Here is a 60,948-nt window from a genome sequence, read left to right as displayed (position 1 = left end):
AAGAGTTTTGGCCTCTCACACTTTATCACATAGTCAATACATACTAAGATATTTTTTTACTTTCTTCAGATGGGAGGGTCCGTAGGTGTGATGAAGTCAATGCCCTATTTCTTGAACATGTGCAAGGGAAGGATAGGTTGCAATGGCATGGCACTAGTTTTAGTGGGCTTTTCTATTTGTTGACAAGCTTCACATCGCCACCTAGTGAGGTGTAGGGGGCTAATGCCAACAGAATCTTCTTCTTTTGGCATACCATGGAGGTAATCATTTTGATTAGAAATAAAAAAAGCATTAGAAAGATCTAGATCATCATGCTCCTCTTTGTCACTTTGAGGGATCTGCAATAGATGATCAACTAGTACATGAGAGTTCTTTTCTTTTCCATAATTGGTGTGGCGGTCATTGGGTTTTTTTTTGGGGGGGCGGGGGGAGAAGCCTGTAGAGGGGGATGGGGGCTTAGTGGGGGGTTACATGAGGGGTGTTTGGATACCAGAGTGTGTTGAGAAGACAAGAAGCTTACAAGGGATTTTCCATGGGGAGAGAGGGGGGAGGTTTTAATGTCGATGTGTATTTTGTTGAGGAAAAAGGGAGGCTTAGTAGCCATCATCACTCTTGCTAAAAGGTGGCTAGGGTGTTATAGAGCTTAAATGACATCACTCTGTAGGTATAGGTTCTCCATTCAGTGGTGAAGGTCATCTTAAACTTATCTTCTTCAACAATCTTTGCACCTGATTGTGTCCATTGATTCTATCCAATAGAGAGTACATCTCATATCCTACCATTATGTCCAATAATCGGTCTTTGAAAGGAATAGAGAAATGATCTTTCTTCGTCTTGGAATTCAGCTTTTGGAAGTCTACAATCTTTCCATTCCTCTTAGGTATGACCATGATAGGTAAAACCCATTCACTCTTGGCACCCATTGGATGAATAAACTTAGTTTCTAAAAGCTTCAACAACTTTGTTTTGACCAAGGTAGAATACTTAGGATTCAAACGCCTCTAACATCGTCATACTAGCTTAGCATCAGACTCTAAATCAATGTGGTGCTCATACATAGTGGGCTCAATCCCCTTCAAATCCTTCTAAGGCCAAGCAAACATATCCAAGTTTTCTTTCAATAGGTCAAGGGTTGATAACTCTCATCAAGAAGATGACTACCCACTTTAAGATGATGCTCAGTCCCATTTGCATCAACAAAGAGCAATTGCTTTTCACCTTCCACTTCTCTTATGAATGTGCCTTGAATAGCTTTTGGGTATAGGTCAAACTCCTTCAAGGGAGTTGCCTCTTCTTTAGATGCTCCACTAGAACTAACTTCTTCTTGCTTTGACTATAATTCCTCTAATACTTTTGGATGCTAAAATGGTATAAGGGATGTTTGTTTTAGGGATAATCACTTCTTGACTCAAGGATTCATCTTCTAAGGATACATCCAAGAATGTCACAAAATAAGGATCATCTAATGTTCTTCGTTTGTAAAGTGCTTGTTGGCATGACACGTCATCATCTTTCTTGAGAAAGATAGATCAAGGCTACAAGAACCATTGGTGAAGGAAACCTTTATTTTCTTGATCCATTGTTTATACTTCTTTTGTATATAATGGAATTCATTAATCAACCCGTAAGGTACTACCACCATTCCATCCAAAAGCATGCAAAACTAGTTTTTCTAGTTGGCTTGGAAATGGGTGACACCCATTTTCATTTCCCTTCTTACTTCCAAAATGGATTGCATTATTGGTTCATCCAAAACTGAAGGCATCTTGACCTCTTTTGTCTCTTGGACTTCTTCGTCTACTTTTTGCACTATTCTAGGGTCCTCTATTGAACTAGAGTGTTGTGTATGATAGTGCTCTACATTGTATTGTTATGTACCTTACATCATAAGCGTTTTATCAAGAGATAATATTTCACTATGTATCCCTATTTTTCTTTAATATTTTTTTACTCACAAGAACAAAGAGGAAGTGATGAATCAATTCTTAAATGGATATGAATGCTTCAAAAGCCATCAAGGACTTAAATTTGGCTATGTTTCCTAGAATGGAAGTACTCAATAAGCATAATCAATGATGTACTTTTTAAAACTAGTTGTGAAGGGTTCACCTAAACATAACTTTACATCCATGCATAAGAAAAGGTTCATTTAGATATTAATTCTTCCAAATTTTTTGATATATTATTAGAGATTAATGCTAGATTTGAATTATGGGTGACACATGCTAAATATGAATGGTAGATTATAATCTATGGGTGGCAACATTATTTTGGGGTTTCCAAACCAAAAAAAAAAAAAAAAACTTTTTAGATTTTTCTTTTGTGATAAATTTTGTTATGTTTTATTTAATATGGTTCAAAGTTTATTCTAGAATATATGGACTCTTAATTTACAAGAAATGACTATATTTGAGAGAGACTAATGCGGGCAAAAGGCTAACATGGCCTATGAGACAGAGGCTCATGTCTAAAGACCTGAGAGAGAGAGAGAGAGAGAGAGAGAGAGAGAGAGAGAGAGAGAGAGAGAGAGAGAGAGAGAGAGAGAGAGAGAGAGAGAGAGAGAGAGAGAGAGAGAGAGACAATCCCTATTGATGTCATAACACTCTTTTCCACCCTGATAGAGATGGACTGGAGTGAGAATGGATAATCTTGCTTTGAAAAAATAAGCATTATGTGGACCTCCCTTGTGTATTTGAGGTGGTTGCATGGTCTATCTTGTTTCAACACTACTAGGTGCTCCCTGCCAAGATTCTCATAGCACTTGACATTGGTGTTCTCCTAGGGTTTGGAAGCATATTTCATGTGGTAAGAGGGTTCCAAAGAGCTTGATATAAGAAACATAATTTGAACTTCAAAAGTTTTGGTATGGGGATGTGGCACTCACTAATGTATATGGAGTGAAAGACCAATATTAATGGGATCAAGCCTAAACTATCTCTAACAAAACCTTATGTGACCATTTCTCAAAGTTTCTCAAGACAGACACATTTAATGGTGCCTTCTATTCACATTGAGCCTATCATGGCATGCATAGTATCCTCACACACTGAGCCAATAATATCATATAAATTTGACAATCCATAAACTATATTGAGAATCACTCCTCTCTCTCTCTCTCTCTCTCTCTCTCTCTCTCTCTCTCTCTCTCTCTCTCTCTCTCTCTCTCTCTCTCTCTCTCTCTCTCTCTCTCTCACATAATTAATAACTAATAACATATGTGCATGATTATATATGTATAATATGTTAATTAAAATAGAAGTATATTTTACTACAATTATTAATATCCAATCAATTATATGAAAGTACTAGTAATTATAGTACATATGTTACAATTATTATAAGTATAAATAATATATGTATATATATAGATTATTACTCAAAATAATAATATATTAATTAATATTATATATTATAATTATATATTAATGTATATACATAATACATATATACATTAACTTATTTATTAATTATTAATTATTAATTATTATATATTATATATCTTTTATTAATAATTATAATAAATATATAATTTATTAAATTACTATATAATTATATCATATATATCATTATTTTTATTTATCATTATATATATTAAATATAATAATATATATAATTACAAGCATATATATTGTAATTTAATTAATATAAATAATAATTAAATATTAATTATTCATAATAATTAAATGTTGATATATAATATAAATATTAACTATACTTATTCACTTTGATTGTATGTAAATATAATTTACAAAATAACAATTAATAGTCAGTAATTATTACGTAATCAATGTGTGTGTGTGTGTGTGTGTGTGCACATAGGTGTGTATGTGTATGAATGATATACATGCATAAACATACACATTTTCCTCTTTTTTCTGTTCTTTTTTTTCTATCCTTTATATGTGTATGTGCACACACATACACACACACATGTACATGAGAGAGAGAGAGAGAGAGAGAGAGAGAGAGAGAGAGAGAGAGAGAGAGAGAGAGAGAGAGAGAGAGAGAGAGAGAGAGAGAGAGAGAGAGAGAGAGAGAGAGAGAGAGAGAGAGAGAGAGAGAGAGAGAGAGTGTGTGTGTGTGTGTGTGTGTGTGATATATATATATATGTGTACCTATTTGTGTGGTGTCGTAAATATGTATCCTCTCTCTCCCTCTCATCATTTTTATTTTCTCTCCTTTCTTTTTCTTCCTGTTGTATCTTATCTTTCTTCATCTCATATGTGTGTATGTGTATACATGTGCATGCACATATTTGTATACATTACATGTGTGTGTGTGTGTGTGTGTGCATATTTTTAAGTGTGTATCCATTCTCTCCCCTCTTCTCTCTCTGTCCATTTTTTCTTTCACTTACATATATGTATGTGTATATGAGCATGTTTGCATATATGAATATATGTGTGTGTATATTCATATATATGTGTACACATGTATATGTCTATGTGTGCATATATTGCTTATAACTTTTTAGACTATGTACACATTGCACGAGCATATTCAATCATCAAAATTATTATTCTATCCCATAATGTTTAATTAAAAAATAAATTCAATTCTTTTTTAATAGTGTGTATGTATTTATGGATGTTTTTAGAGTATATACTCATTGTATACACATGTTCAATCATTAAGATATTGTATCATTTCATATGTCTAATTAAAAAAGAAATTAATCTCTCTCTCATACAATTTTTCAAAGACTCACCTTTTCCCTTTCCATGATCATATCCTATTTACTCTATACATTATTGAGAGCTTTGCCTTGGGGATCCCAAGCCAATCAAAAGGCTCCCAATACTATGTGGCACAAGGAGGAGGAGTTTAGTATTTAAGAAATAAAGATATCTCTTTCTTGAAAGGTGAGTAAGGGTTATATTTATTTTCTATCATTTTTCCTATCTAATAGAACACACACACACACACACACACACACACACACACACACACGTGCGCGCGCGCATGCACGTGTACATATACACAAATATGAGGTAAAGTAAGATGAGATACAATAGGGAGAAAAAGAAATGAGAGAAAATAAAAATGATGAGAGTATATGTTTAATTATATTTTAATTAAATGTATTATATATGTATAATCATGAACATATATTATTAGTTATTGATTATGAGAGTGAGAGAGAGAGAGAGAGTATGCGTATGTACGTGTCTTCAATTGGGTAGGGGGGATGATAGAAAATAAATATAACCTTCACTCACCCTTCAAGAACCATTTGATTGATTGATTGATTGATTGATTGAGAGAGAGAGAGAGAGAGAGAGAGAGAGAGAGAGAGAGAGAGAGAGAGAGAGAGAGAGTGTGTGTGTGTGTGTGTGTGTGTCTTCAATTGGGTAGGGGGGATGATAGAAAATAAATGTAACCTTCACTCACCCTTCAAGAACCATATTTATTTCTTGAATACCAAACTCCTTGTTGTGCCACATAGGCTTGGGAACCTTTTAGTTGGTTCAGAACCTCAAGCAAAGCTCTCAATAATTTATAAAATAGATTTTATGGAAACAATATCCCATCACACACTTCATTTTTAAGGAAATTCTATTTCGTATTTGATTGGCTAACATTTAGTTTGAATGTATTTCAATCATAAATATGAGGTGACATGTTTTCCAATCATTCTCCTCTCCCTCATAAAATACAAACAAAGGAATTTGTATTGATGTATTAAACATATGTTTAAAAGTGTTTGAGCTGGAGGTGCCTTCAATTCCAAGTCTCTATCATTGTTATACCAAACATATGTTTAAAAGTGTTTGAGCCATTTGGAGGTGCCATCCAAGTCAAATTCTTCAATTCCAAGTCTCTATCGTTTGTTTACCAACCAATGGCATCTAGAACATTCCAAGATAGCGGGGAACACTTGAAATCTAAATGGCATACAAGTGGAGAGGCCCCAGATAGGAGGAAAATATAACACCGAATATGCCTTGTATTTAAGCTTAGTCTTTTTTCATATTCGTTGCTTCCTTTGTGACCCCTATTTTTATCAATTGTTAGTTTCTTTTATATTTGTCACATTTTAAACACTTAAAAGGAAATGGAGTCCATAATTGCATTCTCCCGTATTGTTTTTCCGTGCATTTTAAAACCTCAAGTTTCCTTTGATAGACCTCCCATGAACTAAAAGTCATATAGGGGTTCCAACTAGAGTAAACAATAGTCTTAAAATAAAAAAGTTCCTTTAAGGCCTCTTGTGAACTAAAGTCATACGAGGTTCCAATAAAAACAAATAACACGCTAACTATCAAGTAAATATGAGCTTTTAGCTTATACAAAGAGACTAATTTTCAATTTCTAATTTGCAAAGTTTAATAAAGCAATTTGAAGAAAAGAGAAAAAGAATTATGCCATCTATTTGTATCTAAAGTGTTGATAGATGTAAAGGATTATGCTTAGCCAGGCTCCTTCCTATGAGTGCATCTTGATTTATGAATGCTAAAAGGGAAATTTGTTTATTTTCAAATACATTTTATTATGTATCTACAATTAATGGCATCTCAAGTTCTTATTTTGTGTTTTATTTAGTTTCTTTGATAAAGCCAACATTAGTGTTTAATGTACTTATAGCACACTCAAAAAATATTTGAAAACATCAAATACAGATGTCAGCCATTCAGTCCAGTGAAAACATTTAAACCTTAGGAATGCACAATTGTTTCTTAATGATCAAGTACTTAATGCAATATCAAGTCTTTCTATTGTCGATTATTTTACTGTGACCATTATGTATAGAAGTAAAACATTTATAAGAGACTCTACCTATTCTAGTTGCGTGCATCAAATATTGGCCACAAATATTGACTAAAGCTTAAAGAGTCCCTCCAATTATGAGAGGGGACCGGGGGAGACATTAGTTAAGCAAGCATACTTAACACAGTCCTAGGAGCATAAGCAGGCATGAACATTTTGAATTACTATGAATCAGATCTATGGTCAATGTGTAGAGATTTTGCATAACAAGCCTCCATGATGGTGATCTATATGCACATTATTTGAGCAAGTACTGGTTAGATAACAGGTTGATGTGCAAAAGAGCTCAAACTTTGGAATGTCTTCACCCATAATAAAGAGCACGAGAACCTTCTCAACTATGGATGCAACCATCAATGTTTTCTTTTGGACACAAACTTTCACTTTTTGTCTAAAAATATGGGGCCCAAACAAACCAAGGAAAAAACGGGGTCATGTGTGGACTCCAAAAGACACAATGATGGCTTAACATATGAAAATTTGGCATAAAAGTTGAGATCTTATAGCCTAAAATTGATTTTGTGTAGAGTGAAAGTAAGGGTAACTCAATCGCTAGATCATGATTAAGTTTTCAAGAGAGATGTTTGTGGGAAAAAAAACATTAGTGCCAACCATGTGATAGATGGTTTGAGTCTTTAAGCCTTGTACACAACAACAAGCTCAAGCACAAGTACCCTTCTACACTCAAAGAGAAGAACTTGTATTTGAGTGCAACATTCAAAAAAACAAAGTATTAAGAATTCTCTATCAATAATGGACTTGTCTACTATAGGACAAGATTATGTATCCCGGCAAGCCAAGCACTCAGGCAGAAGATACTTTGGGAAGCCCATGACTCCCCTTTCTCAGGACATCCTGGCTATGCCAAGACCCTTAACGTGGTCAGGAAGAGCTATCATTGGGATAAGCTCAAAGGTGACGTTCTCAAATATGTCACGGAATGTTTGTCTTGTCAATGCATTAAGGCCGAACATGTCAAGATGCCAGGGAAATTATAACCACTTGACATTTCCCAAATGAAATGGAAATTCATTAGTATGGACTTTGTTATTGGCCTGCCCCAAGTTCAAGGAGGATACAACTCCATTATGGTAGTGGTAGATATGCTCACCAAGGTTGCACATCTTATTCCTGTTAAGACAAACTATAAAGCCTTAGACATTGCAAGGTTATTCATCAAGGAAATATTCAAACTACATGGGTTACTTAGAAGAATCATTAGTGATCGTGACTCTCTCTTCACATCACACTTCTGGAGGGCTATCTTCGAGGCCATTGGGACTCAACTCTATTTCAGTACAGCTTACCATCCCCAAACCGATGGTCAAACGTAACGAGTCAACCAAGTCATTGAAGATATGCTTAGGGCACACTGTTGTCACGAACCCAAAAAGTGGATTCAAAATTTACTAGTCGAGTTTGCCTACAATGCTTCTTACCAACAAAGAATTCAGATGATCCCTTTTCAAGCATTGTATGGGCACAATTGTCATAGTCCTTTGAGCTTTTCGGATTCAACCTTGAGGGTTAAAGCTTCAAAGCAGATGCTGGAAGACATGGATGACCAAATCAAATCAATAAGACAGGACATCCAAGCTGCCAAGGACAGACAGAAGGCTTATGCAGACCTGAAATATCAAGACAGATCCTTCGTTGAAGGTGTTATGATCTTCATTCGCGTACATCTAAAGAAGAGTTCCCTATCCTTGGGTGAATGCAAAAAGCTAAGTCCAAGGTACTGTGGGCCCTACAATATTCGCAAGTGCCTAGGGACTAATGCTTACAGATTGCCACTCCCTGAAAACCTAAAAGTTCATAATGTATTCCATATCAGTCTATTGAAAAAGTATGTGCTTAACCCTAGTCACGTGCTTGATGATCAACAAGTTGTAATGCCGAGCCAAGGAGTCCTTGAGCTACGGCCTGACAGGATCTTAGATGTTAGGGAGAGGCATTTGAGATCCAAAACCTTGAGAGAATACCTCATCCAATGGAAAGATTACCCTGAAGAGGATGCCACTTGGATGGATGAAAGTACTCTCAACCAACAATACCCCCAGATCTTCTCGAGATGAGGACATCTCGATTCCTCTAAGGACTTGCAGCCCGCCACTTGTGTGGCTACCCCCCCTTCAAACTATATGAACCCCCCTCCCAAGCTTGAGGGGAGAGGAGGAAGAAAAAAAGGGTGTTGCTGCCCGTCGTGCCGTCATCGCCTCTGCCCCCATCATTATCATCACCACCATCATCATCATCATCGTCATCATCCTCGCCATTATCCTCTCCATCATCATCTCCACCCAATCATCTCCCCATCCATGTCATCTGCCTGAGTACAGAAGCTTGGAAGCTTCTATTGAAGCTTCCCTAGACCTTGTTCACCCCGTGTCTCTGGTTTTTCTTAAAACCGTGTCTTGCAAGGCTGTGTCCTACGCGGAAGAGGAGATCTCGGACAGAGTGACTTTGAAACGCGTAAGTGGACCAAGGGAGAGTTGCTGAGGCAAAATGTACTGCATCAATGGCTCCTAAATAAAAGGCGAGAGGAGCATACGTGGGAGCTTCCACCCAAAGTACGAGAGTGGACAACGCCCCGATAAAGAATGACCAGGTTCCGAATATTATTCCCGCATGGAAAGGATGCATAATGCAAGTTTTAATATACGAAAACTTCAATGCATCGTAAAATTTATGTAATCGTTCAATTTACAAAGTTTAGTCGCATCATGAGTACTTGTATTTGCTTACATCTTCATGGTCAAGGATAGTCGCATAAGTTGAAACATGGATTTGTGCAAAGGCATCCTTGTTGCATCGCACAAAGGACATGGCATATAACACATAATGCACTTATGTATTAATTTCCTAGTTGTGATTCGTGTATAAGATAATCGTAGACGCCCATTAAATGATGTCCAAATAGTCGCAATGCATGGAAAGGAATTATGAACTTTGCAAATTGCATGCGAAGATAGCTACATTTTAGGTCGGGTTAAGTGATAAAGGAAGGATTAAATTAATGATGGACTCATGGTATTCGCTTGTGCATGAAGTTCTTTATCAAAGTTTGAATACATCTTCATTAAAAATATTAAAGCTTTGATTTCGTTGCATTAAACTTAGGGTTTATAAGAATAGTTCTGAATGTAAATCAACATCACATAAGGCAAGGAAAAGAAAAGATAACTATGGATCCTATAGTTGCAAAGAGGTCTATGGTCTTGAATTTTCATATTCGCATGGAATGATGCATCTCACCTATCTTGTAGTTACTTACATCTTTTAGGGGAAAGTACTTGTAAACTTAGAAGAAAGTATTTGCATCTTTAAAAGGAAAGATCATCTTAAATTATGGGTTGGTTAGATCAACTAAGGAATTTGCGTATAATTGAGTAACTTACATGAGAATCATAAGGGTATGATTAGTTAGCATATGACGATCACCTCAATGTGCTAGGTAGGGTTAAGCTATGATAAAATTATGCCTAGTATCGGACTTGGGATGCCAACTTAATACTTCCAATCTTAAGGGTTCTACCCATATCCACGAAATGTTAGGATTATCTAATCGCCGTGCAAGAATGATCTAGGATTCCTACCCTCAGGATTAGTTGACCAAATACTAGACCTCCGCAAGGAATTTAGGAACCATAGGGCCAAAATGACTATCAACCTCGTAGGGTCAAGGTTTTGGATTGGGTCAATAAAACTACCAAGCCCTTATCTTGATCAAAGGTATTCGTGACCAAGGAAATGTTAGGATTATCTAATCGCCGTGCAAGAATGATCTAGGATTCCTACCCTCAGGATTAGTTGACCAAATACTAGACCTCCGTAAGGAATTTAGAAACCCTAGGGTCAAAATGACTATCAACCTCGTAGGGTCAAGGTTTTGGATTGGGTCAATAAGACTCCCAAGCCCTTATCTTGATCAAAGGTATTCGTGACCAAGGAATACCGTGTGGATGAGAAAATAATCCCACAAGTTAGGTGTTGATACCTATCTCATGCAACAAGCTGCAACGTCGTATGGTCTTGTGTCCAAATCACAAAATAGTATTGCCACTCCTTAGACCAAGTTTGGCGAGTTCTAAGTACAAGTCTAATTTTCTAGAGGGTGAGTGGTCATCCTACTACATCACCCTTCCTTGGGACTGATTTGCCAAGCTAGAAGAGTTACGAATTGCCAAGAAAGCAGTTGAACAACCAAATTAGGTGGACAAGGTTGCCCAGGAATTATTGACCTTAATATAAGGAAACCTAAGGTATTGACAAGTTGGGTCAACAGGGTATAAACCCTAACCCAAGGAAATGGGGTAAGCAAGCAACTCAGCTTACGAAACCCTTGGGATCTTACGAAGTCGTGATTGATCCAGGATCGAATGTTGGAAGCATTCGGGGAGAAGGAATCACACCTTGGCAGTTGGCCGTACAAATGACCACTGGAATGCTCTTAATTTTACACTTAGGTGTACTATTTGTACTTATTTGCTCAAAGAACTAATTCAGGGAAAGCAACTAAAGTTTAATGCTTCAAGTTAAAATCCTGGAGGGAGAGTCAGTACCAGTTACCTCCGAATGTTTGCCTGACCCTATCCAAGGAGGTTGTTAGCCGTGACGAGTACGTGGACCGAACCCACCGCGAGAGGTCTCTCTGTGGGTGCTACTTGGAGCAGGAGGACGCTTGGGTGCCAGGGGAGGCTCTGGCCATAAATCTCTTACCTTCGGATCCTGCACAAGAGGCCGACGTGACTTGAGATGGGATCTCGAGGCCTGCATACTAGTCAACGGGCAGAACTTGGAATAGCGATCCCTGAGGATTGCTGGAATAGCCTTCGGGCTGGATATTTGATGTATTACAAAGACTGATAAATAAAGATCAAATGTTGAAAAGGAATTTGCTTGACATTGTTTTTCTGTGTCAGTGCTTAAGTTATGTGAAGGAACCAGTGATTAATTGGCTAATTAAGGAAGCTGTTTTTGCTTGTCAAACTAAATGTGGTAGGTAATTAGATAACTAAAGCAACCCGAGGAAAGTGTGGTGGATGTGACCCTGGGTCCGTCCTACGGAAGGGTAGTCCCGATTGGCTGGGAACTTTTCTCAAAGAATTTGACAGCGAGGTAACAATGATCTAGAATCTATAGAGCTAAAGTCACGATTTGTGTTGTTTTAGGGGAACGGAATGGGACTATGCCTTACGGGCAAAGAGGTCGAGCTTCGCGTCCCTCTCGTTTCCCATTCTCCTTGAACCAAGTGCAGTATAAATCCCCTTCGACCCTGATGTTTCCACGCAAAGTGGTTCGTTTGGGGCTCGACGCTAGCTACCTTCTAGGAACTTGACCATTAGGGAAACCCTAATTTAGGTCGGTTCTAAGTGGGAACGGTCGGAATGCTTCCCTTCATGGCAGACTCGGGAATTCCTAGATCGCAAACCCCGTGTCATTCCTTGGGAGTGCCGGGTGGCGTTTTCTAGACTCTCTTCCCGATGGGCTGTTAAGACGTGTCCTACAAGTGGATAGGGGGACACGTTACACTCTTTCTCCCTCTTCTTTTCGCATTTCCTCCCTCCTCTCCCTCTCCCTCTCTTTCTCTCTCTCTCTCTCCCTCTCCCTCTCCCTCTCCCCCTCTCCCTCTCTCATTTCCTCTCCCTCCCTCTTCCTTTCCCATATCTTCCCTCTCGCTCTCCCTCTCCCTCTCTTTCTCTCTCCTTCCCTCCCTCTCACTCTCTCATTTCCTCCCCCTCCCCCTCCCTCTCCCATTTCCTCTCCCTCTCTCAATATACATAAATTATACAAAAAACAAGTAAAAGAGAGAGAGAATGCACTCTCCCTCCCTCCCTCTCTCTCTCATTTCCTCCCCCTCCCTCTCCCTCTCTTTCTCTCTCTCTCTCTCTCTCTCTCTCCCTCCCTCTCCCTCCCTCATTTCCTCTCCCTTCCTCTCCCTCTCCCTACCTCTCTCTCTCTCTCTCTCTCTCTCTCTCAATATACACAAATTATACAAAAAACAAGTAAAAGAGAGAGAGAATGCACTCACCGTAAAGACTTGAAGAAGGGTTTGGCGGCTTTTCTTTGTGACGGCGGCTCCTCTTCGCCCTCCGTACACCTCCTCCTCTTCTTTGTGAACGACGGCGGCAATGAGAAGCCTTCTTTCTCTCTTTCTCTCCCTCTCAGTAAAACGGTCTCTCTCTCTCTCTCTCTCTCTCTCTCTCTCTAAAAATCTTTCGTGAATGCGCGAAATGAAACGCGTTCGGGTTTTGGCTCTCGTTTTTTTTTCTCTGGGTCGCTATTTGTGTTGCAAATAACGATACCGCTATTTGTCGTCGCTAATCGACGTCGCTATGGCTTGATATCCTTGTAGTGAATGTGACTTCTTAAAAGGGAAAAGCTTGATTTAGCATAATCTTACTACTATATTATTTTGGTTGTAGGTTTGGAAAGGCTTGAACTTTTAGAGGGCTTCTAAAACCTATAACCTTTTCCAAACCTCCCTTTTTAATTAAAACCCCTTCCCCTTCCTTTCTCTCTTAAGTAATCTCTCATTTTCTCATGCCCCTTCACTTTTTAATTAAAAGGTCTCCCCCCCCTCTCTCTCTCTCTCTCTTTCCTTCCTATTTTTTCTCTCTCATTGTAGGGTCCACACACACACACACACACACACACACACACACACTCTCTCTCTCTCTCTCTCTCTCTCTCTCTCTCTCTCTCTCTCTCTCTCTCTCTCTCTCTCTCTAATTAAAACCCCCTCCCCTCTCTTAGTTATAATCTCTCTCTTTCTTTTTCCCTTCCCCTTTTTAATTAAATTCATCCCCCCTTCTCCCCTCTCTTCCCCCCATTCTCCCCTCTTTTTCACGTGTAGGACCTAGGTTCTTTCTCTGTCTGTCTCTCTCTATTAGGTTGAACTTTTTAAATTAATTTTTTCTTTTAATTAGATATTTTAAAATTTTTTAAATTTAAGAGAGAGAGAGAGAGAGAAGATGATGATGATGAAAAATGATAAAAAATAAGAAGAAAGAGAAAAAGATAAAAATGGGGGAAAGATGAAATAAAATATTATTTTTAAATTAAATATTTTTCTTTCTCTTCCCTCTCTCTCACGTATAATCTCTCTTTCTTTTCTCACTCTCCTTTCCAATTAAATTCCTCCTCCCCCCTCTCTCCCTCCTCCTCTCTCTCTTTCTCTCTCTCTCTTATAGTTAGGTTAAATTTTTCAATTAAAAAAATTTTAAATTAAATTTTTAAAATATTTTTTTTTAAATTAAGGGAGAGAGAGAAAAAGAAGAAAGAGAAGATGAAAAAAGAGGAAAGAGAATAGTCTTTTTAAAATTAAACATTTTTCTTCCCTCCCTCTGTCTCATATGTTAAGCCTAGGTTCTCTCTTAGTTAAACTAAACTTTTTAATTTAAACCTTTTTAAATTAAATATTTTTTTGCACATAGTTTTTCATACACTTGAGAGGGAGATAGAAGAATAAGAAGAATGATAAAAAAAAGAAAAAGAAGAAAAGAGAAACAGATGGAGAGAGAGGGAGAAAGAGAAAAATATTTTTTTAAATTAAACATTTTTTGATATAATTTTTGACTTAGAGAGGAAATATATAATTTGAATGAGAGAGAAAATAGGATGAGAGAAAAGGAAAGAGGAAAGCGAAAAACACTACAAGATATAGACCTTATAGCGACGTTTAAAGCGACGAAAATACAAACAACAAAATTTGCCCCCGTCGTCGCAAAAAGCGTCGTTATTGACGACGCCATAGAATCATCGCTATATGCGTCGCTATATAGCGACGGTTACAGAGAATTTGCGACGCTGATAGCGACGACAATAGCGATGTGTGCAGTAAATTTGCGACGCAAATAGCGACGGTAATAGAGAAAAAAAAATTTGTAGCAGGACAGCAAGCTGCCCTGCCACATATAGCACTGTGTGCTGTATGAGAGCCATACAAAATAGTTGCTGCACTGCTGCATACAAAGCGTTTGCAAACAAAAAGAATGTATACTGAAATCATAAAACTGATAGATAAAATAAATATATGATATCGCATAAAATGCGATTGGTACAATCATAAAACAATATCACTAATACATAGAAAATGTCTACATAGATCGGACGACTAAAAACTAAAGGTATGTGAGCTCTAAGGATCCAAGGGCGAGCTACAAATCGTCGTCCCCCGAAAGCTCTTCCCGCTGCAAAGGAGCATCAAACGGATTCTGCAGAAAAAGAAACAACATATCAATCCACCATACAATAATGCATTCAAATATCTCATGGTAACTACTGACAAGAAAGATGAGTGACTTACTGGGCCGCCGCGTCTATACAATCGGTCGATCAATGATCTGAGACCGTGCCTCTCTGCATATCGAGTCTCAAGGCCCTGCGGATCGCGATTTGTAATGGAGTGCTGTAAAGAAAACAAAATGCTAACTGTTAGAAATATGATTGTCAGTACAAAGAATATCTCAAAAAAACAAATAAGCAAAACAAAAGAGAAACTTACAAAGTCCTCCAAATATGTCCTGTGGCCGCCACTCCTAAGATGATGTACCGATCCGGCCTCGATTCGTGCCCTCGCCGCCTCCCGTTGCTGACTCCAACGTCTTGGCGAATTTGTAGCCTCCTCCCTCAGTCAGCACCAGTCATCTGCATCTAACCACTGGGGCTTTGGAGCCCCACTCTTGATTGCCTTGCGTGCGTCGGATCGTCTATGTGACATGTATGCACGCATGCAATCCATCATCCAGTCCGTAGAGAATCCATCCACTGCGGCTGGCACCGGGAACTCCTCGTGCAAGGATGCTACTATGTACTCCTTGCTCCCCTCCGGTATGTTCCTCCAATGATCCAGGACGTTGTGCCGAAAAACTTGTTGGCACAACTCCCTCATGCGAGCCATCACCCTCCTCCCCTCATCATTCATGATGATGGCTCCTGACCTGCCATCCACTAGGTATCCATAATCTCTAGGAGTGTGCCTTGTATGGGCCCTCTCCCATCTCCTTCCACGCTCGTGGGCATATCCAGGAGACCCCTGTACATCCGGTGTACCGACGAGGGTACCCTCTCCCGGAGTGCCACTCAAAGGGGTGCCACCAAAAGGAGTGCCACCAAAAGGCGTGACATCTGCCGACGGCTACGCAAAAGCCGAAGTAACTGGAGTGGACGTCCCCACAGGTGTGACAAATCCTGGAGGTGACCGAGCTCCAGCTGAACGACGAGACGGAGACACTGCGTCCGTGTCTCCACAGCAGCATCCCCCTGATCCTCCTGCAGTCGCAATCCCTCCCTCTGGCCCAAGTCGCGAGCGTCGAGATCATCTGCTCGAAGTTGAAGCATCTGATCGCGCTGAAGCTGATCTAGCAGAGCGCCCTAACGAAGAACGAGACAGCTCCTGATCTGCTATCTCTCTGAATCTCACAGCTGATCTGGAGACATACGTGCCATCATCTCCTGAAACTCCTCATCGCTCATCCCTCGACTCATCCTGAAAATGTCGATACCTGCACAGATAAAAAATAATGTTAGAATAATCAATTTAAACTATACAAAGCACATTAATATAAATCATTTTTGAAAAATCCCTCTTAAAATGCATATCTTATCTACCTTTATGGAAGATCTAAACAACGAATTGAGTAATACAATTCTCCAAGAATGAAGTACTCTATGGTCCCATGTTAATCTCCTGACACAACTCTGCATACACTGGAAGGTTGATAGACATGTCACCACAAAAGAATGAGTCTGCCTCGTTCTCAAAAAATTCTACGACTTCTGTATTTCCATCATTGTTAGCCGATGCGGGCTCCAAGCTTGCGGTGGCCTCCACCCCTTGTAATTTTGATCCCTCTATTTGCATATTTTCTTCATCTTACCTACCTCATCGCTTTGATCGTATACTCTCGCACCTCGAGGAGTTGAAGGTATAATATACCACCATTGAGGTTGTCGGGGATTTGGATAGAAGATTACATGTTCACAAACACTTACAAAGCGGCTTCATTGCACCAAAGTCGACAGCTTGTAAATGGCCCCGCGAATTTCTAGAGTTAGGCATCCCGCGATCGCGATCGGTAGGACAAACTGCCACAAATGAGAAAGCATTAAGAATAATGGTCACTTTTCAAATTTCAAAATGTCCACGCTAATTAAAATCCATTCTGTTCACAAACCTGACATATCTTATGCCAATCATGGGATTTTAGCCCAGACATTTGGTCATCTTTAGAAAATGCGGACCTGAGAGAACGCATCATACCCGTCGGAGTGCGGATAGACTTGATTACTTGCTTCACAATGCGCTCTTCTTTGGTAGACAAAACCCAGGGAGCGCGAGGAAGCTACACTCCCCCTTTAGCACTCGACTGCGGCCAAAGCGTCTCCATCTTACCTACCTCCTTTAAATCCATTCGTGACCCTATAGTGTCTCTCTTTCCTGTGATGTGGTCCCATAGCAAGCTGCCCACATTTTTGAAAATATGCATGGGATCCAACAAGTGGTTGACCTGTAAGTGTGTCCAATATGGCAACTTGTAGAAAACTGAGAACCGTCGCATTCCATTTGGATGTGATTCCGGGTTTACCATTTTCAGCTCGTACCAGCTTGCAGCGTTCATACGTGCTGGAGATCGTCCAAGAAAACCTTCTCTGAGTTCATGATTCTCCGGCAAGAAAGCGGCGTGTCCTTGATATACCATCTTCTTCATGGCTTGTGACCTTCGGGAGTCTAACTGTGGCCCACACAATGGACATGCATGATAACCTGAGGTAACGAGACCTGCAAGGCGATCCACGACCTAGTGAATACTTGATTGAATGAAATAAAATATAGATATTACCGGCGAGAACAAAGGTCTACTCACCTGAGCACTCTCCCAATCCCGGAAAGTCATGCATCGTCCACATGAGAATGGCTCGAATGTTGGCTGACCGCCGACCATCGCGTCTGCTCATATCTTGCACCGTGACCCCCTCCTCCCACAAAATCTTAAGCTCATCGACTAATGGACGAAGATACACTTCCATATTTTTTACTTTGTAGCGGCTTGGGATGAGCAAGCTAAGGATGAGATGTCCTTTCTTCGTAGAAAGCCATGGAGGAATGTTGTAGTTGACAAACACTATAGGCCACACACTGTAAGAAGTCGAGCGCAGACCAAATGGGTTCACACCATCCATGGCGAGACCGAGCCGAAGATTCCTTGGCTCTCGCGCAAAGCTTGGGAAGGTAGAGTCAATGTGGCTCCATGTGCGCGAATCTGCTGATATTCGTTGCACTCCATCCGTGGACCTATTCTGCACATGCCACGTTGTCAAGCTTGCCATGGCAGACGTGCGAAACATGTGGTTTATGCGGGGGATGAGCGAAAAGTGTCTGAGGACTTTTTGAGGGATGGTCTGCCCTTGCAAGTCCTGTCGATACTTGTGAGCACCACACCTTGGACATGTCTCCATAGTCTCGTATTCATCTCGAAACAATATGCAGTCGTTGATACATGCATGGATGTTATTGTAGTCCATGTCAAGCTTCCGTAAAACATGTCGTGCATCATCACGAGGCTCAGGCATGGTGTTTGCAGGTGGCAATATATGATATTTCAATAACTTGAAAAAATCATAAAATACCTTAAAAAATCCATCCATGTTTGCAATAATACTGTTTTAAAAAAAACAATGAAGTCTGTATGCAAGGTACTTGAATAACTCAGTCACACTCGTATCGCTCCAACCGTATTTTGCTTGCACACTTAAGAGTGCAAGCAATGTCTTCAACCGAGATACTCGGCACCCATCATATAATGGTATGGATGCTTCCTCTCTAAGCGGGTCAGATGTCTCAACATCCATGGGAATCAATGCATCAATCATTGCCTCCATCTCAGGCTCCAAGATTGTAGGCAGGTCGGGAAGGTTGTCTGTCTCCTCTGGCATTGATGGTATAGATGGGCTTTGCGAGTGGTCGATTGGCTCCTGCAATCCATCCATCGCACGTCCACGAACTCTTCTAATTGGCCGCAAAGGGTGCACTCCCCCTTGGGTCGAGACATCACCCCCCTGGATACAAAATTTGCCAACATGACCCAATCTTATTGTGTATGGTTTTCAATTAGCTTGAGAGTACAATGCATGAAAAATGCTAACTTCAAATTACCATTTGCTGAAAATCTGCAATCGCCTGATCAATGATCTCAGATTGAAACTTACCAAATCGTCGTACGTGTTCTATAGACAATCGGCGTTTTCGTCTAATTGCCAACTTGCATTGAGAGCAAGGATATGGGACACGCTGATTAAGATACAACTCGCGGTCTTGAACAATAGGACCTTCTTCGTTTGCCATCTTATCTACATTATAGCAAACGAGGCTTAAATGGATAGCTTTATGGAGATGTACGTCAAGTTGCAAGTTGACCATAAACCTTGCATTGTATATAGTAGTCGAGAGATTTTCCGATGTTATATCTCGGCCTTGTATCATGCTCAACGATTTGTTTGTCCCGGTAGATAATTTTTTGTTATATCTCGGCTTTGAGTATAAGTAATCCATTTTAAAATTAATGCGCGCCATCTATGAAATTTTATAACTATGGTAATAAAATTTATTTCAATCAATTCTACTCATAGTCATAAGACCTGAGAGAAATTATCCTATACTCAATTTAAGGGTTTCTTCTTCTATAACAATAATTTTGGGTTCATTTTGATGAAGTACGTGGCCGTATGCAAAGCACATTGCATACCATTACCAATACGTATATTATCTTAAATTTCCTTCCCCTCCCTCTCCCTCTCTTTCTCTCCCTCTCCCTCTCTTCCTCTCTTTCTCTCACCCTCTCCCTCTCCCTCTCCCTCTCGTTCTCTTTCTCTCCCTCTCTCATTTCCTCCCTCCCCCTCCCCCTCCCTCTCCCTCTCCCTCCCTCTTTCTCCCTCTCCCTCTCCCTCCCTCCCTCCCTCTCCCTCCCCCTCCCTCTTTCTCTCCCTCTCTCATTTCCTTCCCCTCCCTCTCCCTCTCCCTCTCCCTCTCCCTCTCCCTCTCTTTCTCTTTTTCTCCCTCTCCCTCTCTATCTCTCTTTCTCTCTCATTTCCTAAACAAGCAAAAAATAAAGTGATTTAAACATCCTCCAAGCAAAAGGGAGAGGGAGAGATACAATGCACTCTCCCTCTCTTTTTCTTTCTATCCCTCTCTCATTTCCTTCCCCTTCCTCTCCCTCTCACTCTCTTTCTCTCTCATTTCCTCTCCTAAACAAGCAAAAAATAAAGTGATTCAAACATTAAACAAGCAAAAGGGAGAGGGAGGGAGAGAGAGAATGCACTCTCCCTCCTTCTCCCTCTCTTTCTCTTTCTCTCCATCTCCTATTTCCTCCCCCTCCCTCTCCCTCTCCCTCTATTTCTCTTTCTCTTTCTTTCCCTCTCCCTCTCCCTCTCTCTCTCTTACTCTCTCGTTTCCTCTCCTAAACAAGCAAAAAAGAAAGTAATTTAAACATTAAACAAGCAAAAGGGAGAGAGAGAGAGAGAATGCACTCTCCCTCTCTTTCTCTCCCTCTCCTTCTCTTTCATTTTCCTCTCCTAAACAAACAAAAGAGAACGATTTAAACCTTCAACAAGTAAAAGAAAGAGAGAGGGAGACTCACCAATGAGATATGGCGAGTGTGGGCGGCTTCTCTTTGCAACAAGGGCTCCTCTCCTTCGCGAACAACGGCGGCAGCGGCGGCGGCGGCAAGTCTCTTCCTCCTCTTCTCTCACAAAGCCTTGGCTCTCTCCCTCGCTCTCTCCCTCACTCTCGCTCTCAAAAGGCGAAGAAAAGAAAATGAAAACGGCGCTCTGGTTTCGGCCGCGCTTTTTTTCCCTACGGCGTCGCTATTTGCGTCGCAGTCGCAAAATGCGACGCAAATAGCGACGCATATAGCGACGCCGATTATCCGGCGTCACTAATCGGCGTCGCTATTGCCCCATTCCCTTGTAGTGAAATAGAGAGAGAAAATATAAAGAAAAAATAGAGTGAGAAGAAAAAAACTTAAAAGAGAAAGAGAGGGAAAGAAAAATGAGAGAGAGAGAGAGAGAGAGAGAGAGAGAGAGAGAGAGAGAGAGAGAGAGAGAGAATGAGAAACAAAGAGGAAAAAGAGGAGAGAGAAAGATGAAAAATGGATTGTTGAGCGAAGTTGCTTGTTGCTTCGAAGCAACATAATGTTCTGTGTGAAGCGCATGCAAAACATTAGCAATATATTATACACGAATTATGATCTATTCTATGATTCTCAACACTAAATAAATAAATACAAATTACTCTACTTTTTATATGATCCATATGTTTCAGAGTGTTTATTTTCAAATACATTCAAAGCTCCTCTTACTCTTCAATCACATATTCAACAACCTTCAATAGAATAGCTAGTTTTTCAAGATCTATGAATAAAAATGCTAACATCTGGTGTTTTCTGCAGGTCCTTGTCTTCAAGTATCACCCCACTGAACTCACTTGGAAGGAGGTGTTACTGGGGGAGATATATGGTCTCCCTCCCCCAATTTGGAATTGGATCAGAAATTATGACCTGTGGAACATTTGGATAAGCAGGAATAAGAAAATGTTTGAAAATACTGATGTGGATCCTATACATGGCCTTAATTTTGATCTTTTTTTTCAGGTTGAGAAAGACACAGGAACCATTCTCAAGTAGCATGAGGACAATTTGAAGGAGGGGCTGGAGATTTCAGCTTCCACTGTGGACTTGGCAGCCATACTGCTGGATATCAAGAAGAAGGTTGAACAACGACTTAAGTTTATTAGGTTTTACACATCTGATGCTTAAGACCAGCTATGGTCTGTTGGTTTTGTAAAGCTGTCTAGCTGTCCACCTAAGCAATGATAGCTTCCCACTTTTGAAGCAGCACTCCCTTAACCAGCTGTAAACTTTATGTTTTATATTAATACATCTTTAAAGCTTCATGCAAAAAAAAAAAAAAGATCTATGAATAGGAGAGCTTATTTTTAATTTCATGTTATACTTTATAAACGATTCACAAATTAAAAAAACAATTGCTTTATATTCACCTTCGTTTCTTAGAGATAAAAACCTAATCGACACAAACCGTTTCCAATCGACACGTGTTAAACTAGTTATGATATTAAATATGTATATATATGTTGTGTGTACTTTTTACTTGCAAACTCCAAAAAGGCCAAAAGTGTGGCCGTTCGCCTGGTGCGATAAAAGGGATACGGGAGGCCTGACGTGGACGACCAAGCACATGCCACGAAGCGACGGGATCGACTCCAGACTCGGTGTCCACACTTCACACCGCGGGCATTGCCCAACCACTGAACTAGACGTGCGAGCGAGACAGAGAGAGACGTACGTTACACACACATCACAACAAAAAAACGAGAGAGAGACACCCCTCCACGTAATTTGGGCTCTCTCCACGTAATTTCGGTGTTAGGCTGAATCTACGGCACCCTGTCAGCGCAATGATAATAGAAAGGTGGAACGCGTACTCTGTGGTGGGACGTTGCCTTCCTGCGTTGATCTTGCTGTCTCTCTCTCTCCATCTCTCTCACTCACATGAGAAAAGAGGCGCTCGTCTCTTGATATGTACTGTACTAGACACTCCTGTGTAATAGTGGGCTGTGGGAAGCGTCGCACTAGAGGCAGAGGGCGAATGGAAGAAGGGTGGGTTGGTGGGTGCACAGTTATGAATATTGGGCAGATGGGCGCTCAAACACATAGAGGTAAATGAAACAGGCCAGCAATTAAAGGTCGAGAAGGCAGGTGAAGGTCGGTTGGAGGAAATTCAATTGGGGGGGGGGGGGGAGTTGGCCCTCGGAGACTGATTGTGATACGTCCTCACCCACATCCCGACATCACAGACAGGAGCGCAGAGGTGTGAATTTTTCTAAGTCGGGTATTAATAAGGAGCAAGCCTCCTTTTGCATTTGGCCCTGGGGAATCCGCCATCACGAGCGCGATTAACAAGAATAACACCACCTTTTACCCTCTTCTGCTGGAAGTGACACTACCACCTGCTCCGGTGCTGCGAGTCTAGGCTACTTACGGAAGGCTCTTTGCATGCCCCATCGTCTTCCACAGCATTCTTGGCGGATGCAGAAGCATAGCAAGCTGCAGAAGAACCGCAGACCTTGAAGGGCGGGGAGGCGGGGGGAAACAAAACCTTCGTACCTGCAGCAGCAGCAGCAGCTTCTTCTCCTTCTTCTTCTTCTTCTTCTTCTTCTTCTTCTTCTTCTAGTTCTTCTGCTTCTTTCTGCACGACATGACCGCATTTCTGGCGGCTTGGCCATGGGAAAGGCTGGGCATGTTCAAGGTACGCGAATATCCTTCTCCCACAATATTTATCCTGTTGCATGGACTCCACTCTGAGCGATCTCTGTTTCTGTCTCTATCTCATTCTCTGTGTGCGCTCAAATGTCCGGGTTATCAGTACCTGCTGTGCCTTCCTATCCTGGCCGCCGCCTTCCGTGGCCAAGATCTTCATAGCAATTTCTACTACCACATAGCAGTCCTCACCATCGTGCGAGGCTTCATCTGTGCGTCCTTCCAGATTTACTCCCGCATGCTCCCTTTGGTCGCTAACATAAGGATACGCCCCGACGGTCTCAGCTTCGAGCAAGTGGACAGAGAAGAACACTGGTTCGTTCTCCTCTTCCTACACATTACGGCATTTGATGATTGATTGATGACGGGAGAAGCTGAGCATTGAGTTATTCGTAGTGTTGTTAGCCTTCTTGTTCTCACCCTGCTTCTGCCTCGTAGCTCAATCAGTATGAAATGGTAAATTTTGGACAGGGACAACCACCTTCTCCTCCAAGCGCTCATCTTATCTGCGGCCCATAAATGGCTCTCTCTCTTCAACGATCTTCCCTTGTGGAACGGCTGGGGAATGGTGGCCACCATTCTCTTACACGTCGGGCCCGCTGAGTTCTTGTATTACTGGATCCATCGGGCCTTCCATACCAAGTTTTTGTACGATAATTACCATGGGAGGCACCATGAGTCGGTGACTCCAGAGCCTGCAACAGGTGTGTGCAGTTCTTTAAGCGGTAACAGAATGCCCCTTGGTGTGCTGTGAGCAAGACTTCATGGCAGTGCATAATTTGCTTTTGGGAGATCAAACACGTCGGATGATTGATGAACATGATAATTTCTTTTGCAGCCGGATCAAGCACGTTCCTGGAGCAGCTGGTGCTGGTGGTGGTGATGGCGGTGCCTGTGTTAGGAAGCATGTGGTGCGGGGGGGCGTCGCTGGTGTCGTTGTATGCGTATTTGATGGCCATCGACTTCTTAAGGTCATACGGGCACAGCAATGTGGAGATGGTGCCGGAGATCCTGTTTCGCTACTTTCCACCGCTGAGATATCTGATTTACACGCCCTCGTGAGTATAATAGCAATCTGCATTAAGAACCTTTAATATTTTATTGCCTTCCTCCCCATCATTATCATTATCATTATCGATATTATTATTATGTCACCTCAATAATGCAATGAATGAACGATTACTCAACGATAGAATAAATGCTCAATAATTATGACAGTATTGAAACGAACGTTATGTTAGTTATGAAATGAACGCCCTGCCATTCAGCGCTTTAAACTCAAACGATTGATCGCGCAGGTATCACATACTGCATCACGAGAGCCGCGACACCAACTTCTGCCTGTTCATGCCTGTTTATGACCTGCTGGGAGGAACGTTCAATAAGGAGACCGTGCCCTTCCACCGTCTTCTGCGTGAAGGTGTGTGAGAGACTTCGTTCTTAATTTCTTCCTTTTCCTGTGTACACTTGATGTCACGAAGGCTAGTTGCAGGCGAAGCGATCGTCACAAGAATCTAGACGAATTCCCGTTATAGCTCCACGTTCTAAATTACCACAACATCATGAGCTTCTGTTGATAGGTGGATCAGACAGCTTCTGCGAGGGATGATGGATCACTTGCCTAGGTATGTGTGGTTGGGTCCCTTGTCCCCGATTGCACCTAACTAGGTAGGAGCCTCCTGAGCAGAAGCTCATGATGTTAAACAGGAGAAAGAGCCCATTTTCTTAAGCGGGAAAATGAAGGCTAGCGAATGCAACTAAAGATTTGAACGCAATGAAGGCTAGTGACTGCAATGAAAGCTTGTGAACGCAATGAGGGGTAGCCGGAGGAGAAATGTGTCATGCATGCATTTGAATTTTTGAATGCGATCAAGGCTAACTGGAGGAGAAATGATCATGCATTTAACTTCCAACGCTGTGCGGCGCGCGGATGCACAGAAAGAACTAATGATGGTAATGACAGGAATACTAAGGCAAACACATGTATGTTATTGGCAGGTGCCATGAAAGAGCGGGTGCCGGACTTCGTATTCCTGCTGCATGCCGTGGATTTCCAGTCAGCCTTGCATGTGCATTTCTTATTTCGGACGTACGCGTCGCGTGCGTACCGCCCCAGCTTGATTCATCTGGTATGGTGGCCTGTGGTGCCATTCGTGGCGCTTGCCATGTTCATCTGGGGCACGAACTTCAAGGTTTGGAATTACTATCTGCGGGAGCGCTTCCATCAAGTCTGGATCGTTCCGCGTTTCGGCTTTATGGTAAATTAACCCAGAAGCAAGATGTATACATATTAACCCAGATTTACAGTTTCAACTTTCGCGCATCTCTGCTTATAATCAGGCATCTTCTTCTCCGTGCCATTGTGCTGAATCTGATCATATCCTCTTTTGTGCATTTGGGGGCGGCAGTACTTTCTACCCTTTGCGCATAAGAACATTAACAGGCTCATCGAACAAGCTATTCTGGATGCTGATAGGCTCGGCGTTAAAGTGATTAGCTTGGCAGCTCTGAACAAGGTGCGTCGCATTTCGTCTTGTCTGACGCAACAAGTTTTTGAGAAAGTCCCACAAAAACTCCCACATTGTGGATTTTCACACCAACATCATGAGCTTCTGAACCTAGGAAGGTGTGGGAGGTATTGACATACTTACCAGCCCCTGCCCCTGGCCGAACCGAGATAGATATATGGTGCCTGCTGAGTAGACAGCCCGTTCAACATCACGAGCTTCTGTGTGGGACGTATTGCATACCTAGCTAGCTGGGGGAGGTATCGTGTACTTAATTAGGTGCGGCTAGGGGAGGGGGTTCCTGGCCTGCAATGGGGGCCGGCAACCCCTGCTTCTTGCCACACCTAGCTAGGTATGCGGTGCCTCATAAGCAGAGACTTATGATGGTGAACTGCGGTGCCTCCTGGAAGAAGCTCATAGTGTTGAACAGGCTTGCAATACCTTGCCCTGGACCACACCTAGCTAAGTACATGGTGCCACCTGAGCTGAAGCTCATGGTGTGGAAAACCACAGGTTAAAACAAGAGAACAGAGGAGAGAAAAGAGCCCCTTTTCTCACATGGGAAATTGTGAGGAACTTGTGTGGTCACTGATAACCCACCAACTGTTTCACCCACCAACTGTTTCGGTTAAAACTAAAAATAATATGCGAACCGTTTCTCGCCCGTTTTCCACAACACGCAAATGTTTCAGTTGGAACTAATAATATATTTTGTACGGTGTTTGCTATCAGAACGAAGCCCTTAATGGTGGCGGGTCGCTCTTCGTAAGGAAACATCCTAATCTCAGAGTGAGAGTGTGCCATGGCAACACCTTAACGGCGGCAGTCATTCTCAAGCAAATCCCAGAGGACGTTAAAGAAGTGTTCCTGACGGGAGCCACTTCCAAGCTCGGCCGGGCCATTTCTCTATACCTTTGCAAGCGAGGAGTCAGGGTGATGGTATAATACATATCTCTCTATCTCCATATGCTCTTACCTTGTGCCTGCTCTCTGTTTTGACGTCATTTTGTAACTCCACTTTTTGATTTGCTCTGCTGCTGCAGATGTTAACAGCATCAAGGAAACGGTTTGAAGAAGTTGCAGCAGAGGCACCTCCGGAAATGCGAAAGAATTTAGTGCAAGTTACTAAGCATCAGGCTGGGAAGAATTGCCAGGTAAAATTAGAAAAAGCTCTGCTGCTGCTGGCATTTACTTGTTTCAGGTTTTGGTGTTCCTGAATTGGATGGATGGATGGATCGACTAACGCTTGTGGGGATGGTTTAAAAAAAAAAAAAAGACATGGGTGTTGGGAAAGTGGTTGAGCTACTCGGAGCAGAAGTTGGCCCCTGCAGGAACTCACTTCCACCAGTTCGTAGTTCCCCCAGTCATCCCCTTCCGAAGGGACTGCACATACGGCCGGCTCGCTGCGATGCGGTTGCCTCAGGATGCTAGAGGCCTGGTGTCCTGTGAGGTAAAAGAGACCCTAGTGCATGCAGTCATGTTAATATTATTTGGCACTCTGCGTTGTTGGGTCTAGATTGGTCTATTTTTTGGCATTCAGTGTGGTTGGGTGCTGGGATCAGATTGCATTCTGTGTTGTTGAATCTAGACTTCAGATTGATGTGGGATTTTGTATGGTTGGTGTGGATCGATCTATTCCTTTGGCTCTGCGTTGTTGGGTCCAGATTGCTCTCCAAATGAGTTGTCTCTAACACTTGTTTTGTTTGTGGAATTCTACTTTTTGTCAGTATAATCTGGACCGGAATGTTGTGCATGCTTGCCATGCCGGCGGGGTGGTGCATGCATTGGAAGGATGGACTCACCATGAGGTGGGTGCACTGGATGTGGATCGCATTGATCTTGTCTGGGAGGCAGCGCTCAAGCATGGCTTGACGCCTGCATGAGCAGTTGAAACAAGGATTATTATACATTGTCTGAGAGGTGGGATGAAGCAAAAAACTTATACCACTCTATTTAATATCTATGGTTATCATTTGTAAACACTTGCAGAAACAGGGGAAGTCAAACTCCCAGTATTCTTCTGCAAACACAGCTGAGCCCTTGGTTCTCCCTTGTAAAGAGAAAATCTTCAAAAATTGCAGCAAACTGATCTTGTTCTCCATGGACTCTTCAAAAAAGTATCTAAAAGGATGTTAATAAATCTGAGCAAATATTATCCATATCACACTTCTGCAGTATGACAGCAGCTCAAGTTGGTGTCGGTGCGAATGCTTAAGGGATTCTTCGATGAGCCTCTCCTTTGTGTATCACTTGCATTGTTGGATCTTTGGGAATCGGGATCATTGAGCTTTCCTGTTGCAGAATCAGTTCTTGCGTGTGGTTGGTAGTACACCGCCGTGGATGGCAGGGTTAGTCAAGAGGTGGGTTCGATAAGCGAGCGTGTTTTTGCAAAAATAAGGTAGATAACTTGCATGTACTGACATGGGATCATGCTATCAAGCGTTTGGCAAAGGATTTAGCATCGGATTTGGCTTCTCTTGGAACTTGGTCAGGTGATGTTAAAATTTTACAATGAACGGTAGGGTTAGTTAAGAGGAGGTTGAGAAGGTTAGCCTCACACAGTTTGACCTAAGCGAGATAATCATAAGCTCAGTTGTGGTTCTTGTCTTCAAGGGACAAGGAGTTAGTTGAGAACTAAATCCATTGGATCAAGTTGTATGTTTTTGGATGGGCAAAGAAGATTGCCAGTGCAAAATTTCTTCTTGGTAATAAATAATGCACTATGATAGAATGGTCAAGGGAATGTATACATCCCATGTTGCAGTGCAAGGATGAATGGAGACATGTAGGGCAATTTTAGTATGCTTGAAAACAATATAGCACTTCGGCCAATGACTCAATTGCTACTCCCTTTTAGGCATTTCAAGACAACAATGGGATCTTGGACTCACTTCTTAACAATCCTTATGAGAGTGCCAAGGTAGTTCATATGTAGACTACTGCATTTTTTATTTATTTTCCAAATTGACCTTAGGGCAAGAGCTCTTAGCAAAACTCTTATATTTTACCTTTTTCTTCAAGTGGACTTTGCTTGGGACTAACAATAAATGTGAAATGAGCTTTGTAGAGGATTTTTGTTAGACTTGCTTGCACTTCCACCATGCTCTTCTAGAGAAGGTGCATACTATATTTTTCCTTTCTCCTACATGGTATTAAAAAATTAGGGAGGCCCTTTCTCCTACATGGTAGCCTTTGCTTGACCAACAAATTTTTAATCAAAACTCTCCATATGAATAATTAAGCCTAGGAGATGGATGGAGTTGCCTTCCACACTTTCCCAATCCTTATTTTCCATTGTTTCCATGCATCCTTTGAGTCAACAAGGGAAAGAATGTGTCCTCCATCCTCAAGTCTTAACACAGCTCTAATTTGATAGAGTTGAAATCTATCTTTTCTTTGAATTTCACAAGGGGGGTTACCCTTTATGATTAGCTCAATTCTCAGTTTAAACAGGAAAGGCCATGACCAATCCTTCACCTTCACAAAGTCAAAACTATACCCACCTTGTTTCCTTTAGCCATTGCTGAAATTTTTTCCTATAGTAGGAAGTTGAGAGGGGTCCATTGTCTTCATATGGTCTAGGAAAAATATTCAAATACCAACTTTCCAACCTCGATGACAAGAGCATGGAATAACCATCCTTAAATGTTGTTTTAGTCCATGTTGATCAACAATGCTTCTTAATTGTCCACATCCCAAAAGATATCCATTAGCAATCTCAAATTCGCGACATCATTAAATTTTCTTCCATTTATAAATCAATATTACCTCAGTTGAACAACCCTAGGTAGCACATATTTAATAAGAAAAGCCAAAGCTTTAGAGAAGAGCTTGTAGGACAAGTTCAACATGATGATTGGCCTCCAATTGGAGGGTTTAAGCCTCTCTTGGAATATAGGAATTAGTTTGATGAGATCCTTGTTCACAAATTTGTCCACCTTCCTTATCTACCTCACACATTATTGCAAAGACTTGCTAATTAATGGTAAGCATTTGCACTTTCAGAAGATGATATATTAGTTTTGTTGCAAAATAGTGGGATATAATGTTATAAAAAGATATTGTTGCATTACTTCAAAAAAACATATGGTGCATACACTAAACATTGCTCAAGTCTTTGCATATTTCCCACAAAGAGTTATATAAAGCTTGCAAGTGTTAATCCTTGCAACCATTGCTCAAATCTTACATACAACCTAACAAGAGTTTAGGCTCCTCAATGCCTTGCCTTTTGGTTAAATCTCTTAGGCTACTTAGTGCCTTGCCTTTTGATTACATCCTTTAAACCTCGTTAAATGAGCCAGGTATTGAAGCCTTTTGTATACACATTTTTATAGGTTGCTTGCGGTATGTTCATATGGTTAAAGCCTTTGAATCTTAACATCAACTACATGTGCATTTGCACTCCTTTATGTTAAGATGTATCCTAAGGCTCAATGACTAACACTCTCAATCCTTAGAAGAATCGACACTATTCAATCCAAGGCAAGTCTTCTCAGAGAATGGCTTAGTACAATCAAACATGTTGGTTAAGAATGGCATGAAGCATCTTGGCATGACATGCCAGGTAGGAATCTGAAGATTGAAATTCCCCAGTCTAGGATGGCACCTGACTTGGGCTCAATTACGGGACTTTCTCTTGAGAGAAATGAAACTCCTACTTGATCCCCAAACGAGAGAGGATGACTCGATATTGCTCAACATTTGGCTCTCCCACTTTCCCTATGATCCTCCCTTGGCATCCTATCATGAGCATCCAAGACTTGCAAGGAAGATGGCTCTAAAAGGTTTGAAGACATGGGCAGATGCATGGGATGCAGTCTCCAGCTCTTGGAAGGATATGCCCATCATTAGGGACCAATTCACACTCAGCGAGTCGGAACTCCAGTCATTCATGAGACTGATGTAACGCCTCAAACTTGCCTTCTTGCCACCATGCAAGCCATAGCGCACCCATCTCCTTAAATCTATGGTCACTGATGCGAACATGAGAGCCTAGACTGTCAAGAAGCCTAAACAGATCCATGGCTCATTTGCTCAAGTAACCATGCAAACTTGGGCCACTTGGAAGAAGCAGTTTCCTCACTCTCGAATGTGAACCTGGAGGAGACGCCTAAGAAGGACTTGGAAAGCTACCAGATCTAACCACCTAAATATCCTCTTGTGAAGGTTGGTACTTAATAGGTTTTTGTTTGGGCAAGACTCAATAAAGCCCTTAAGCTCCTCCCCATTGCATGTGGTGTAAAAAGGAAGAAGAGACTATCACCCACTGAAACCGGCCTTTCTTTCATGGATAGGTGGTAAATCCCTAATTACAACTTAATTACAGCAACAAACAATAAATGCAAATTTGAACATACAAATTTACTTACTGATCTTGGACAATGCACATCCGATTGGCTTCAAAATATGTGTTCATTTCGGTATTTCTTTAGCTTTATTGAATAAGAAGTTGATTAACAAGGAGATTCTCTCGATCCCCTTCGGAATCCAAACTCCCCTTGCTATCCAAAGTGACCAGCAAGTCTTCAATCTAATTTGCCCCTTGATTCGGGCACTTATAATTGGCCTTCACCCACTTTGTAAACAATGAAAAATTTCTAAATTCAACGGCTGGCTAGTTCTCCACCCGAATTTAGCTAAAATTTACCTTCATCCTTGTTAAATCCAAGTCTTGGAGCTTTCAATTTTTGGCATGCTTCCAGAGGCTGTTTCTGAATCCTAATTTTTGTTGTAAATTGCAATTTGCAATAGAGAAATTTGCAATTTCTTAGCCTCCAAGGGTCCGAATATTGAGATCTTCAGAGCAAGGTCGTGAAATGGTTGGGAGATGAGAGAGAAAGCTATAGAGAGAAAATTCATAGTTTTGTCGCGACGAATGATTGAAAATCAGTCAAATGCAGTTGTTGCCTTGCTACTATAACTTGTAGATGCAAAGAATTGAAGACAATCAATCATTTACTGCTGCTACCCTGTCTCAACAACCTGTAGATGCTATCACCTACTATTGATTGGTCTTCTCTTGTCCCTGGCTGCCTCAGAATGTCCTAAATGGCTGCAAATCAGACCAGTAACATCTCCCTCTCTTGCAAGCTAAATATACTAAAAATACTTCTCTCCAGTCTCTAAAGACGTTTTTCAGTCTTGCATGGGCATTTTGACAAGTGGCAGCCTTCCCAAATAGTTTTTTTAGCATTAGCCATAATTAAATATGAATTTTTAGTTTTTAAATATTAAAAATTAATCTAATAGTTATTTTGGTGCCCTAAAAAATAATCTGACTAGCAAATAATTAAATTGGCTACGCATTTTTCACTCCGGAGTGTCTTTGCGTCATCTTTAACAATCAAATTGGCGTTAGGTATCATTAAACGTGACTTGCCTAGTGTCACCAATTAACAATTATGGTCAAATGAATGACCTAGGCCAACAATTAACACTAAATACCACCAAGTATTTGTGCAACATAACATATAACAACTTTTGCCTTTGACATCTCGTGATTTTTTCGGGTCTCGAGCTCATAAATTTACTCTAACCCCAGTTGCATCCCACATGTGCAACATTTACTTAATCATGTGATTAAAAATTAATCCATGTGTTAAGTGAGGTTTCAAAAATACATGTCCTCATGACACCCACCTCTTTTGGGATTGCCTTGCTGTTAGACGTGTATGGAGAATCATTAGAAGATGGCTAAGAGTAGCCAATCTTAAGGACTTAGTCACTATGAAGCTTGCTCTATTTGATGAGTTTGGATCGCTCGACAGGGCCTCACTAGTGTTCTTGGATACCCTAAGAGCAACCACAGTCAAGCACATTTGATGTGCGAGAAACAACGCTGTCTTTAGATTAGGAAAGAGGATTTCTACAGCAGAGGACATTACCTGCTTGGAAAGATCGCATCATAGTCTTCTTGAAACATAGGAGGAACATCCATTGGGCCTTCCGACTTCTTTGTAGAAAACTAGTTGCTTTGGCCTAAGGCCTTGATGCATATCCTCTGTATGCTGTGTAAGTACTTTATAATTAATGGGAATTTACCCACGCATTTAAAAAAGCTATTATATAGAGAGTGATATATTTGAGATTGTCTCGTCGTGAGGAGCGTAATGGACGCGGGTGGTTGGGTCCTGAATGCTCATGAGTCATGTGTCTTAGGAGGAGTGGAGAGGGGGGGACTCGGGAGAGAGAGAGCAGTAGAGGGAGCTTTAAACACGAGAGCACTTTCCATAGGGACACATGGAGTGCCGCCGACTCTGCAGACCCGTCCTATCGGAGCCCACCAACCCCAGCCTAAAATGCTGGTGTGGGCAATTTCCCCCACCTCCCAGAAGGACTCGCAAAATATCAGGCATCAGGCTTCGTATGTGCAGCTTTTTTAAATGGCTATCCTCGTGCAAAAGGGGCCGATTCGATAACAAACTTTTACCTCTTCAACTTTAGTGTTTATTACTTTTGCAAGTCCCCTGGGTTTTTCCCATTGACAGGCTCCCTAGGGCTTTTTCAAAATTTTGACTTTCCATACACATGTATTTTAAAATTTGCATTTTTATTTAATAGAACAGTATTTGAGAAAAAAAAAAAAAACTATGACATTTGTATAAGCCATCTTGTTGATTTTTTCCATTGAAAGGCTCGTGAACAAGTGTGCCTTTCTTGTGGAAGGGCTTTTTCAAAAATTTGACCTTCCATAGACATGTATTCTAAAATTTGTATTTCTAGCTAATAGAATAGTATTTGAGAAAAAATAAAAAATAACTATGACATTTATATAAGCTATTTTGCTGGTTTTTCTTGTCCATTAATTTAGAAAAATCTAATACTAACATGATATGATGATAGAATATTTAAAACTTCGTACAATACATATGAGTAATTATTTAAGCATTTAAAAAATTAGCACCATTGTATGAAAGTAACATGAGTTGATTCAAGCTCTCGAGTGACTATCTATTGCGATCATTGGACTTGATATGATTCATTTTGGAGAAATCTCTCTCACAATCAACCGTGCTTGCAACAATGACCAAGCATGCATGCCATAACCACCCTTCTATAGAAAGGTTTGTAAAATCATGCCCTTCTCTAGGAAGGGCAAATTTTTTTTACTTGCCCTTCGATAACAAGGTTTTAAAAATATTTGCCTCTAGAAGGGCTCTACAACCCTTTTAAAAAAACCCTGCTTGAAGGAATAGCCCTCCATGCCCGACCTATTGCCCATGCCGCACGCAACATCTTAACTCTCCACGTAACCACCTCCTAACATGTCTAATGCCTTAGCTCTCAACCATAGTGATTACTAAAAATCAAGGTTTAACATAAGATGAATTGCAAATTTTCAAACATCACCTACAACAATATGGGTAAAAGGTTTAGTGAATTTCATAACAAGGGAGATAAAAATTACTTACATATAAAATAATATTTAAGCTAGTAAATAAATGCAAATATTCATAGGATACATGTTTTTTGAATTGATATTATATTCACAAAATATATTTCAATGGTATGTAGCATAAGTATAATTATCACTTATTATAATAAATATTGAATATATAAATTTACAAAGAATGTTCTACTATTCCTGATTATGACTCTAAAACTAGTCACTTGGCATCTTTGAGGTCATCTATACAAGGTGACTATTTTCACGGTGTAAAGTCACAAAGATACATGATAGGGACTGATTTGCATATTGCTCTTGCTTTTGAATTTAAGGAGTATTGCACTTTATTGCTGGGTGCTTTGAGACAGAGGTTTAAAGACAACTCTATCTTGAAGAACTTAAACATATTATGTCCCTATTCCTTCCGTGTTGGACAACTTTTTAAGATGTATGCCATCAAAGAACCAAATGCCTTGATTGGCTTTCATGCATATTCTAAAACAATTGATGGTCTTGTATATAAAGGTATAGTTGATGGTATGAGTTTGAGGGGAGAATTTGAAATTTTGAATGTGCAAGGTTTCTTGGATTGGAAGAGCTTGGCTTTAAATATACTTGGACTTGAATTAGCTTTAATGTAGTGCTATGCAAGAAATATCAAAACTTGTTAAAGCTTAGTCAAATTGCATGGATACAATATTCTAGCATTGCCATTTGTGAAAGAAGCTTTTCCATCTAAAACCTAATCAAGACATGCAATAGAAATCCACTAGATACAACACATATGGAAGTTTTAATATTGATTTTTATTGAGGGAGGTAGTTTACAAGAAAATGACTTTACTAGAGCAATTGATGCATGGAAAATTGCAAAACATCAAGGCATATCTATGGTGCACCCCTACCTTAACTTGTAAGTTTTTAATGCTCTATCTTTCATAATATATTTGAGCTTTCATAATGTGTGTCTTGTAGGTGTGGATTTGCTCTCATCAATTACATCTACTACTTAAGGAGTTGAGATTTGCCATTCTTTTTGTATTCACGTTTGAGATATTTATAGAAAGTTGTTTGAAGCTAACATAACCTCTCTCTTTGATGTGCAAATGATGCTTTTTTTCTTGAAGATGACTCCTAGAGTGGAATTTTGGGATTTTACATATCTTAATTTGTATAAGAAAATTTCCATGGGGATTATGTGTCTCATCCAATGTGAAGACAATGATTAAGCTTCTAGTAAGCACTTAATATAGCTTCAAGGTAGTTGTATCTCATTTGTAAAATGAATAGAGCTACCTTGTAGACTTCATTGGCTCTCTCTCTATTATCTTAGATCTCCATTTGTCATAGAAAATGCTAACTATGCTTTAAAAAAACCTCATTTTAGAATCATCTATATCTTGCAAGTTGAAAATTTTAGAATGAAGGATTATTTGGTACAATGTTTTTATCAATTAGATTATGAACTTGGATGTAAAATGCCTTCAAAATTTAGTCAACAAATTTGTGAGCTTTAAGTATTGATAAAAAAATAAATAAATTCAACATGTCTAAAGGTTTTTGCAGTGTCTCTTAGAAAGGTTTTTTGTGAACATTGGTCTATCACGGAAAGGCAATAACGAGTATCTAAATTGTCTCACAAATTTTGCCTCGGCCATAATAATAAAAATTTGGCAAGCTCCACAGCTTATTGTAGATCTTACAGGTAAGGAAGAAAGGTTAGTGTAGATATAAGGATGGGTTTTTATTTGAAAAGAAGTGGACAAGAAAAAATGATGCATTAATAAATTGTAGAATGTGCAGCCTTAGAAAGAGATCAACCTCAAAAGAGTATAGCTACAAGATCATGGCATATCAAAGGCTTTGAAAGGATTTTGCTACTATTTTATAAACATGAGTTGCCTTTTCTCAAAGACCAAAGAAGTCTCATAGCTTCTTGCACATACCTCTTGTGAGTATGCTCAATATCATTTTTACCAAACTTGGTAGCTCCATGAAGGAGCCCATTTCTAGTGGACTATACTCTTCTAGACATAGTGGCCATGATAACCACCCACATATGCCATACTTCATTAATTAGAGTCTCCTTATAATCAAGAATCATATGTTGAAACATGGGTTTCTCAAACCTCTTCCAAATCTTACAAACATGTGGATATTCATAAGAAAGATAAGCAACATCTTCCTCCTTGTTTCGTAAAGAGATAGAGCGGATCGAATATTTTGAATTTGCCTATATTTTTCTTTGTGGTGAGCTGCATGCATTGCAATCCACACTTTCTTTGTGGGGAGCTGCATACATAGGACTATCCACATCATCATATTTAGATGAAAAGAGTGGGTTGCAAATCGACACTTGCCTTATTCTTGTCTCCCATGTGCCCAACAAGTTGTAGGAAATCGTAATGCCCAACTTTATTGTAGTCTCTTAATGAAGAAAGGGTTCTTATTAACAAACCTTTTCCTACTATGTGCCTTGTCGAGCATGACTCATGCTTGGGTGGACCAAAAATGGAGGGGATTACTATCAAAGGGGGTAAGGGCCATTGGCCATCATTCTTTTTTTTGCTAAAAATCTTGATGGTCAAATTCAACTCCTTGTCCATCAACCTAAATTTGTCTTTGCAAGGCCAATCAAGGTTCCCAATCTTATTTCTCCACATCCCAAATGTCAATCCAACGATTCACCCTCTTTGGTAGTGATGTTCTTTGACAATTGTTCTTTTTGTAGGCCATGACAAAAACTATATTTGAATGTTGCTGCTTTGGTCCAAATGGGATATCTTAGAGCCATATCTCCTCTACTATTACCTCTCCATTTAGACTTACTCAAGACCTTCTTCCAACACCTTCATGGTTTTCGAACCTATAATTTTGACTCACATGTCAGAGCATGTAAGGCACTCCATGAAGCCAAGTTTCGTGAGGGTAGGTCTCCGCATAGCGTGTTGTACAAAATATTGCAGTACTACATGCCAATGTTGTGACCAATCCAACCTTTGAATCAAGGAGAAGTAGAGTTTGCTTATCTTAGACATGAGAGGTTCAATCTCACAGCCCTCTTTCTCTTTACTTGAGGTAACTTGGGGCCCCAACTAACTACCATGGATTTTCCCTTGTCCCCTTGACCCCATAAAAAAATCCCTGAAGATCTTTTCTATTTTTTGTGATTTGGTATTGCAAAAGAGAAAAATTGCTCCCACAAATAAGGTGTAATGATGTGAAAATGGATTGCACCATTTATGGCGACTTTGTTAGTCATGCTCCATTTTAGCCCTTGCCATTTCTATAGCTGGCCTTTGACTTTCTCAAATAGCCAATTGAACCTCTAGGCGGAGGTTATTCTATGCCCACTCGTCATCCCAAGTATCTCAAGACTTGACCAAAATGGATGCAATTGAATTCCAACTCACTTAACCATCTAAGAAGTGGGTCCTAGTAGGCATTAGTGTTTAGTTCATTAATCTTGGAGCCAAAAGAAATTGAGAAGTTGTATATCTCTAATTACTTATTGACTCTTTAGTAGCCTCCACTATGTTGATGTTGTTGTTGACAAATAGTTAAGTCATGAAGATATTGTCATTTGGCAGTCAAATGATCATGATGACATGTAGGTCAACAAAGTAATCACCCCTTAAATCCTTATGGGTCCCTTTCCATGTCTATACTTCAATAATGGATAGAGACTTTGGCTTAGGCATTTGAGAATAGTGCTAGAATAATCTATACATTGGTTCTTTTAATTAATCTACATGCTAGGATTTTTTATATACACCCTTTTATCACATTCATTTGAAGAATATTTAATTCCTATGACATATATATTGTTTCATGAAGTCAAGCTACAGGGGAAAAAATCAAATCACCTTAAGCTATGTAAAGACCAATCCAAGACCTCGACTTGGTAATTTGCAAAATCCTCATCATAATATGCACGAAAAAAATCTTATAATCTTTATAAAATAATAGAAAAAATGAAAGCCTATAAAGGGAGTAATAGGAGGTGTTGTGACTTGTTTTGGATGTCATTATGCATCACTCCTCTCTTAATTAAGCCCCTTTTCATGTCTATACTTCAATAATGATAGAGACTTTGGCTTAGGCATTTGAGAATAGTGCTAGAATCATCTATACACTAGTTCTTTTAATTAATCTATGACATATATATTGTTTCATGAAGTCAAGCTATGAGGGAAAAATCAAATCACCTTAAGCTATGTAAAGACCAATCCACGACCCCAGCTTGGTAATTTGCAAAATCCTCATCATAACATGCACAAAAAAATCCTTATAATCTTTATAAAATAATAGGAAAAGGGCAAGGGATAAAGGGAGTAATAGGAGGTGATGTGGCTTGCTTTGGATGTTGTTATGCATCACCCCTCTCTTAATTAAGCCCCTCCCCTTTGGAGTCTCCTCCCCCGTGAGGATGAGAGAAGAAACACAAGATGAGTGGATCACACAGAGAGAGAGAGAGAGAGAGAGAGAGAGAGAGAGAGAGAGAGAGAGAGAGAGAAGAGAATTTAAGGTGAATTCTTTTCGGTCTAGACATAACCACTTGGAGAATCCCCTTCTCTTCTATTTCAATTCTGTCATTCCCTTTTGCCAGGATAGGAAGTTTCTTCTTAAACAAGTTAAATCTCGTGAATTCAATTGAGAAGGGAGAAAGATGGAAATTAATGTTGAAACTTGGATCAAACGGATGGAGGACTACTTTGGTGCCCCGTAGAGACAAGTGTGGCCAATCAAGCAATGATTGCACACCTTAGGCTTATAGGGGAAGCATGCCTCTAGTGAAATCGATGGTGCCAGGATAAGGTCGTTTTTAAGGCTTGTCTAGCAATAGATCAAAGCCATAGTCCAAGGCCAATATCTATCACCAACCTCTCAAACATTGAAAATGAATGAGCTTTTCAGTTTGAAGGCAAAAGGGATGACCCTAGAGGGTTACTACTCCAAATATGCTCTCCACATATCCATGAACTTGTAGGTGGCATGTTTCTACCAAGGACCAAAGCCATCTCTCTCAATGGTTAACTTGAGGTGATGAGGTCTACTAATTTGCATGATGCTTTAATAAAAGAACAACTATTGATAGCTCCTCTTTCTAAGTAGAATAATAGGTTTAATAGAAATGATAATAAGTTTTCTTATCCCAAGAGAGCTCGAGTGGATTATTAGCAAGTGAAAAACAACTTGGTCGAGCTAATCTTGCCAACAGTCCCTAGACATGAAACAAAACAACAATCATGGGAACATATAAATGAGCCATGATGCTACAAATGTAATTAGTCTAGCTATTTTTGAGTTCAATGTCTCAACAATAAGGCAGTGTTAGAGGAGATTTGGACTCAATTTTGGGCCTCATAAGAAATTTCACCTCAATATAGAGAGAGATAATTCAAAAATCATTAAAAATAACACAAAAATTAGTTTAATTTAATTTTTTAATTTCTTCAAAATACATAAATTAGTATAAAGTTTTTAAGTTATCAATTACCATTAATTAAGAGTCTAAGGGTCAATATATGTAAAATAAACTAGTAAAATTAGTGCTTGAAATTTAATGGCTCTAATTTGAAATAGTGTCACACTTCCTTTTCATCAAAACTTGAGCCAAAATACCATGCTAAGGCTCGAGCTAAGTTTTGGCATGTTATGTTTTTACACATTCTTAATTTAGGTATTCTCATTTCTTATAAGCAACTTTGGATAATCTAGAGAAGCTTGTGAAGATGGCTCCAAGTGAATCAACATCACGGAGGGAGATGGACATGGCCTAATCATTATCAAAGAGGTACAAGAGAGATGTGTATCGCCTCCACACCAAGCTTGATATATAAAAATATTTGAGAAGATGGTCAGATCCATATTAGAGAGGCATAGGTGAGATGCACATTATCTTCACAAATGATCTTAATCATGAGTATGAATCCTTAAGTTAAAAAAATAAACCTTATATTTTCTCCTTTAAAAAAAAAAGGAAATATTATGATTTTATAATGTAACAAAAAGCTTTGAGATATGCAAGATATGAAGTTATAATAGGGCGGTATAAAGAAGGGGATATATGCAACGAAGTAAGATATTGTCTAAACATATTTTGATACTAATTATTTCTTTGCTTTATTAAAGTTGACCATGGATTTTTGAGAACAGGTCTATCTTGTAATATTCCTGCCATAGCGCTTCATATGAAGAAACAAATTCAGACTTGAGATGTTTTAAAAATTACTCGTCGAGTTGTCACATAAGTGATTGCACGTAAATTTCTTGATATTGAGTCTCGCATTAAATCAATTTCGTAATCTGACATGAGAAGACACTTGAATGTTCCCAATCAACAAAAGCAAAGATGCCTTGTAAATAATATTGTGACGGCTTGAATATATTATTTTTTCACATTATATTTAAATTGGCATTCCCGATTCCATTTAATGCATTGAGGATCGCATTGATTTCATAACCAAAAGACAAATCGCAAATGCCTCAATCGATAAACGAAGAACATGCGCAAGAATGAGCATGATATTGAGTAAGTTAAGTATCAAAGAGTATGATATGACTTTATATACTAGATAAGCCATGAGGTAACTTGGCCAAGAACCACCAGATGAAGTTGTTTTGAAGAAAGAAAGACGTTTTTGAAAAAATAAGTCAAAATACATGACGTTTTTTATGCTTGGAGAGTGAGAAAGCATTTAAAAATCATCCTCATGCCACCATCCAATAGGTAGGTAATCAAAATGAGTATTTAACAAAACTCAATTGGCTCTTGACTGTTCAAAGTTGAGAGAGAGAGAGACAGGGAAACTCCATTGTCTTGAGCCTTCAGGCTCTCAAGGTCATTCCTTCATGTTCCACACTCCAAACTGAAAAAGCACTCCCAATACAAAGATAAAGTGACCTAGTCTAAGTGTAGACTAGACAGACTAACTCTAGTCAGGTCACTAACTGACTACTAACCCGACTTATTTAATGTAGTCACATGTAGACAGGTGCACACTCTAGCTGTCATAGATGTCGGTCATAGATAAAGACACATTGACAGTGAGCTTGATTTCTAACACTCCCCCTCAAGCTCAAAAACAAAACTCAAATCATCTGCATCACTCCAAGTAGCTGTCTAAAGTGAATGAACTTATCTTTACCAAGTGATTTGGTAAAGATGTCTGCTACCTGGTCTTCAGCCTTCACATGCTCCAAGTCAATCTGATATGCTAAAACCATTTCCCTGATGAAATGGTAGTGAACCTCAATGTTTTTTGATCTTGCATGATAAACAGGATTCCTTGCTAACATAACACTGCTCAAATTGTCACAATACAGCTTGACTTTGCTGTCCAAGTGTACTCCCAAGTCATTCAGCAACTTCTGTAACCACTTAGCTTCACAGGCCGCTAAGGCCGCACCACAATACTCTACTTCCGTACTAGAGAATGCAACTGTAGGCTGCTTCTTACTCTGCCAACTGATCATGCTACTACCCAATCCAAATGCATAGCCGTTGGTTGACCTCCTATCATACGTGCAACCAACCCAGTTAGCATCAGTGTACCCGATCAAGTCAAGGGGTTTCCCATATGCATAAAATAGCCCATGATCTGTGGTACTCTTTACATATCTCAGAATTCTCCTGACTACATCCAAGTGTGGTTTGCGAGGCTTCTGCATGAACTGACTGATTAGGCCCACAGCATAACTCAAGTCAGGTCTAGTGATCGTGAGATAGATCAAGCTGCCTACCATCTGTCTGTACATAGTAACATTGTCAATCTCTGTCCCAACATCAATCTGCAGCTTGACATTCTGCTCCAAAGGCGTATCCATAGGCTTGCAATCAGCCATACCATATTTCTGTAACGTCATGAGCATACTACTTCTGTAGCAGCCATATGCCTTGAGGTGTAGAGACAACCTCAATCCCCAAAAAATATTTCAGCTCTCCAAGGTCCTTGACCTTAAACTCAGCCTGTAAATATGTCTTTATTTCAACAATCCCATTTTCATCATCTCCTGTAATGATTAAGTCATCAACATAGACAACTAGGAAAACATAGCCACTATTTGTCTTTTTCACAAACAGACTATGATCAACATTACCCAATCGGAAACCATGTTGCAAATAACTGCTTATGCAAGCATTCCATGCTCTGGGTGCCTGTTTCAGCCCATATAGTGCCTTTTTCAGCCGACATACATGTGCTGGAAATTCTGGATGTACACAGCCTTCAGGCTGTTCCATGTAAACCTCTTCCTGTAATTCTCCATTGAGAAGTGCATTCTTTACGTCCATCTGCAATAGTTTCCAGCCTCTAGTTGCTGCCAAAGCAATCACAGTTCTAACTGTCGCCATCTTTGCTACAGGGCTGAAAGTCTCCTCATAATCAAGACCATACTGCTGCACATACCCTTTTGCAACCAGCCTGACCTTATATCTTTCCAATGATCCATCTGATTTACATTTTACCTTATACACCCACTTGCATCCAATAGGTGTTTTGCCCTCAGGCAACTGTACCAATCCCATGTACCATTTTCAGCCAAAGCTGATTATTCCTCATCCATAGCACCACGCCAATTCTCATATGCAACTACCTCATCAAACTTACTTGGTTCTCTAAAACCTGTTACTTTCGTCATATAAGCATAATGACAGGCTGAATATCTAGTGTAAGTATACCTGTCAACAGGTCGTCTGACCCTCTCTGATCTTCTGAGCTGTGGCTCACTATGAGCTTGCCTCTCATGAGGCGGCACATAACGGCTCTGCCTAGCACTTGGCGTCATATGGAATCCCCAATTCACTGTCTAAGCTGTCACTGCTAGATGAATCATAACCTGCAGTGAGTGGACCTGTTACATCTTCAAAAACCTTTTCCTTTCCCTTATCTGTTCTCCCCCTCACTGACATATTTGTGTCAGTGGATGCAGTAGTGCGACTTCGTAATCGTCCTGTCCAAGGACTCACTGTAGATGATACATCACCTGTCTGACCACTCATGGAAGTACTCTCTACAAGAGTATTTTCAGAATGACTCATATTGGGTGAGCCATCAGTAGGCACTACAACAGGATTTCCATACCAGGAAGTTAACTCATCAAATACCACATCTCTACTTATGAGTGTCTCATGCGTAGAAGGTACGTAACACTTATAAGCTTTCCGTTCCTGTGCATATCCGATAAAGACACTTTTCACTGCCTTAGGATCCAATTTCTTCCTCTTCTCATCCGGTATATGCACATATGCAATACTGCCAAATACCTTCAAGTGTGAAATATCAGGTTTATGACCATACAGCCATTCATACGGAGTGACATCATGAATCCCTGCTATAGGGGTTCGATTCAGCACATAGACAGCAGTCACCACTGCTTCAGCCCAATAACCATTTGGTAGACATTTTTCATTCAGCATAGCTCTAGCTGACTCCATCAAAACCCTGTTTTTCCTCTCTGCAACACCGTTTTGCTGCGATATATAACTACATGTGAGCTGTATTCAGATCCCATATTTAGCAAGATACCTGTCAAAGTAATTTGAGACATATTCACCTCCTCCATCTGATCTCAAGCATGATATGTAACAGCCCAATTCATTTTCAGCATATTTCTTGAAGTCATTGAATGCATCAAACACATCATCCTTATGCTTCAAAATATAAAGCCAAGTGTACCTGTTGAAATCATCAATAAATGAGACATAATACCATGCATCGCCAAAAGAAGCATTATGTGAAGGACCCTAGACATTAGAGTGCACCAACTGTAAAGGCCTAGTGCTGTTTTTTACATATCTCATAAAAGAAAACCGTGCCTGCTTCCCAAACTGACATGCAGGGCATACATGACCAAAATCATTATACTTGAATTTAGGTAATTCAAGTACTACTTCCTTCTGCTGCATAGATTTCAGCTTTTGTACATTGACATGTCCAATCCGCTTGTGCCAAATCTCTACATCCCGAATGGTACTCTCATCATGAGCAAACATGGCTGCCTTGAGTCCCGGAATGGTTGCATCCAATGTAAACATCCTGCCATCCCTTCTGCCCTTGGCAATTAACTTGTAGCCATTTCCATACTCAATGAAACACCCATCTTTGTTGAACCTCACTTGCAAATTTTGTTCTGCCATTTGACCCACAGACAATAGATTCTTTGTTATGGTCGGTACATGTAATACATCATGCAGGCCTTTCTTCTTGCCATTAGGCATCATAAGAGGAACAATCCCTTTATGCTTTATGTCATGTTGGGTGTCATCCCCAGTACATACATGACCATGTGTACCTGCAACCATCTCATCAAACCACTCTCCATGCGGTGTCATGTGGTTTGACGCTCCAGAGTCAATGTACCATCTGTCATCTCTATCATGTCTCGATGCATTTTTAGATACATGCTGCATGGCAAAGATTCTATCAACTGGCTCAACATGAGCACCACTGGAAGATGCATAGTGCCCATGCTGTCTGCCCTTTGCCTTCATATCTCCCTGCTTCTTGTAACAATCCTTTGCAATATGCGCATATTGGCCACAATAATGGTAGTCCTTGTCCCTGTTGGACTGATCAAATGACTGCCATGAACTAGATCCACCACCTCTACCTCGGGGTGATCTCCCTCTGCCTCTAAACCCACTAGATCCACACTGGCCTTGTGTATTTGCACCATGCCAATTACTCTTCTGCTCTGCTGCTGTCCATAAGCATTACGAGTGTCACCACGTCCTTGAAATGAACCACGACCTCTAGATCCTCTGCCACACTGGCTAGAGTATAACACAGTGTCTCTACTCTGAGATGCACTGGAACCTGTATTCAAACCAAGTTTGACTTCCTCATGCAGCAACAAAGCAACTAGCTCTTCCCAACTAGGGGGCTCTTCTCTGACAGAAATGGAAGTGTCAAAAGATTTGTACTCTTTGCCTAAGCCATTCAAGGCAACAACAATCATATCATCTTCTGATACACTTGAGCCAATAGTAGCAAGTTGATCAGCTATGGTCTTAATCTCTGTGGTATACACCTGGATGCTCTTGCCATTCCTAGACATGTTGTTGAACAGCTATTTCAACTAGATCTTTCTTGCATGTGTCATGGTTCCATAATTTTTCATCAGTATGTCCCAAGCATCCTTCGGAGTCTCACATCCAGTGATTTGAATTACCATAGCATCAGATATACATAAAGAAAACCAATGCAGCACCTTGCATGCTCTTTCATTCCATAGCCTGTAAGCCCTTTTCTGTTCATTTGTTGGATTGTGTGCAGGCAACTCAGGAGCAGCCTCATCTCCTGTACATAGATCCCAATAACCTCTGCCAACCAGAAAGTTTTTCATTCTCAATTTCCATAATGCAAAGTTCTTGTTATCCAACTTCTCTCCAACTATCTGAGTGATATTGTCAGTCCCATGTGCATTAGCCATGATGCAATAGACTGTCTATCAAGTGCCTGACTCCCTACAGACCGAGAAGTATGACTTTTGACCAAGTTCAGTCCGTAACAGTTTATGACAGTTTTCCGCACTAAATTGCAGAAAAAAAACAGGGTATTTCAGCCCACTGACACCCCAAAACAACCCACAAACAAGTGGTCTCAACTGTAGATATAACTGTCAATGCATAAGCTATGTATTTGCTTTAGCTTAAGCTTCTGTAACCTCACTGTCAGAGTACATACATGCAGTTTGAAAATTGTAAACTGTGAGTAACCAACAGCAATTTCAAGTCCAAAACTGAGTGGTAATCATGTTATACATGTTCCAAAATCTCCCAGGTAGCTATTAGTACGTTTGGCAGTTAAGACATGAGCATAGAGGCACAGAATAGTGCATAACCAGCACATACAAGTGTCAACAAATTTAGTTGCAGGTTGCAGTCAACCAAAATTCAGCATAACAAGCTCCAAGCAGCTCCAAAATGTCTTCCAATCATGTCATACATTTTCTTTTTAGTGGCAAGTTCAATACATGAGCATCTGAGTAGGCATAGACAACCTGTCTTCAATGACCAATGGCATAAACTTCATGAACTGCTTGTAATTAACTAAGACAGTGTGACTGCTTTTACTTCAGCTTCAGAATTCAGTTTTCAATGATGCTCATTGCTTGCTTCAATCCTCCATACATTCAGTATGTATAGGTTAGTTCATATAGATGATGGAACCCCCAGGATGACCTGTATTGCTTCAGTAATACACAATGCTTGTCATTGGCTGTGTATGACAGTTTTCAGCCACTAACATACTTCAGATCTGAGTGATTTCAGTGAGCAAATTCAGCTCAAATGCATTACATCCGGTACATATGGCTTCTTGACATACATCTTGGCTCCAGTGATGCTTCTGGGTATGTATGAGTGCTTCAAGCTCATGCCAGACAAGTATATATGCTTTGTAGTGGCTGTATACAGCACGCCACTGTTTATGACAGACCTGTAATCTCTGTTTTCAGCTCATAAGTGAGCTCTCACACAAGCATTCACACTTTGTACTCTTCAAGTACTTCCCACTAGTCCCTGTCAAGCATTTAGCCACTCCATATCACTAGTATGTGATGTTTTCAGCCCATTGAGAAGTCTGCAGAACCAGGCGCAGTTTGTGCAGATCTGTACTCTGCTCCAGCAGCTCGATTTGATGAGGTTGATGCTGATGGAGCACACACTAGTGCTTAATACCCCCTTCACAAGGCTCTAAACAAGCCACAACCTGCAGCTTGACCCATAGAGTAGGCAATCACTCAATGCATACGTTCCAGTTTACAATGGTATTCAACCTGTTTGAAAAAATGACACAAGTCTTCAATTGTAGATCATCTTCACTCGCTCCTGCTCTAAGAGGTCCACCAAGTAAGGCTCTGATACCATGTTCAAAGTTGAGAGAGAGAGAGACAGGGAAACTCCATTGTCTTGAGCTTTCAGGCTCTCAAGGTCATTCCTTCGTGTTCCACACTCCAAACTGAAAAAGCACTCCTAATACAAAGATAAAATGACCTAGTGTAAGTGTAGACTAGATAGACTAACTCTAGTCAGGTCACTAACTGACTACTAACCCGACTTATTTAATGTAGTCACATGTAAACAGCTGCATACTCTAGTTGTCATAGATGTCGGTCATGACACACTGACGGTGAGCTTGATTTCTAACATTGACAAGTAGCCAAATGAATCAGTCGACTGTACACCCCCTCTCATTCATAAAAAAAGCAAAAAGGAAACTCCTGATGATGGAAAAATTTCTCTACTTCTCTTATCCATTGAAGCTTGAACCTTAAAAGAGAAAATACCCCCTTTCTACCTCATTTTTATTTTTTCTAACCCCTATTATGTCCCATATAACCGTATCACCAAGCGAAATGATAACGAATTTTTTTTGGGCAACCACCAACTCTCCCTGAACTACCACGTCAATTTTGCTTGACATCTGATGGCTCCGTGAGGTCGCAAAAATTCCAAAAACCCATTTGAAGCAAGGAAAGCAAGAAACACGACCAATGGAGAAAATGATGTGGTAAGAATTGGCGAGACTCCCGTTACAATAATCATGAGAGAGGTAATATCTCGTTGGTTTGGAAAAAATTAATATTTTATAAGCTTATCACTTTATTTGGCTTTAAACGATTATAAATATATTTTAATAAAAATGTATATGAAGTGTTACTTAAAAAAATAACCTAAGTAATATAATAATTAACTATCAAGTGAAAATATTCTTTTACTTAGAAAATGATTATATGCTTGCCATTAAGAAAATATCTTAATTATGGTTTATATTTCACGATATTTATTGTTATTTCATTAATGACGCATGTGATCATAATGACATAAAAATGGTAGATGATAATAGGAAAGGGAATATTTTATAAATTTTCTTTGAAAGTGACTCTCTCTATTTCATTTTGCTAATGATAAACATATGTATATGAATTTTGTAATAATTTATAAAAAATAATTTAGATAACGTCATAAAATAATCAATGCATTAAATCAATGAAAAATTACGTAGAAAAATATATTCTAGACACGCATAAATTAGGAGCATGAAAATATAATTCGATGTCTCAAAGATGAAAGAAAAATTACACATGATTTTTGCATTGCCTGGATTAAAGTTTTTAGAAAAACAATCAACATTGCACTTAGGACATAGCTAAAAGAAAATTGATCTTTCTTGATAATGTTGAAAGTTCAATAAATGGTCAGACATCGTTAATTAAACCATAGAATATGAGTATAATAAAATAAAAATGATTTTCTTGTTAAAAACACGTGCAATGTTAATAGTAATGATTATATTAGCGAGAGCGTCAATATCATGAGTTGACCCACGTATGAATCAACGAGAGAACCTAACCTAAACTATCGAGAATCTTGAAGCAAAAACAACTATGAAATGCTCAACAACCCTAAAACTATCAGTATATCAAGAAATTAAATAAATATTGGAAGTTTGTAGGACTTGTTGTGGACATTGATAATAATTTGTTGATATAAATTCTAAAGTCTAAATAGACTTGGAAAAGTATTTGAAACATTGTTAAGTGCGGGTTAGGGTAGGGCAATGCATGAATTTCCTGCCATAGGCCTAAATGCCTATATTATCTTTTAGGGTGGAAATAACCATTTTTTCATAAGGATAAAATAGACTTCTCATAATAAGTTAGATTCGTGAAATAACATGCGGATCTTGAAAAAGAGTTGCAAGTAGGAAGGAAATGCTAAGAATAAGGTGGGACCTTAAAAGAAAAAACTTAGATTTGGGTGGGGCTGCTCCTATGTTAAAAACACTTGCAGCTATTTCTTTTTTATTTATGCACGCATTGATGGTTGCACATGAAAGATTGATTGTGCTTGCAGTAGCTAGATCTGATTGTAAATGTATAATCAGGATAATAAGAGGAAAGATCATGCTATGCCTGCCCCATGACTAGACGCAGAACCCTGCTCCAAGGGGGATTGTTTTGTACCGCCGCGAGGAGCTTTGGACCGGCCTCGACGACAAGAGGTCGCTTGGTGAGGAATTCATTAGGCAGGAGGAGGCAAGAGTGCCAGGGGGGCTTTGGCCGTAAATCTCTCAATTGCTCCTAAGAATTGCATGACCCTCACATGAATTAGGATGGGATCCTAGAGTCCCTAGTACTAGTGAAGGGACGGAAATCTTGGAGAGTTTCTTTTCTTCTGCTGTTAACCCCAACATGAAGAAAGCAAAAGGAAGTGGAAAAGACGCCAGTGCAAAGGCAAAAAAAAGGTAGCCCGACTGAAGAAAGAAAAGGAGAAAAGGCCAAAAGCGCAAGGGCAACCTTAAAAGTCCAAGGCAAATGCAAAAGGGGAAAGGCGCATTTTAAAATAAAAAGGCGCACCCTGAAATCTTGTAAAAGAGCGTCGGGCTCTCACCCGTGCAATTTGTAAATGTAGACGGGCGGTGGACAGGAAGATAGGAAGATAGAAGGACAATGGGAAAAAGAGCCTAGGCTATGGCCGGCCATGTAAAAAGGGGAAAAGGGGATGACCGCCCAAAAGGGATTTAGGGTTTTGTATATAAAGTTGAAAAGTGAATGAGAAGCTCATTCTTGTGTGTGGCCAAAAGTAGCTCTCCTCTTTTTCTTCTTCTTCTCGTTCTTGCTTGCTTGAGCTTGTGTTTGAGAGAGGGAGTGTGAGAGTGTGAGGGAGTGAGTGTGTGAGGGTGAGGGACCGAGGAGGAGGAGCTCTCCATCGTCTCCTCTCTTCTTCTCTTCTCTTCTCTTCTCTTGTCTTGCTCGCGGCAATGGAGCTTGGAGCGTGGAGCTTGAGGATGGAGCTTGCTTGAAGCTTGCACTTGGATCGTGGAGCTACCGGGGTGCGCGGGAGAGGAGGTAACTCGAACGGCATCAAGGTAAGCTCACTACACCCGTAGATATGGATGGCGCGTCGGCTATGTGAGAGGTAGCCATTAGTGCTCGGCTTGGAACGCTTGAAACAATAAGCGGTCCGTGGGTCTTGGCGGTTGAGTGAAAGCCCCCACATTTTGGTTCCGTTGCCGGGACAAACGGATTCAAGCCTTGAGTGCTTGCGCGCTTCGAATCGAGCATCAAAGTAAGAGGTTTCCCCCGAACCAGTGCTTGAGGTAGATAGGTAGGAAGCGAGGGGGTTGAAGATGGTATTCGATCTCCTTGGCAAGTAGGTTTGTTGCTTTCTTGAGATTTATGTTGTGGAATGAAGTAGTGTAGGTATTTACTTTATGAATTGGGTGCATTAGGGTAGGAAAAAACAAAGAAAAAGAAGAAAAAAACAAACAACTAGTAGGGTTCTCTGTTGCTGTATAACAGGTTAAAACAGGGAAACAGGTGACCAGATTCAAGTTCTGGGTGAGACAGGGACAGGGAGCTAGCTGTGAGGTTCTGCAGTGCTGGGAAAGGACCTTAAGAGGCCTGGGAGGCCAGGACAGACCTCATTTCCTTGGTTTGCCTTGTGAGAGAGAGAGAGAACTTCTGGTTCACAGGGCGAGAAAGCGCTGCTCCGATTTCTAGGCACCGGTGATTCGTACTGCTCCAGGTGAGTCTGGTGTTTTTCAACAAGTGCCCTGATCAGACCTAGGAAATCTGTGGTGGTTGTGTGCACCAGACAGTGAGGAGGGGACAAATGCGCGGGAATCGCGCCCGCCGTCGACGCAGTCGGACCAACTCACTGTGGTCCGATTCCCAGAATCGGATCACCCGAGTTCGGGAGTCAGACCGTCCGATTCCCAGAATCGGACCCGCCGATCGGACGTGCCACGTGGCACTCGGACCAACCCATTCGATTTTGAGAATCGGACGCTCGGACCAATTCGTCCGACTCGGACACTCGGACGAGTCTATAATCGGACCACTCACAATCGGACCAAGCCGTCCGAGTCCCAGAATCGGACCAGACAGAATCAGACCACCCTGTCCGATCCGATTCCCAGAATCTGACCACTTGAAAATTGGACCACTTCTTGATCCGACTCCTAGAATCGGACGCGACCAAAATCGGACCACTAGTCTGATCGGACCCACCCAAAATCGGACGTCGGATTCTGATAATCGGACTCCTGAAAATCGGACATCTAAGAATTGGACAAAAAAACTGTCAGAATCGGACACGTGTCTAGAACACAAATTCTGATACATCTAAACCCCGAGATTGACCCCTAAGGCTACGTAGAACTGAAGGCACATCACAGATCCATAACCGGGCAAAAATTTAGAGTACGTAGCTCAAAATTTGGCTATAAACGGTCCTCCAAATTGCATATGGCGTCTACCCTAACAGCCCTGCGGGCCGGGGGGGACTGCCCCCCCGGGACCCCCGTAGAGCTTTGCCCCCTCCACACCTCCCCCAAGTAGGTTAGAGAGAAAACGCGCGCCGTGACTGGTCCCCCAAATTGGACCCTAGTGGAGTAATGGCTCTACACGAGCATGCATTCTCACTTGCAAAAGAGTAGCCAAAAGCCCATATCCGAACAGAGAGAAACAGAGACCCTAGAACATCAATAGGCCAATCTAGCCATCAAGGGCAAAAATGCCACACCACAAGAACACAAAGACATTGTGTTCATACCATGTCTAGTCAGAGCGAAATGCAACATCAGCAAGCTACAAATGCCAAGATGACTAGACATAACACTCTGGACGAGAGATGTACCTTGAGCAACACTGCACAGACAACCCAAGACATTGGTGGAGAATCCATGTCTGGTCATGCAGGTGGGGACTTAAGGGCATCTGTCAGAAGGCTTAAATTTACAAGCCAGGACCCGGAAGATGAAGACATAGTACCACCTGCTTATCTTAGGGTCAAACTCACCGCAAAAAGAGAGCATACTATTGATGCTCTAATTGATGAAGGAGCAGGTTTTAATATCTTGACCTATGAATCATGGACCCAACTAGGCCAACCAGAGCTCACACCGACTAGTGCAACTCTTAGCCCTTATGGGGGACACCCACAAGCACTCATAGGGAAGTGCAAAATCCTTGCGACAATTGAAACGGAAAGCTTGCCTATCCTATTTCATGTTCCTCCAAAAAGTGCTAGCTGCAGGAAAGAAACCCTCCTAGGAAGACCCTTCAAAAGGGCGACCAAATGTGAGGCTGACTATGTAGCACAGAGGATACACCTGACACTACAGGGTGTGAGGATAGTCACAACCTTTAGTAAGGGTGACCTCATCGCACCTCAAGGGAAAAGCAAGGAAGGTGATGACATAACAGTCAAGCCTATAAACGAGGGCAAGGACTTGTTGGAAGAGTTGATACAAGCACAGGTCGAACAACGAGAACCAGTGAGTGAGGCCAAGTCGAAAATAAGAGGGTCAAGAGACAACACCAAGGACAGGGTTTGGACTCACAAATATCGTAGAAGACCATGAAAGAAGCCCAAACCTTATAGACGAAGGCATCGATGGAGAGTCAGCACAAAGCCGTGATGGATATCCAAAGCATTGCTACGTGCTCAAGGATACTACGCAGGTAACCAATGGATTTGGGTACCAAAACCCCCTGCTAAACCACCTCCATCAGCTGAAGGCCAGAGTGCCTCAAAAGCATGGCACAGGAGGAAATCTAAGAGAAACTCTAGGTCTCAAGGCAAGAAACCAGACATGACTGTTCGAAGGAAAGAGTCCCAGCCTGGCATGCTAAATAGACAGATGTCATACGTAGCCATTGAGCAGGCACAAAAATCGTTAGCGCCCAAGGAGCCTTTGATTCCCCAAAGGAGAACAAGCATCATAGGCACAACATTGCTCAAAGCAAGGCTGATCGCTCAACAAAGCAAATGGCACAATCGTCTAGTAACCTCGAGCAGATCATTCAGCGAGTGCCAAGTCCACCTAAGAGTCCTGGATCTCCTACGCCCTCTTCTCCCAAATAGACACAAGAAGCACCACAGCAATTGTCAAGGGCGACTGCTCAATTCCAATCTCTACCTCCATCTAAGCTTCCAACCGTCAAAGAGGTGGGACATGATGCCATCTGTACCTCTCGACCCAAGGATATGCCTGAGCCACCTAATGCGACTAGATCAGCTCATGTTCGATCTACACAGATGAGTACTCAAAGGCCAACAAAAGACACAACCACTTCTGATCGCCCTAGGGACTTGACACCGCAATCCACCAAGGGTAGCCAGCCCACTAAACTAGCTGCTACTACTTCCAATCAGGGACCACAACAGTCACAGCCCTTGGCTGTGACAATGCCCCTTATGGAACGTGCCCTTAGTAGTTTACCTGTGGAGGAGGTGTCGCAACCAAATCCCTCGACAACTCCAGCATTTTCAAAGTGCCTAAAGCCTAGGACGGGGGAGTCAAACGCAAGGGAGTTGGTTGAAAAGCTAGACTCTCCGAAAAGGGCGGCAGTTGTGCCCTCACAACCGGGCAAGGCTATTCAGCAAACCACATCTATGTCCCATAAGGACACACTAGAGAAGGGAAATGCTGAGGCCCGACCAAGCACATCAACGGTCGATATAGCCCAGGGTCCTGAGTCGTTGAGAGAGGCACCTTCATTGACCAAGAAAAAGAGGAGAAAGCAGAGAAAACAACAACAGATGCAGGTGGTTGTGGACCCCAAGAACATTGAGATGAAGGGTGCTGGAGAGTAGATGAATAAAGCATCGAGTCCATCCACCAATGAACCCACTCATGCCTCTCCTAATAGCGGTGAAACCTCAGACACATCTGTGTGCTCTGACAAACCAAAGCAACAGTTGCCATCAACAGCTGCTTGCAACACTCTATCCACTGACAGTAGAACTCACATTGATCAATCAAGAGTGGATACAACGCTGTCACAACAGGGTGACAAATCTATACCAGTCACATCCGAGAAGAACCATGATGAAATAGCAGCAAAACCTCAGGAGAAACGTGAGAACCCCAAGAGCATAAGAAATCCTAGCATCGACCAATCTTGCTCATCTAGGCCTGAGCCCCCAGCCATGCTAAAGCCTAAGGAAACTCTTAGAACTTTGCATGAGATAGCAACCGAGCAAGCCCTCGTTGAATATAGAAGTGTTGCAGAATGCTTAACTGAGTTGGAGGCTAAGCTCAAAGTGGTCGCGCGTGTCTACGTCCTTGCGGACATGGGCACGATCCCCAAGGAGCAGCTTGGAGATTACTTGACCTTCCCTCTATCATGGGAAGAACAAGAACATCTTAATGGGCACTACGACAGGCTCCTGCATGAATAGATGCGACTCATCCCTGACGAGGAGGCTGACAAACTACGCTTAACCATCATGTTCAATGAAGCGCTCTGCCAACCGAATCTCGTAGACATAGAGCTAGTAAAGCGACTGTTAGCAGGCTAGAGTCAATTTGAGCAGCGTTGGTGCAAAAAGCCGCGTTGTAATGGCCGAACTAGAGACTCAGATCATGACAGTCTCTAAGGAGCGATTGGCCAAATGGCGATCCCAAAGGGACCCAACCTATGTGGCACCAACTTCCCTTCGAGTACTCAATGACATTCGGGGTGCGGACTTGGCTGGGACTAGCCTACAGGGCCCTTTGATTGATAAGGTTCTCACCGAGGAGGAGTTACATATTACCAGGAGACTCGGTCAAGGTTCCATGCTACTCGACGTGGCAAAATATCTATCAGTATTAAGTCAGCTGCCACGAATACTAGATGCATGCGCCACGCTCCGGTACAACCCCGAGTTCTACACTTGGTTCTTATCCTCGTGATGTGACATGGATTCATAGATATGTATATAAACAAATATTGATTTTTATATCACCATGTATAAACAATATCAACACACACAAGCAATGATAGTCAAGCGCAGGGAGAAGGGTCGGGTTGGACAGGCTAAGCTCTTCAGGTCCTCCTCTCATCACACTTTTGAAAGTCATGTGACCAGCCCCACCTCCAAGTGAAGGGCATGCAACCCACATTACCTCTAGAGGAAGCCTTGACCAACAACTCCGATGGTGTAGACAGGGGGGAGTCTCTTTCTATACACCTTCTTCCCTTTTTGGTCTATCCTTCGAGGATGTGCCCTGTCCCGCTCCATGACAACCAGTCCACACAACTTAGCATAAGCCAATATCTGCTAATGACTGGAGGCAAAACGAACATCATCATGGGGGCCATCCCTCTACAACAAACACTGCATGCCTCACCCCTCCCCTTCTTGTCATATGCGCTTGATAAACCACACTAAAATCCCTTCCATGCGAACAATTGTATCCTGTATCAAGGTCTAACCCTGGGTTTGCACCTTGCAGGGTTCCTTTTTTGGCGGAACGCATGGAGAATCATGGAGATTTGGCTTGCAAAGACGCTCTTCGCAGAAGGCAGGAGCATGTGGCACGCGCCCCTCCACCAGAGCGCTATGTGCCCATGATCAAGAGGTATGCCAAGAAGCGGGGCCCTAAGCGACATTGCCCAGGGCGACGGCCGAAGAACCCTCGAGTCAAGAAAGTCGAGACTCGAAACCCGCAATAGGCCGCAGCACTAGTGGTGCGCACCCCCAGCTCCCGCTCGGGCCCCAGACGCTCAAAGGCAGAAAGGGCAGCTCGGGAAATAGAAGAATTTAATGAATTATTTAAGGACATTCTGGAGACGGTAGCAGGCCGGGATTACACCATTCATGTCCCGGCCGACATGTTCCCTGCTCACCCCCATGGGAGCCCCACACTAGCAGAGCCCCAATCACCCGGCCATCCAGACTCGCCCCGTCTCGTACAAATCGAGTAGCCCATAATGCATAAAGGGCTTATCAAATGATAACTGGCCAGGAATTTTTGTTTTTCAATGGTTACGTACTCCCGACTTGTTAAGTGTTGACATGTTCCTGACTTGTATGAACTTATCATATCTGCGTTTAATATATGCTACGCCTTTAGCAAAAGAAAAAGCTAATCAAGCGCAGGTGATAAATGTCTAGTCAACACCATAGAATTCATATAAGTAATGACTCCTTGCATTGCACTGGTTTATTATAGTTGCGGCTTACACAATGCATATGCTCTCATGAAGCGACAAGTGGATGCAGGATAATACAGGTCCTTGTGCGAAAATGTTCAGTGCCCAATCACCGCAACACCCACAACCCCACAACGAGCTGCGGCAAAGCCACGCTGCCGAAAGCACCCTTGCCAACCGCCCATATTGCATGGCCCACAAAACATTCTTGGGCCACGCCCCCTTTCTGGGTCAAGCTCTATAGTGGCTCACGGCAGTCGTTACCTCAATTGTACCCACATCGCATGTGCCGCAAGGAGGGTTGCAATATCTCAAGTGTATCTCCCCCTTTCGCCAACTGCTTCTCTAACAATGAGGCTAGGGCACCATCATCATTATTCTCTGAGCCTTCGAAGCTTGACATTTTCCAACCCATTGAAAGGCTGATAGCCTCAACATATTGTAATGGTTGTACTCAGGCAAAAAAAGAAGAAGAAGAAAAGAAAAGGAAAGAAAAGAAAAGAAAAGAAAAGAAAAAGAAATGAGTGGAAAAATAAAAAGCACCCACGATCACAGCACAGCACCTAGGGGTCCTCAAATTAGGTACGTCTGGTGACCTTGGTCGACCGGCTTCGTCCCTAGTCCCCTAGCCCCTTACAATCACCCACAATTGTTCAGGGCACATCAAGGGCAGGACAAACCTGGGGAGCTTGTCTTGCCTAGGGTTAGACCTGTCACCCTGACCCACTTACACAATTTTCTTTTGCGCTCTGCCTTAGTACCATTGCAATCAGTGGTGATAAGCACCGCACGATTGGCCATGAAAAGTCCACCGTACTCATCAAGCAAGTCCAATAGTTTCCAGCTATTGAAAGTGTAGGGTCCTTCTATTCAATTATGCTACATTGTGCAGTCACAATGCAAAGGATGTCTCATATACCTTCACGTGTACTCCTCCTCCACATGGACAACTTTGCTTCATCCACGCATTGTTATGAGAAACTAGCCCACGGTCTTCTAACTATGTAATATCTAAGTATGCACGAGCACTCACATAATATCTGCATCGAAGTATGTCCACAGTTTGGGTCCTCAAGTGCAGGACAATACTCTAGGCTTGCTTAGAGTTTGACCTGTCTCCCAAACTAATCAAACTATGTCTTGTGCACGATGAGAAGCCTAGCACTACCCCTTAAGGAGAGACCACATGTGAGGTTTTCCAATTGCAGGTATAAGGTGTTGTTCACTCTTCATCAACACTCAACTTTGAATGCTCGTCCCTTACCATCCGATAAGCCCGCAAAGAATCGTCATGTGCAGAATCCCCAACAAACCAACACTTGTGCTGGCCATCAATGCAATCCCCAACACAGCATAGCCCTACCACCAACTCCACCAGCCTTCCACCAGCCACCTTGGCCACCAACATGCCCCTAGGACCTTCTGCCACACCACCACCAACACTCCTCCACGAAAACCACATGCGTCCTTGTCACCCACGTCTTTGGTGCATACTACAGCCTGCTATCTACGACGGTGAGTGCCATGGGATTGGCACTCGTTTAGGAGGGAGGTAATGTTAACCCCAACACGAAGAAAGCAAAAGGAAGTGGAAAAGACGCAGGGCAAAGGCGGAAAAAAGGTAGCTCGACTGAAGAAAGAAAATGAGAAAATGCCAAAAGCACAAGGGCAACCTTAAAAGTCCAAGGCAAAGGCAAAAGGGGAAAGACGCATTTTAAAATAAAAAGACGCACCTTGAAATCTTGTAAAAGAGCGCCGGGCTCTCACCCGTGCAATTTGTAAATGTAGACGGGCGGTGGACAGGAAGATAGGAAGATAGAAGGACAATGGAAAAAAGGGCCTCGGCCATGTAAAAAGGGGAAAAGGGGATGACCGCCCAAAAGGGATATAGGGTTTTGTATATAAAGTTGAAAAGTGAATGAGAAGCTCATTTTTGTGTGTGGCCAAAAGTAGCTCTCCTCTTCTTCTTCTTCTTCTTCTTGTTCTTGCTTGCTTGAGCTTGTGTTTGAGAGAGGGAGTGTGAGAGTGTGACGGAGTGAGTGTGTGAGGGTGAGGGACCGAGGAGGAGAAGCTCTCCATCGTCTCATCTCTTGTCTTGCTCGTGGCAATGGAGCTTGGAGCGTGGAGCTTGAGGATGGAGCTTGCACTTGGATCGTGGAGCTACCGGAGTGCGCGGGAGAGGAGGTAACTCGAACGGCATCAAGGTAAGCTCACTACACCCATAGATATGGATGGCGCATCGGCTATGTGAGAGGTAGCCATTAGTGCTCGGCTTGGAACGCTTGAAACAATAAGCGGTCCGTGGGTCTTGGCGGTTGAGTGAAAGCCCCCACATCTGCGCAAACAAAAGGGATTTTTAGTGAATGGAGGTTTATCTTTTGCATAGGCAAAAAGAAAAAATCATTGTAAATAACTTTGTGAAATAATAAATAAATATGTTTTGCCAAAAGATTGTTTTCTCTGTCTTTGTGTTGTGCCGTAAAATTACGCAAAGGAACTTGTGATAATGAGTTAATTAACGAAGCTACTTTTATATGCTATAACTTAATGTGATAGGTAATTAGAAAACTAAAGAAAACCATTTGTGAGAAGCATGTGCACGAGATCTTTGACAGATCCGTCCTACGGATGGGTGGTCTCAATAAGCTAGGAGAGCTTCTCTCAAGAGATTGAACAAAATGTTAATTAGGAAAAATTAGGTAGAGATGAGCGTTGACTTACCTAGTGTCAGGTCTTAAAACCTTGATTAGAAATTATCTTAGGGGAAAGGTGTAGCTACTGTGCTAGAACTCTGTTAAGGTTCCGTGAATCCTAACCAGTTACTAGAAAAAAGCGTTGCACTCCATGAATCAAGGGTAACTACGATTGCTCTAGTCGGATGAGAATCCCTTGTGGAACACCTTCGATGGAGCTAACTGATGTATCGAGACCTCAGTTGTCAAATTAGGACATGGAGCTTGTAGGTTGATCCTTGTGGGGACGGCTAGTACCTTCCATTACAGGGTGGACTATGGGAAACTTAGATGATAGACCCTATGCGTTTTCGCAAGTGCTAGGCAAAGCCTTCTAGGATAGTTTCCTGATGAACCACTAAAACATGCTGCCAAGGAATTGTTAGGTAGGGACATGACATATCCATTCTTTAAAAAATATCTAGGCACATATATCAAATGTTATCGAGTCTGTCAAAATAATAAATCTTATTTTTTGGAGTTTTGGTTGTACAAAAGATTTAGTTTTATCAAACAAAGAGTGTTATATACTTAATTAGTTTAACCTTGGGTTTCAAAGCGATTTACTAATTTAAAATGTATTAACTTCTTTGATAGCACAATAGATATAATCACATCCCTTGACTTTCAAATGAATATAATAGTATATCAATTTGGTCAACTCAAGGGATGGAGAAACCATGGTATCCAGCTCATTTATATTACTTAGCTATATAAGACGTAATGGAGTGGAGAAAGCTAATATTCGAGAGGAAATTAATTAGTAAACATTTAGCAAGATTTCTCTAGAGAGTCGATCCACAATAAAGTAATGCAACACTTAAAGAGACAAGCAATGAGGGAATCATGGCACAAATTCATTATACCAATCTTACTAGGTACAAGCAATACATCGCTCCATGTTAGAATACTTTGTTCCTTAACCTTGATGGATGAAGGATTTAAAGGCTCTTGTAATCTCCCCGCTCTCTCCCCATATGAGAAATATTCAATTTACACTAGATCATTTCAAACTCTATCTTAGTGAAAAGATTAATATCATAATAGGATACAATGTGATATTTCTATATTAAGTGTAATGTCCACATTACTTAGTTTATTTTAATATGCATATACATTCCAAAGAAAATTGATTTATATTGCATAATTTTAAAAAGTAACTCTAATTATGAAATTGAATCTTATTATAAAGATAATTGTTATATTAATGAGGTATTATATGCCAATTCATGGAAGAAAGACTTGGGAGACCCTCCCAAGGCTACTTTATTAAGACTATGTTTGTAATATAGAACAACAAAAAGAACTAGCCTAGTGGATAGTACTTGGCAGTTAAGTGCAGTTGGGTGATGACATTGTTGAGATGGGTAACCTCCCGCGAAGATTTTCCTACAAGCTTGTGGGGCTTCTCACGTGCAACCAATGGCACAATGAAGCCTTCGTAGCTCGTTGCCAAGTATGCCAAGGCCAAGATGACAATGTCTATGCCTTGGTCATTGCCTTAGTTGTTGCCGCCCGATGATGAGACATGTAGTGTTCGCCTATATATTTGTTAAATTGATATCCTCGTGCTACGAAAATGGAGCCCCTTTCTAATGTCGTAAAAAATGCTAAAAGAAAGTGTTCCCTCTTTATCATCGATGACATAATCAAAAACACTAAAAAGCAAACGTCCTCCTTTTACCCCCCTGTTACTATATAAACATGGGTAGAGAGTCACATCAGATACACACACACATACATAACAATAACCTGTGTAGAAGTCTCTCTGCTGGTTGATGCGATGAAACTCCGTTGCAACCACTCGAACTTTTCTTTCTCTCTCTCCCCCTCTCTCTCTCTCTCTCTTTCTCTCTCTCTCTCTCTTTCTTTCTCTCTCTTTTGTCAAGATTGTGGGAGAGAAGGAAGGAGTCTCACTTGTAGCTTTCTTGCTTGCACAATGGGGGAATACACACACATGTGGAGGTTGAAAACAATTTTCCTCTTCTTAGTTGTGTAAGCCAAAAAGAACTCAAGTACAAAGAAATAGAAGAACCCTATATATGGGTCTCAAACCAAACTCAACTAACTAAGGTGGTATACTAACTGAGCCACGAACTAGAGTAGATAATGATAGCTGTCATCTAGCTATTATTCATGGGCGGTGTACCAGCCGCATCTACAGCTAACAAGTTGGTGACATAAATGCACAACGGTCACCCTGGCATATCATGAGTGGAGCTCGATATCTCAACACTCCCCCTCGAGCTCAATCCCAACTCCTGCACACCAAGCAGGTCT

At 41.2% G+C, this 60,948-nt stretch overlaps 1 protein-coding gene across 1 annotated transcript; it reads left to right on the top strand.

The window, feature by feature from the left end:
- The first annotated feature begins 22,575 nt into the window (after positions 1-22,575).
- Positions 22,576-27,708, top strand: CER3 (Fatty acid hydroxylase superfamily). The gene is made up of 11 exons (XM_087667775.1): positions 22,576-23,091; positions 23,209-23,417; positions 23,574-23,806; positions 23,941-24,160; positions 24,401-24,522; positions 25,101-25,360; positions 25,511-25,618; positions 26,342-26,548; positions 26,653-26,763; positions 26,886-27,059; positions 27,337-27,708. Exons 1-11 carry the CDS (start codon positions 23,041-23,043, stop codon positions 27,490-27,492), a joined length of 1,851 nt encoding a protein of 616 aa, XP_087523901.1. The 5' UTR covers positions 22,576-23,040; the 3' UTR covers positions 27,493-27,708.
- The last annotated feature ends 33,240 nt before the right edge of the window (positions 27,709-60,948 follow it).

Source organism: Lygodium microphyllum, chromosome 26 (genome assembly GCF_053477565.2).
Source record: "Lygodium microphyllum isolate KBCC chromosome 26, Lygodium_microphyllum_v1.1.10, whole genome shotgun sequence".
NCBI lineage: Eukaryota > Viridiplantae > Streptophyta > Polypodiopsida > Schizaeales > Lygodiaceae > Lygodium > Lygodium microphyllum.
The sequence above is the reverse complement of the archived record's forward strand: the minus strand, read 5'-3'. Positions and strand labels throughout refer to the sequence as shown.

Coding starts and splice junctions, on each gene's coding strand:
- CER3 (XM_087667775.1), top strand. CDS start 23,041: ATGACCGCATTTCTGGCGGCTTGGCCATGGGAAAGGCTGGGCATGTTC. Junction 23,418..23,573: donor GTGGACAGAGAAGAACACTG/GTTCGTTCTCCT, acceptor AATTTTGGACAG/GGACAACCACCTTCTCCTCC. Junction 24,523..25,100: donor CCACCGTCTTCTGCGTGAAG/GTGTGTGAGAGA, acceptor TGTTATTGGCAG/GTGCCATGAAAGAGCGGGTG.